Raw genomic sequence first — 62,189 nt, forward strand, 5'->3', positions numbered from 1 at the left:
AGTAAGCTTTCCTAATTCCAGTCAAATGAGCTGAAGCCTTCCAAGCAGGAAGTACATATGCTTAGATGCAAAATTCCTCTGGTCTTTTTTGTTACTGACAAAGTTATTTCCTGAACAGAGAATGTGACTTACAGAAAACAAGAACCACTCAGTACAAATTACATCCATCAACACTCTTCCTTGTATATGGACATTTCCTTCACCTAACACATTATCAAAACCATATACATTTATCCTAATGCCAGATAAAACATTAATGGCACACATTTTTATAATAGCTTCCCAGAGGATGGGAAAACACTTAAAACCAAATTGTTTGTTCAAATGTTTCATGTTAGACATGTATCATTCAAGCCAAAGCACTGTCAGATCTTTTCTCTCTTAATAGCTGTATTAACAATTAAAGTCAACAGTTCCAAAGGATATTTACCAGTAAAGTTCAAATCTGATAATCACATTTTAGTAGCTATTCTGGGAATCCAAATCCCCAGACATCTTTGAAAATCTTACCCACAGAGTACCTTTAACAGTCAGTACAGGCATTTATAAATACAACCCTGGAGTACTTTCAGTTGGAGACTGCCCACAAATGCTTCTGAAGTGTTACAATTCTTTTTATTGACATGCAACATTTCATCTACCACCATGCTGCAAAAGAGTCCTTTGAGTAGTTACAGTCCTTTCTTCAGAATGATTCATTCCCTTTAATTAAATGTCCTTGAAATATGGCAACGAATGTCATCAGATGCTGCCTTTGTTTGAAAATAGGATCAACAAGTACAGTAACAAAAGCAGAGCTAACTTTCTCAGCCCCAAGAAACACAAGAACAAAGTCTGGAGGATTTTTTTTTTTCTTTTAATAATGCTCAGTTCTACAAAACTACGATTCTTTTACATCATAGCTCAAAAAAATCAGTTCTTCAAAAATGCCTTTTAAAGAATTACCATCACTTTACTCAGAAGAGAACAACCGAAGAGCATCAAAACAAAAGCAAGAAGCAATAAATAAAAGAACAATTAACATAGGGATTGAGACATTATTTAAATATTTCTTTCCTTGCTATGTCACCCCAGAATTCAGTTTCTATCCTGGACTCTGCTTACGTAGCTGAAGTGACCGATTCCTCTCACTTTTCCAGTCAAGAAAAATCCAGACTTCAAAGATGTCTCTTATGACAGCAAGCATAAAAGTAAATCAACATGACAGTCTTTAGAATCTGTTGTACTCTGTGGTTGATGTACCATTAAAACTAAGAACTATATACCAGAAATGGATCCTTTGTTACTAGGAAGGGGAAAAGGTTTCTAATGTACAGAAATGGTAGTTCTCAAGATCAGAGTATTTCCTATACTTGGCAATTACCTTCAAGTTCTTCATTTGTATTTTAAAAGCCGTATTTCTTTTTCCACAGGCCAAGAACCACCACCAAAAATTTAGGGTAGGAAAAAACACATAAATACATGCATCAACTCATGAGATACAATCTAACCTCCCAGTAACTACGAAGAAAAGTCAGCTCACCCACCATGTCTGAAATTGTATTAGGACTATAACCTGTGAATTACAGGTCCATAAATTGTAAGATTTTGGCAGCATCCTCTTTAGAAGATTCCACAAAAATGTTACAAGCATTTTAGTCCAGATTTCACAGGTTGCATTCTAGCCTGTTTTGGATGTAATTCAGGGTCATAATTTTTCTTGTGGCATTCCAAAAATAATGGTGTTTCTTGCTATCTGGCACCCTTTCAAAGCACATACAGCAGTTCTTGCAGCCAATTTCATTTCCCCCTTGAGACACATGTATTTCCTTAGGTGATTCATGGTCATTCACAGAAAGATGATACCCATTTCAAAACGGTTTCCTAACATTCAGTCCTGCTTTCTGTCCTCTCAGGTTCCATGTGCCACACATAAGTGGAAAACTTCACACTTCCAGATTCTTGCTAAAGAAAGCCTAACTACTGCCCCTGAAAGTAATCATTAATATCCTCTGTTTATTCCAAGGACTTAGGGAGTTTGCTTTGATTCTGTCCTGACTTATAGGCAGGGGACTAAGGAACACTTCAAGCACCATACACAGCCTTGACCATCAAAGCTAGATAAAATCTGCACTGGTTAAAAAAAATACCACTGGATATTTCAGGACTGATCATAAGACATGCAAAGAACCTGCCTTAACCTTGTTACAATTGTGCTACTCCCATTACCATTTAACTGTGAACTTGCAAACTCTGAAAAAATTAAGCCTCAGTTTAGAGACTTCAAGACTGCTCTCAATTCCTCCAGTTGGCACTAAGGCATAAGGTGAAATGTATGCTTCCTGCAGATAATATGGCAGTGCAGAAGTGCTTTGGCTTTGTCAATAGGGTGATTTTCTGGATGTCGGCAAGATCAGAAAAATGCATGCCAGGAGCAATGCTGGCCTCAGGCAGGATGATGAGGCTTTTTCCAAACCTATCTTTTGATTGCATGAAAAACAGACACACATGTAACTTCACAAGAGCAAGAGCTCAATTAAAATAGGTTGCAATGTGCGCATAGAAATGTGGAAATAGGAAACAGTCAAGGATCTTTGTTACAAGGATCTGAAATTGGCAGGTCCACAGTTCAGTCATCTTTGTAGTGTGGCAAGTTAACTGCAGCATTATTGTTTTCCTGAATTATTATATGAAGATGAAATAGCTCTCAGTGTACATAGCCTTATCAGGATAAAGATGATGCTTCCTATCCAAATCAGACAAGCCCACTTGAGAAATAAGCCAGTAAGTATCTACACTTTTTCTTTTCCCCCTTCACTTAACAGTCTAGAAACAGCCTAATGCACATGATGGTTAAATAGCTCTGGTGGGAGGCAGCAGTGCTAATAGCAATTTCTCCAAGTATGTAAGAGCAGAAACACCACTTTCCTGCTTGGGCCCACTGTAACAGGTTTTTAGCATGTTGGTGTTTATTAGCTTTCACCTCTTCAAGCAGGCAACACATTCTTGAAGGCCATAAAGTTTCTGTGAATGACAACGTCTCCATCAGAAGTCTGCTTTTGAGATTTATCTTACCCTTGAAATACAAAATTTGGTGTTATGTTTCTTCAAGAATAAGTAATTTTAAAACAGTGTAAGTATCAAAACCAGCTTGAGCATACACTTGCCTATAAAGGAATTTATAGAAATGAGACAAAAAGCCATCAAAACAGCAAAATGCTACTTTGTCAAAAGTCCACAGAGCTCAGGTAGCTAATTAAACTGTGGAAGAGTTTTCTCAATTATGTATTATGCACAAAAAATACTAACTTTTCCTGTTCTCCCCTCCCTCCTATATAATAGCAGGAACTATTATATAACAAAAACTGTCATAAATGGAAACTGCCCAGGAAGCATGTTCTCAAAAACTATGGCTTCCACCTACAAGCACACCTCCTCAGATGAAACAGAGCACTGCAGTCCATAGGACTACCCACTAAAGTTAAGACGCGCATGTTTAAAGGAACAGGATTTTACAACCCTGGCTGCAGTCATTTAACTGGTTATGCCAAAAAGTTGGTTTCCATTTTCTTAATTAAAAAAAAAAAAAAAATCATGCCTGAGCATGGATAGAAACAAAAAACACACCACCTCAACATAAACTGCATCCAAAGCATTTCTTCTTCATTGCTTTGCATTGCTTGTTGTACTAGGTTTTACATTCTTATTAGCTAGTTGTTTGGGTATTTGGGAATTCAAAGATGCAAACCACTATAAAGCACCAAGTATTATTTTGCAAGATCTCCACAGCAGGGGGTTACCAGCAGGTGGAAAGCATCTAGAAAAAGGCTTTCTGAAAAGGTGCAAAACAGGTGCACAGCACCTACTGTTCAGCCAGAAGCCCAGGTGGGAGCTCCTGTTTATCATCACTGTCAGGATGCTGAGGCTCCTTAGCTCAAGTGAATAGCACAGGCTATTTAAAAGTGGGACATAAGCTATTACAAACCTTCCCCTGGGAGTTTAACTAGCAACAAACAAGAGCTCACCCACAAAATAGTCTAATACCTGACTCTCATAGCTTTCACAGCCCATGAGGTGTATGTCCTTTTCTACATGTCTTAAGTGTAAAGGAGCCAAACGAGATGCAGCTCCCGACGGTTTTTACAACCATTCCACGTGGTAGAAACCTCACAACTGAAACACAAAAGAGCCAAGGGTAAAAAAAAAAAAAAAAAAAAAAAAGAAAAAAAAAGAGGAAAAAAGTGAAAAGGTGCCGTCAGGTGCTATGACGGATAAGCACCACCTTGCTCGGGCCGGGGACAGCCCCACTACCCGGCTCTCCCCTCACACCCTGCGGGAACACCCCAAGGGCCTGCACCGCCAGTCCTTGACGGGGGTCCCTGCGCGGCCCCGAGACCCCCTGGGTGAGCGGGGAAAGCCCGACCCAGCTCCTCCTGCCGGGCCTTTACCGCTGGGACAGCTACGGCAGCTCCGCGGGCCCAAAGCCTTCCCGCGCCTGGCCGCGGAGCACAGAGCTCGGCGTGCCCCGTGAGCGCGGCACCCTGATTGGCGCCCAGCAGGCGGGCCGTGCTGTAAAGCCGCAAGCGATTGGTGGGCTGGCGGCCGCGTGCGGGCGCTGCCTGGCTTTGTACACACGCCGGCCCGCTCGGCCCTTTAACAATGGGTGAGGCGGGCGGCGCCGCGTGATGGCGGGGGAGCCTTCGGGACGCCGTGCTGCGTTCTGGTGCCCCGGCCCCGCCGCGGCCGTCAGCCCCGCCGCTGCGTAGGGTGAGTGGCGGCTTCAGCAGAGGAAGTGCTGCCGAACTTCGCTGGGGCGCCACCGTCCTTCCTTGGGGCCGCCGCCTGGTCCGCGCCCCCTTCGCTCAGCCCTGCGCCGCAGCGGGAGGGGGCGGCTTAACAAGCCTCACTTGTGCCTCGCATGGCGGACAGCTGGGCTGGGGGTACGGGGGCGCCCCGCGGCGCGAGCGGCAGCTGATCGCGGTTAACTGGGGGCGAGTGGGGAAGGGGCGAGGGTGGTGCTGCCCGTCCCGTTCTGTTCTGCCCTCTGCGCTCAGTGGGTGCCGCTTCCCCCCCTTTTCCCAGGCCCCGGCCGCCGCGCCGCGCCGCCGATGGAGCTGGAGGCGCAGTGGTGGACAGGACAGCTGGCTGCCGACATCCACCAGGCGCTTCGCTACAAGGTAGCCCGGTGCGGCGGGGATTCGGTCGGGAAGGAGGGTCTGAGCGGGGGACCTTGGTGGGCGGCGGGGGACGGCGGCGGTCTCGGTACCTTTGTGAAGGCTGAACAATCGGAGCCAGCCCCGTGGCTGGAAGCGGCGTGGAAAGAGTGAGGCGACCGGACTTCGGTGGAGTTTGCTTTATCCTCAGTTAAGGCTCAGGCTGTTTGTTCTCGGGCGTGACAGTTTCTGTGAGTGACCGGACTCCTTTCTGCATTTAAAAAAGGACAGGGGTCACGGGGCGCTTAATTCTTCTGTCTGGATGTGGAAATGGCTTCAAGTTTAAGCTCTGAGGAAAGCGTTGTGGAGCTGTTGGAACAAAAATCTCCAAAAGCCAAACAAACACTAGGTGCAGCAAGAGTAGAGGGTTTAAGTAATGCTGCTTTGAAGTTACTTCAGCTAACTCAAAGTTGCTCTTTGGGGCTGCTTTCTTAATAAAATACGTCTTATGCCTGGAGCTGAAAAACAGTTTACAGTGGCTGAGCCTACTAAAAATGCACTTTTGCTGCCTGATAGTACTTGGTGAGTGGATTATCTTTCTTTCAAGTGTGACTTTCTTGAAGTAGGGGTGGTGGGACAGGAGGACAGGATAATTTATTTGCTACCAAAGTTAGTGTTATTAAACTAAAGCGTTATGAAAGATGCATTCTAAAGCTTAATAGGTATGGGAGGTGTTGGGGGGGTTACTAAGTTTAGGGGTTTTCTTCACTTCAGTAGCATGTTTCAGAACTTTGACCTTAAGAATCTGAAAATTTGGCTGACTCCATTCCAACTGGATGTTGTCAGGAATGTAATTGTACTCAAAATGCTACTTACACACAGTAGGTAGGCTGCACAATCCAACTCATAAATTTATTAATGATAACAAAGGACAGCACTGCTGTTCTGCTGTATACAAGAGGAGGTACTAGGCAGAAGCTTGGGGAATGTTCTTTCTACTAGTCCAAATACCATGTCACAGGTTTTTCTCATCTGTGGTGTTGGTAGGGCTTTTGTTTTGTGGGGTCCCCGCCTCAAATCTGAGACAGTGCGAGGTTTATGTACGCTTAACTAAACACCTGAGAGCACACTGTAATCAGTGCCAGTGCAACATCAATCAGGTCAGATTAACTCGGGGTTTAAACATGCATGCAGCAAATGTTGACACATTGCATGCCCCATTCCTCTTCCTAAGATCACTACCTTCGGCTACCAGTTAGTGCCCTTCTCCTGGAGGCACCTGCAGAGATCTGGTAGCATTGGAACATGCAGATGCTTCAGTGCAAAGTCTGATTGCTCAAGTTGAGCTGTAGTGTGAGGGGGTTGAGTTAGCTATTGGACTTTGCATTGAAGCAGCTGAGGAGTACTCACATACCCTTGCTGTTTCCTTTTTGGGAGGTACAGCCTCTGCAGTAGAGATAATACAACAGAAATGGTAAAAGCTAAAGTCACTTGAACCATTTTCCCGATTGAAAGGTGTTAAATTTAAAATTGTTACACTAATATTATGCAGGACCAAATTATTTCTTGGTTCTTCTGTTATATAACAGATTTTGTTCTGTGAAAAGAAATGCTGAAATAATGGGAACAGAAGGAAGAGGGGAGAAATTTGAAAATTCCATTAAAAGTTTGAGAGTGTTAGCTATATTAATCTGATACCAATTAAACTAAATAATGGTTTTAACAAAATTGCATGTTGCTGTCCATCTAGGAGCTGAAGCTGCCCTCCTACAAAGGACAATCTCCGCAGTTACATCTGAGAAGATACTTTGCAGATCTGATTGCCATTGTGAGCAATCGGTTCAGGCTTTGTCCTGCTGCACGACATCTAGCTGTGTACCTGTTGGACCTCTTTATGGATCGTTATGACATATCTATACAGCAGCTGCATGTGGTTGCTCTTTCCTGTTTACTTTTAGCAAGTAAGTATGTAGCACCGAAGTTTAACTAGAGCAATATAAGTTCTGCTGCCAGATACAAGGTGTGTCTTGATAGGATATAGCAGATAGGGGAAACAAAGTGGTTATAAAAGAGGGGCATATTAGTGTGTATCAGTTTTGCCCAATTGGTAGAGCCTTTCTTTAGACTCTTGTTTTGAGTCCTTTTGGCACCTGTTGAAACTGATGGAACAAAAAACAAACTGACATGAAAAACTAATATTTATACTTGGAAACAAATTGTTCTAGGGGGAACTTTCAGAGCTGTATTGTAGGAATAGAAAGACTGTCTTTCTGAGGACCTCTTAAAATAGGTAGATCCAGTGCTGGAAATAAGAAATTTGCATAACTGTGATAAAGAAATTAAACCATCTGTAGACTGCACTGCACCCTGCTGATGGTGATGTGTGGTTCTGGAATACTTCAGATTTCATAAATTGCAATATTCATTAAGCAAGTTAAGGCTAACATAGACCCTGTATTGTCACATACAAAATGTAATACTGGTGAAATATGAAAGTGAATGTACAGTACTCTGAAAACAGAATTAATTACAAACATTCATTATGAGCAGTGCTGCATATATTGACCTCAGCTAGATTCTTGTGGTGTGTATCCATCTTTTGACATTTGTGGACCCCTTTTAGATGTCCCCAAAGAAATATGGGTACAGTTTGCTGGGATACCTGCTGCATTTATTCTTAAACCAGCAGATTCAGATAAATGGGTCCTGGCAGCAGAGCTAACTGTTGGTTCAGTTTCTGCTGATCTGTTTCCCTGAATATTTTAATTTTCTCAAATAAAATGTATGGCATCATAGCTCCATGTCCTCTCTGCTAGAAAACCAGAGCATGGAGGTGTTGACTATTTTTGCTATACTGCTTCCTTTCATTCCATCCCCATCTCACACCGATACAGCTATTTAACAGAACAGTTAAACAAGAAAAGGGTTATTTCAGACTCTTCTGGGGTAAACTTTGACTGGATGCAACCAGCCAGCAATCTTTTGGCAAAGGATAAGGTGCTGAGTATGAAAACCTTGCTTCAGAAACCAGTGTAATCCATTTAGGAAAATGGATTTGCTTTGAACTAATGCCAGACTTTCAAATGAAATTCATGTTGTGAAGAGAATTATAACTTGAAAAAAAAAAAAAATCGCCTCTGCCATCTTTCGTGACAAGCTGCAAGTAGAGCTCCAAAAGCTGAGACTGCTTGTTCTTCCAAGCAGCAGTGCATGAATTGTTTCAGAAAATACAAACCAGAACGCTATTTTAAACTTTTGCCCTTTTTAATCAGTGATGCAATATATTAGGCAGATCACACCATGATGTATCTGATAAGGTTACAGAAGTAGTAAGAGAAATTATGATGTGACTCCTGAAGCTTTTATTTCTGTAATTACTAGAGTATGGGAAACAAAAACTAAGAGACTGAGGCTGGTATTGGATTAAGTCCTCTATAAGTACCTTGAGTGCTGGGGGGGGGGGGGGGGGGGGGGAATGTTCAGTCCTGCAAAACTCCCTAAAAATGTGCATTTACAACATATCATGTAGTACTGAATAGAGATTGTAAGATGGAAAGAATTTGCAATGAAATTGAAATAGCACAACCATATGGCAAACTGTATGGAAATATGACACTTGTTTCTCTTATTAATGGGTTTTCTACATACACAATTTTGCTTCAGGCTAAAACCATACAGGCCTGACAAGTTAAAAGTCCAAGGAAAGCTGAAGCTGCTAGCAGCATTAAAGTTGAAACAGTGTATATAGCAGTGTAGGTTTTCAGCTGTACATTGCTGAAATTCACTTGTTTAAAGGGCAGGAGCGGCTTACCAGCTATCAAATCTAAACCGATGCCTACCATAACAGGCATTAAAAGCAGCCACGTTAGCTAGGGCTCTAGCTGTACTCTTAATGAGTTTTAGAAACAAAAAGGGTGTGTGGGGGGAGGAGGGTGATGAAAGCCAAATGTTGCGGTGTTGTGTATGCCAAGGCACATCACTGTGGTATTTCATTGATGACGGAGACATATAAAATAATTTGGTGACAAAAACTTGCATATGCAGTACTTCACAACCAACTTCTGTGTGCCAGGGTGTGAAAACCAACAGGAAGTATGCACTGCACAATATCCTACAGAGTGTTTGACAGCTCTTTATAGTACATACCACTTTTTGTCTCTTTGCATCTGAAGGAAAGTCTCAATCTTGTTTGACATTGAATTGAAATATGACCAATGCAGACATTAGATACAAGCTGTTTTGCAGTTCAGTTGTGCTGAAACTTACTTTTTTTTTCCCCCTCCTCTTTCTATTCATCGGAAGGTAAATTTGAAGAAAAGGAAGACAGTGTTCCCAAACTTGAACAGCTGAACAGCTTGGGTTGTATGACTAACATGAATTTGGTACTAACAAAACAGAATTTGCTTCATATGGAGTTGTTGTTGCTAGAAACATTTCAGTGGAATTTGTGCCTCCCAACTGCTGCTCATTTCATCGACTATTATCTTTCTATTGCTGTCCATGAGACTGATCTTCATGATGGCTGGCCAATGGTTTGCTTAGAGAAGACTAAGTTATATATGGCAAAATATGCTGATTACTTTCTGGAAGTATCATTGCAAGGTGAGTTATGTATTCCAGATAATGACTCCTCTGTTGCATTGATAGACAATGTCCAACTTAAATTAATCCTTTTCTTATTCCTTTCTTCTAGATCATGCATTTTTAAATTATGCTCCTTCTTTAGTTGCTACTGCATGTGTAGCTTCTTCAAGGATCATCTTGCGTCTCTCACCAACGTGGCCTACCCGACTGCATCATCTTACTGCATACTCCTGGGATTTTCTAGTGCCATGTATTGAGCGACTATTAATGTAAGCTAACAGCAGCTTTATTTTTATTTTTTAAGCCCATTTCTGGATCTGTTGGTACGTTCAATGGCTGTTAGCACTCAGAGTAAATTTCTTCTTTTAATTTCAGTTTTTCTATTCTAAAAATAATTAGGTATTAGGTAATATAGTTAAGTAATAACTGTTTTGTTCTTTCCAAAAAAAGAAAATCTTAACAGATCTAACCTCTTTCCTGTTCTTTCAACAAACCTCAGCCTTGCATTTCTACTGAACATCTTCTGGCATGCTTTGAGAATCTGTTAAATAGCTTGTTCCCAATCTCTGTAGTCTGCTCAGAGAGCAAAAAGAGAGTGAAGAGTACTGAAGGCATAGGAGCTTCTACTTATTCTGAAGTCTCTAACCCTTGGAAGTTCAAGGGACGCTCCAAACAGATTATGCAGACTGAGTGGCCAACTCTGGGGGGAGGAAGTGACCAGGAGGTTTTATTTAATGTTGCTGTATCCGTTTCTGCACTACAGTGGAGACATACAGCTGACATGAGACAAAAATGCCAAACCTTACTGAGAAGGGTTGTTATACAATAAGTTCTTTTATTCTAACCCTTAAGATCAAAACCTATGCCCACCATAACTGCTTTCCTCCTACAGAAGTTTTCTTTTGCCCAGATCTAAACACACTTGTATTCTGTAGAAGCACAGGAACAGCTATATCTGGAAGAAAGGCATATTCATTATAAGTGTGACATTGTTTTTGCTTTGCTAATGTGTGTAATTAGAGGAACAGTACCTAAAGTATGTGAGTGCTATTGCAGAATTTTCAGAACTGCTGTGGAACATTTGTGGGGTGTGAGAAAGGTGAAGTGTTTAGGTCATCCTTGCAGCGCACCATAAAAAGCAGTCTTTCAGGAAAATCTATTGAGGGGTTGAACCCCAGCTGTCTTCAAGAGATCTGCTCCGTTTTGTACAAAACCCCCCTAGATTTTAGGCCTGACTGAAGTATGTACGTGGCACCTGATTAACCTCAGTGTAAGAGCAAGAGAAAGAGTACAGCTAAATACATTTCAGACAGGTGTAAATCAAAGGGAATTCAGGTGAGCTAAACCATCTAACTGAAGTGTGCTCAGTGGGCTAGAAAAAAGGTGAGAAGAAGATAAAAAAAGGCATTTCCGCTCCCCAGAACAGAATCCAATATTAGTATACATACGATCTTTAAGTACTGTAATGTACATCTTTAAGAACCCTCTGATGTAATGTCTTAACCCTATATTCTCTTACTCAACTTAAATGTGGTAGAAGCAGCAAATAAGTTTTAATTTCAGGTTCTGGTAATCTGGCACTTTATTGCAGTACCAGTAGATTATATTGCACTGGTAATTTTAGATACTTCTGTATTATTTGTATTGTACTTGCTCTTTATTTGCATTTTGTATTGCTGTGCAATGAAGTGAAATGATGAAAAGAAAGTGTATTCTAGAGAAACAAATTTTAAAATCACAGATGATTTAAAGGGTAGGCTAAAATTATTTTTTCTCTTTTTTTTAAGCTTTGTAAGCTTTCAGGTGGAGCACTCTAAAAATTGTGCGGTTTAAATGTTAACCTAGAAGAGCTTAAATTATTTTAATATCTATTTTCATGTACTCTGTCTTCTTAATTTGTTTAGTGCGCATGATAATGATGTGAAGGAAGCAAACAAGCAAAAAGGACAACATGCTCAGTCTGCCCAACACACTGTATTTCAGACCCCAGCTCCAACTCCCCAGCAGGCTAATGCTCAACAGCACATACCACAGTATCTCCAAGCTCATCAGTCTTCATTACAGTATCACCATCAGGCATCACAGCAGCAAAAGTGTCAACAGATATTATCATCTAATCATACAGCATCTTACCCACTTCAGACTTGCCCTGCTGCGTTACAGTCTACTGTTCAGGCTCGAGGCCATGCACAGACTAGTGCTGCAATGTCACTTGCTGCTCCGCTAGAAGTGAAGCCATGTATAAGTGTCTCCTACAACCGGAGTTATCAAATGAATGGACGATATTCCTGTATTACTCCCTGCTTTGAGAGGTGATAAGTACAGAATAGTTTTGTGCTTGTTTGGGGTGGGAAGTTGTGTTGAGGGGAATTGTTTTGGGTTGGGTTGTTTGTTTTTTTTTTTGTTAACCCTCAAATAAGTTTGAGGGCAACAAATCAAATAAAAGAGTGTCTTTCTAGGAAAAAAGGCAACTGGATTGACAAGCAGTACCATAGGTCAAATACAGACTTGCTACAAGCACACAGAACACCCTCCAAAAAGAACGTGTATACCTGGGGGTAATAAGTTCTTACTCTGGCACTCGGAATACTCGGTGCTTCTGACGCACATCTTTGAAATACTAGTCAAAAATAGCTGTGGATTAACTATAGACTTACCTTTTAATGAAGGAGATACGCAGTATTATTTTGAAGACATTTATGTAATACCACCATACAGTATTAACAGTTTACTGAAACTTCAGAATCCATTGAATGCCAGGTTTCTCCAGATACATGGGAACCACAGGAGGAAACAGATCTCATCTGGCTAACTCTCTATTCTTGCCCCTTTTTCAGCATATGTGTTGGATATTTGCTTTAGGCTAAGGCATTTGAGTTAACTGGTATTTTGGCTAGTTCTTAAGTTTTGTACCTCACAGGATAGACACTATATTTTTGCTTCTTTTCTTTTCCCTGTCCTTTTTAAGTTTAAAGTAACTCTTTCATACTAACTCAGGGAATTTTCTGTTCATTACTCTGTGCTGCTGGTTTGTATACTTAATTGGGTATAACTTGAAGGGAGAAAGGTAAAGAGGGAAGACACTATAGCAGGTGGAGTGGCTTTTCTTCAGGGCATCTATATGCAGGAGTACCAAAGGGATATGTTAGTATTCACAGAATGTAGATGTAAGCTACTGCCCAGCAGTGTGCTACTGAATAACTGAAGAAAAGAGAGTTTCAGCTGAACTTGTACTGTACCAGAACTACTACAGTGGCTGCGATTACTCTGTGTATACACAAACACACATGTATTATTAATCAACAGAGAGCATCCTCCAGTTGTACTGATGGTATCACTCGTACAAAAAAAGTACAGTTAAATGTACTTCCAGGCTTACAGTGGAGGAAAATTCTCAGGTAATAGTGGGGCAACTTTTTCTTCTACTATGTTGCAGTTCTAGGAGAAAATGCAGAGATTTACTCTTCTAAATGGGTGGATCAAAAATATATTGCAGAGTGAACTGCTTTATCACAATTAAGGTGCTAATTATGTAACTTTATGGACTTACACTATCTCCTGTGGAGTGGGTAGTCAGAGGGTAGAAAGCTTCACTCATCCAACTATTGGATGAAAATGGTGATATTAATGGAGGGTTGGTTTTGGGTTGTTTGTTTTTGTGTTTTTTTTTCTTTAAATACAAGAAGATACCTGACTTTCTCCTGTGGTGGAATATGGGAGAGAGGGGTATGGGTGACAGGATTCTTACTACTTTAAAATATCTTTATAGTTTGTGGACTTGAGGCTTTTTTTGTTTATTTGTTCTTTTACCACCTTCTGGCCTGTCTTAGTGGCAGCACTTAAAATTGTATGCCATCTAATGACCCTGAAGTATTGTGAATCTTATAGAGACTGTTTTGAAAGCAGGGGCAATTAAGATAACATTATCAATATTTATCACAGAAGAAGGGCCTTCCATAATGTTCAGAGTGGAGGGAAGACAGCTGCATTCATTCTTTCTTGGGCTGAATGATAACATGCTACAAAAACCTATACATTGTGGAGGAGAAGAAATCCTGTTTCTCTTGATTTGGTTTGGTTGGGCTTTTTTGCATAAATCCCAATTTTTGTGGTGGGCTTTTGTAGCATGTATGCGCAAGTCAGGGGGGTGAATGAAAGAGATGATCCTCTGCCTTATGTTACAGAATCAACTTTGAAATAGGCATAGTGGGGTCAATTCTTAAATAAAGTGCAAGTTGGTTTGGTTGTGGTGTTCTTGGTTTTGTTTTTCTCTCCTCTCTCCATCTTTTAATGAATATTTGCCCATGTCTGAGAGTAGTGTTCAGTAGAGACCTACCACCTCATAAGATGCCATGTTTTTTATTCAGCATTGTTACCCATTTAAGAGGGAAAGGGACTTCTTTCTCTGGGTTTCATTTTGTTGCAATGCTATATCCAAGTCCTAAATGCTCTTAACTACCTCTGATGCTATGAATGTACAGTCTTGTAATAGACCACAACTTGAAATAACAGCAGATGCCTGTAGCAATCTTTTCTGTAAGATCTTTAAATCAGCTAACTTGTCATCTTTATTTGTGGCACAGCAGTATAGGCTTTTTTTTTTTTTTTTGAGTATTAGTAAATTTATCCCATAGGCATTTGATATTTAAAAATATAACTAATACTTAACACTGGAATTATAATGGGCGGGGGTGTATTCAGTTAGTTAATACTGCAAATTTACATTTAATGGGGTATTTTTTTATTTGACTATTTTAAGACATTGGGTCAACTGTAAAAAGATCCACTACATGCTGTTTGTTTTTAATTTATTACTTAGTCTAAGTTTTTTCTGACACTACAGCTGCATAATGTCTACAGAGAAAATGTACACTGAACAGTTTCAATATATTATTTAAAAGGGCTTTATCAGCGTATTTAAAAATACGCTGTTCTTACTGTTAGAACCAAAATGTGTTTTTTATGGCATGAATAAGAATGGTGCTCCTAAATGCAAAATGTCCAACCAATGGAATCTTTGTGAGTGCTATGCATTCGACTTATTTTTTAAAATAAAACTAGTTTTGAGTAAGAAGTCTTGACTGTTATGCTTTCAGGGGTGGGTGTGTTAAAACATGTAAACTGACCCTAGTCTGTCTTGCATCATCCCTGGGTATGGGCTGAAGAGGTAAGGATTTTCTTGTGTCTCCGCACCCTTTGTGACACTATAATAAGCTTCAGGAACACCATGACTTCACAATTAAAAACAAAACACAAAAAAACCCCAAAACCCAACAGGAAGGAAATCATGCAGGAAGGGGCTTTAAAACTAATTGCACCCACAGCACATGCTAGACATTTTATACTTCAACAATAAGTCTAGTGCACATCTGTAACAAAGAAATCAAGAACAAAAGAACTGTAGTAGTTCAAGATCAGGGGTGCAAATTCATCTTGTTCTCATTAAAAACAAAAAAAAACCCCAGTGATACTGGGAATATCATAGTAGAAATCATTAGGAGATGGGGGACAAGCCTTTTGTCAACAGCTGCAACCACTGAGGGTATTTACAATAGTTGTGAATACTCAGTCATGCTACATAAAATTGTGATGTATCCTAGAAGTAGTTTTAGTTGCTTACAGTTTCTGATAACTGCTCCTTACTAAAATAAATTCTAGTTCTTCCTCATAATGTGCACATTTCACATTTGTTATGAGGCTGTGCAATTATGGATAGAGCTCCAAAAATTACAGTAGGTTACATAGAATTTAATTCCTCTGAAAAAATTAGAAAATGAAGTTGAGATCTGTTATCTTGCAGCAATCCACTTTGGAATAACTCCTTGTGAAAACCCTTGCAGAGGGTCTAGAAGGAGAGCAAGCTCTGCTCTGTCCCCCTGAGGAACAAGGACAATGTTCTTGTACAATGCATTGTACTTTGGATCTGGAAAGTTTTGTCCTCACCCTTAGGCCAGCAAATACCACGTCTGTCTAGACTGTCTCTTTGAAATCTCAAGTTTTTATATCTATCTTTTTTTACTATAATTACAGAATAAGAACTACCCCTGACCTTGATGAGTCTCTAACAAGTACAAAGACTGCCAGCTACTTTTTCACTTAAATATTTCAGTACAAGTCTCTGCTTCAGATTTTAAATTGCAAGTCTGAGGCTTTTTGTGTTTGTACATAAAGCTTTTCTTGTCATCTCTGCTTCCCATGACCCAGGTTCATTATCTGCATTAAATATGAGGATATTTATATTCTTCCTGCATTGTAAATTTAGCTTAAAAATTTAAAGTTAACATTTTAGTTATTGATGCATCACCAAAAATAGACTTTCTTCAACTGTAATACTGCTGTTAACAATATACAAGCCAGAAAGTAATGTAGCCATCCTCCTTTAATAAATTATTACCTCTACATTCTGGATGTTCACAGGAAGCAAAGTCTCTTGAGTAGATAAGGCCTTATCTGACTGAACATGAGTGCCCAGTTAGTCTTATTTTATTACAGGGTTGTCAACAGCAATTTTTCTAAAACGCCAACTAAAGCAAAAACGGCAAAATACACATATTTTTAGTCCCATTACAATGACATTTTAGAAGTTGTGGCACAAGCGCATGCTTTCATGAAGTTTACATTACACATTTTGTTTTGTCCCTGTAATGTTACGTAAAAAAATGTCTATAACTTCAATAAACAAGACATGCATTCTGACAAAGGAAAGCATTTGCTACTAAACATTAAGTAAAACCAAAACCCCAACCAACTTATAACTGAATAATTAAACAGATTTCAATATTTTCAGTGCAGCAAAGGATGTGGGCTTCTGCTGCCAGTTCTACCAAGAGAAGAATGGAGACTTAAGGAAGACATACTGGTGTTAAAACTGCAAACCTAAGATTAAGTACATAATTTCATATTCATCACTGCAAGTCAGTTAAATCATCATACCTATTAGCTGCTGTATACACTCCAAAGCTATTTAAACATTTGAATTTACTCTCCTGAAACAGCAGAAGGAAAAAAACTAATGCCACAGAATAACCCACTAAAGTGCTCAAAGTATGTATATTCTATACATCATTTATAAGACCACTCTAAGGCTATATCTAGTCAGGGTTTTTTTTCATGCTAGTCAGCCATTAACTACTAGATTTTCAGCTACTATAATGACAATTTATAATTTATTCTGCAGATAACAGAATCTTCTTGAAACAACATATTTATTTCTTTCGGTACTGAAAAGATGTGCTATAACCTCACTGCGTTTTGCAACCAAAAAGCTTCATTTCCTAGTTTTCATTCCTTATCTAGCTGATGTAGGTCCCTTCCAAATGAAATACTCTAGTGTTACATAGCTTTATCAGTAACTACTCCCTAGATAAAACATATAGTTAAAACATATATAAAAGATGCTCTAGTACATGTGCAATGCCTTTTATGGACTCAATCAGTTTATCTGGTAACCAAGCTCTTGCCAAGAATTATTTTCTGCTTAAACACCTTTTTCTATGCACCTTCAGGTATCTAGGTATCCTTATCAATATTAAGAAAACAAAGATATGTAAAGCATTACTCAGAAATTTACAGAAAATCAGACAATAGAAGTAACTGAAAATTATTGTATGTGTATTGACACACTGGCACAGACTATGGATGTTCCAACACTGAAGCCCAAAGACCTACTCTCCTTTCAGTTTGACCTGCAGATTTATTAATGGGACTCCACAGCACAAGAAGTGGGCGAACTGTGAATCCACCTACCGTCAGCATAAAGTTGTGACAGACTTTGCCAAACGGTGTTCTGGTTTACCCTTTTGAACAGAGGTCATCTCTATGCATGCTTGCATTCCAATCACCTATCAACTGTTACTTACAGATTTTCGTAGTTGGTTTGTTTGTTTTTAGAACACTGGCAGCCGTCGTGTTTTGCTAAGTGTTGCAATATGTTCAGATGTGTAGATTTTGCAGGAGGGTAAATGGCACTCCAGATGGCATCACTGCAGATCTTCAGATGATGAAATTGTTCAGTAATGCCACAAAGACTGACTTTCCAGAGAAAGTGCCTGTATTTTGAAGAGCAGTTCTATGCTTCTGGACTTGCATCATAAGTCCATGCTCATATCTTATCTTAGTGCTTGTTCACTGTGGCACAATAAGGACAATCTCCAAGGACTTGGATATTCCATAACCTTCTAGCAGAGATTATGAATACCTAGAAGACTATCCTCATTGACAGATGAAGGAATGGGTGTGTAGGTATGCACCCAAAAGCCTGCTAAATGACAGATGTGAAAACAGGGTAAGATCCTACTGGGAAACATGTTCCTCTACCAGTCGTTACCAGGCTTCTATACCTACGTTCAGATTGTGTGCTCTAAAGGGATCCTCCCTCAATACCAAGATCATTGTAAGTCCTGTAAAGTCTCCTAAGACTTAGGAGAACCAGCTGGTAAAAAGGTAGCAAACATTCAGCACTACACCTAGGAAAAACCACAACGGCTACATCAAGAATTTTTTCCACTTCCTTCATCAGCTAGATTGTGAGAATACAAAAGTAGCTTGGAAGCGCTTTTCATCACCACCTTCACTTTGAGAATGCAGCCTCTTTTGTTTGTTTCCATAAGCCATTCCCTGTTTATATATTTGTGTTGATGCTTACTTTAGTACATGCACTGGTTTATATTTAACAAGAAAACATTCTTATCTCCCCATTGATTTAACTCCACGGTCATACACTGTCCCCATTGACAAAACAGTCAACATGCTTACGGGGGTAATGTGTGGAACTGTTTGTAATATATTTCCTTGCAATACAGTCCCAATTAAGAGATTCCAAAAGAATTTTTCCAGCATTAGGCAAGTCCCACTTTTCCCCCCATAATCTACACAATTCAGCAATGATGTATGCTTCCAGAGGAAAAGAAAGCAAAAAGGCTATTTTCTTACATACTTGCAGTAAGACTGTATAACATAGATTTTAAAGCAGCGCTTTCTTTTGTGGCCTTTTACAAATTGTTCTCTTTCCTTTGAGACAGGGTGAGGGACAACTCTGAATAGATCAAAGTGTTTCATATTAGAAAGAATACAGCACAAATTATAGCTGTGTCATAAATAGTACTGTATGTTGGGAAAACGTGATTAAAGGCACCAACTTCCACAACTATCTGATTTTACCTCACATGCAATTGCTGTGACTACACTGACAAACTGAAAAAGAAAGTGGTGTTGCTTAAAGAAGAATCGAGAAAGAGTAAACAGCAGAGGAGAGCAAAATAATAGGACAGACAGGGTAAAATTTGTGTTCTTTTCATTTCCCTGTTATTAAGAAAAAGAAGGTGGAACTGAAAGGCCATGTATTTAAATACAGAATTAACTAGAACAAATTATCACAGCTTTCAATGAGGGCAAGAGCTTAGCAGGATTTTGAAGAGATTAAGCATTTATGTAGCTAATGAAATCATTCAAGGTTTAAGCCAAATACTAATGGTGGTAAGGAAGCAATATCTCTTAATGCAAATTAGTCAATGAGTGTCTGTGACAGGATTTCTTGCACCTTCCACTTAGCAGATCCAACTAAATGCAGAAAGCAGAGGACTTTCCTAGACTTGATACAATAAAGAAGTTACTTTTTAATACATTTTTGCTGTAACAGATGTATATTTGATCCTGCTAAGCACTTTATATGCTGTATGCTTTTCTTAGGCACAGAAGTAAAAATATGAACATTTACTGAATTAAAGAATTGCTTTTAAAACAGACATTCCCAAACACACCCATGTTTTTTTTCCCCAAAATACGTAAAGTATTTACACAAGAGTCCTGCATGTTGTTCCTATTTCACACAATCAAACTGATGTAATACTATATGCATAAGGAATAAACTGTTTGCCAGAAATTCTGTCCCCTCTCTGTAACACTATTCCTCTCCTAGATACAAAATACTGTTTTTTTTAACAGAATCTCCTTCTTCCTCTGCCCCATGCACTTTCTGCAGAGCTCTTTGAGGAAAGAGTTGCTAGGATTTGTGTAATTCAGCTTGAAAACTCTCCTGGAACTGCATTATATGTTTATTTGATACACAGGTTTGACTATCAGAGCAAATCATGCACTGTGTATTTAGCTAGCAATTAAGGATTTTACTTTTTTCCTCTCTGTAAAGCAAATAATTACTTTGCAAGAATTTAAATGAACTTAAACCAGATTGTTTCAGTAATCTCCCACCTCATTTACCTTTATTACACAATTTTCACTTCTTATGTGCTCTAAATATCAACCTAATTTTCATCCAGTGTTTTTGATCCATAAGGTATTAAAGATACAAGTCAAGAAAACAAGAACTACAAAAAATAAAATATATGTAAATAAAGCATGCACGTAATAAATAGTAGTGAATGAAGCGCAATCCACCTTATTTAAAAACCATCTACAGGAATTATGATAAAAATTACACTCTACTGATTACCTTCTATAGCCAGCACCAGCAAGTTATCAATTACAGTGTTAAATCGTGAGTCAAGACTAATTTCACAAGTTCTGGGGTTTTTCTTAATTGGATGCTAAAAAATAAACTCGTACTTACTTAAGTTAGAATAAACATCTACTACCTCTTGTGGTGGATTCAGCACCTTTAATGTATTTCATTACTAAAACTCCTCTTTCTTCATTGTTGAAACCACAAATTATTATTTCTTCTGCTTGGAAATTGTGCTTTACATTTCTTTTTAAAATACATGCTCTTTGAAGAACTCTTTCTTTTTAGCATCCTATAAACTAGAACATGCCAATTACTTTGATATGTAACTTCAAAGCCCAATTACAGAAGAAAATCATGTAGGTAAATAGCATTGGGTGCTCCAAGGCACTAATCCATCCTATTTTGCAATTCTTAAAACCTGATATTCAATTTCTATTATTTAAATTTTATTTTAAACTATTTTCAGTGGGTGATAGTTGACGTTTGGTTTTTGCAACAAGTTAAAAATGTATTATCTTTAAAATTATGTCCATCACACACTTCTATAGGAAATAAGTGCCTTATTGAAGCTGTGTCCAAGTAAATTTTGTAGTATAGTCACATGAAATGCTCTACAACTATGTATTTTTGTGCATAGGTCAGTATTACATAAAATCACTTTATCGTAGTATAAGAGATGGTATTTAAGGTACTAAATCCATTTGATTCAAAGTATATCATATGAAATAAAAAGAAATAATAATTGTTTACATCTTCCTCAAAGGGTTCTACTCACAAAATTCTGAAAAAGGACACCAAGAAAAGAACAGTAGCAGACTCTGCCCAGGATGACACATCCTGTAACAAATCATCTTGGGAAACAGTCTTTTGCTAGTCTTCTAGTTTCAGAGAAATGGAACAGAAATCTTCGAATGTGCATTTAAACATTAAAATCTAAGGAACTTGTAAAATTAAATTAACTTGGTAGTGCTAGCTTTACAGTTGGACTTAATGTCCCTAAGAGTCTCGATTCTGTTCTATGATGTCAAGACCTCCAGTATTCTGCAATTCACTTTCCATGATCCTATTCAAATTAACAAAGGTAATTTAAATAAAAGGAATCTGTAAACAAGCCAATGAAATACTTTACTGCAAACAGAGCTACATTCCAAATACCCCTTAATTCACTCTTTTCTCCCAAACTTCCTATAGTGTACATTCTCATGATAGACATCAGCTATGTCTGAATGAAGAAGCTTGGAGCTTGAATAGTTCAAGTACTGTGACTGAACCTTCTATTTGCTGAACTCTTTGTGTTGCTCAGACAAGCTTCATTTCAATTCCTCCTTTGGGCCTTCATGCTCTCCTCAGCATGAGAGAAACATGACCCCACCTTTCATTGTAGTCACAAAATGGACAAAAGAAGTGTTTCCTTAAAAAGTTTTGGGAAAAGGCTATTTTGGAATCACAGTAACAAAGTGGAGGCCTGTTTTCACATCAGCTCTAAGGCATAAAAAGACACAAAGAGTACTCACAAACAATAAATACCCACTGCAGTTGTTACAATGTACTACTGGACACTGTAGAATATCATTACTCTGAAAATTTAAAATCTCATCACCCTGCTTTTATAACAACCAAACCTCCTACAGATTTTTGTGAACACTATAGGATCACTTTCTATTTATTTTGTATTACTTTCAATTTCTCCAGAGGAGCTGAGAACAGAATTGTAACTTAGCCAACACAATTCTTTCTCATATGAGTAGCCACTGCAACACTTAAAACATGTCCTATCAAAATGCAAAGAAAGATGATAGAATTGAAAACACAAAATTAAAACTATTTGTTGGCAGATAGAAAAAGTAACAACTAACAGTGCTGCAGGTATAGATACCAAAACTGCTTCCTCACATGCTAGTATGGATCTAGCCAGTTTTCTCAGCTCAAAATGCAGCACAATGCTGATGCAGTTGAATCATTTCCAAAGCCCTTGGAAGTCAGATGCATCATCTTCATACAGCTTTGCACTTTGAACTAATAAACACTGTTGGATGAAAGAAGGTGCTTTGCAGATCAAAGACTTGAGAGTCCTAAACTCAGAGTTCATCTTTTTAAACTGATACAAAAATGACGTCTAGTAAATAAATAAAAAAACACCATCAAAACAAACAAACAAAACCAACATACAAACCAGCAAAATAACTCCTCCAAATTATAGTCACAGTATCCGAGAGGAACATCTGTATCACATGAAGGGTTCTCACATGTGGTGTCAACACTTTCTCATTTCACCAGCTCTAAATCTTCTCTGAGCACCAGGAAAGAGAAGCTGTCTACTTTGCATCAAAGCACTTGAAAAGTTTCCTCTGATGGCAGATTTTGAACTAACTGGAGAACAGTAATACAGCAGTATAAGAAAAGGTTGTTGTCAAGACAGAAAAACATCAAGATGTAAGTCTGGACAAGGGATCTACAGCTCAAAGAAGAGAAAGAAGATCAAAACTAAAATATAAAGGCAGAGATGTCAGGTTCTGGTTACATAGGTAAAGCAACATTTTTCTTCATTGCAACACTAGTGTTTTTCTGCCACCTACTGAAACATTTCAGCTACCTCTTTTACCTGGCAGTTTACTCATAAGATATTCAACAAATGAGTAGGTGACTCAGCTAGCTGCTGCTTCTGGCATCTGCATGTGCAATCATACATTTCTTTGGAATTATTAGAGTATTTTAAATCTACATCTACTCAAGTAAGCACCCAATGAAAAGCCCTGTGCACAACTGTCACTGATAGTGCAGCACCTATGTGGGTACATATGCTTACAAGAATAGTCTAAAATAATTTCATAATGCCTATAATGATAATAACTGGAAACAGTTATTCAGGAAATGAGTTTTCAAAAGGTCACCATGCTACAAAGGCATGCTACAAAGGCAAGAATTGAGAAACAGGTACCTCGTATTATCAATATATTTTATGTCAGTTGTTTACACCTCATTATCAATATTTGTGTCAGTTGTTTATACCACTTGTTATCACAGGCCTTATTTCTGTCTGAGTTCATTGTATGATTTGGGAACCTACACAATTTTTTTCCGACCCTACAGCAGTAATAAAGAAAAACACAAAAACTGGCAGGGAACTACAGAAAAATCTCTACAAAATAGACCTCAAAAGCTAATAAATCACAGAATAAACTCATCCTCTACATGAAAGCATTTAAGAATCAATAATTTCATTGCTAATCTTGGCATAAAGACAGAGTGCTATAAAAAAATTATTTTAAAAAACCTTATTAATTTAGATAGAAAGCTTTAGAAGAGTTGCAATAAAAACTGACAAGAAAATTTTCATTCTAGACAGGCTGAAGTCAATTTAACATTATAAATACAGTGTTACTGATAGCCTATCACTATCTGCATAACAGGAACATATTTAGTATGTAGTCCTAAAGAAGGAGATACAGGTATACCAAGAAACAATTCCAGGAAGTTGAATGTTGATAAATTTAAACTGGATGCACATGACAGAAATAAAACATTCTGAATAACTAATTTTTAGGGCAACTCTTCTAGGGGTGGAACATTTCATCATGATATCAAATTCTTTAAAGGACTAACTGAAAGAGGAGCTATAAGGCTTCTTAATGAAGGAAAAGATAGAAGTTCCTATCAGTTGGTTTGTTGAAGAAAGTCAAGCCAGAATTTCAACAACAAAATTATTTCAAAGAAATGTCAGGTTTCTTCATAAATTTCTAATTGCAACTGAAAAGTTCAACATTTAAAGAAAACACAGTTTTTTCCCCAAACCAGAAACAGTTTAAATGGAACGATGTCCATACTTCTTTAGTGCCACTGCCTTTGCTAACCCTTGCGTCATCTGTCATGATAAACTGTGGCAGCTCAGCACAAGGGCTCACAGTGTCTCATGGGATATACAGTTCTGTCCATAAGGAACGCGTGAGAAGTCTTCTAGTCTACGAAAATCAGCATGGTAGATGCAGTATCTAATAAAAATGTTACTTTTCAATTACATTGTAAAGTTTTTCCCCAGGGCTTCGCTTTAAGGACACCTAAGGGGGAAATGGTTTATTTTGTTTAAAGTATTATAGTATCTAGCCTTAATAACTGTGAGTAAAATTTTGCAAGTTATAATAAATTTCTCATTGGATTTGGATCACATAATTTGTACTGTTAACTAATATACGTAAAATGCTTCTAATTTCAGTTAATCCAAATCTCTTCAAAGTAGGAAATAAAGAAGGTAGCACCTAAATTGATAGTGAACTAAATTCCTCGCTATATAAACATATAAAAGAACAGGAAAACTGAATTCAGAAGAGATAAAAAAAGTCAGAGATTAAAGTCAGTATAATTTGTCACATATAAGTTAAAACAAAGACTAAATACTAAATTCCTGAAATATTTAATGTGGTATCCCTCTATAAACAGAGCTACTTCAAAATAAGAGAAGTTAAACTACTTAAAGTTGTAAACTGCAACAGCTGGAAGCATTTATACTGCTAATACCTTCTTCAGTAACAGTTAAATTCTTCTTGCAGCTGTTCAAGATAAAAGTATTTTGGAATGGTTGGTTCCTTGGATCCTGCATGCTGAGAGAGAATGCAAGAGCAAGGCTGGTTTCAAAAACTTTTTTTTTTTTCCTTAACCTTTATGGTCTTTGCATAAATTTCCTCAAAGCTCTGACAATAAATCTTTCTGACTAGCACCAACAGATTAACCTAGTTTGTGGCTTATTTGAGAAGAAACTACTTATCAGGCCAAAACTGCAGTATCTTTTGGCTGTAAACAAATCCGTATTTTTTTACTGGAGTGAATTTTTGGAAGTAAAATAATTATGTTATTGCTCATCCTCCTTCCTCTGTTGTACTTTAAAACATCCATAAATATTTTTTCTCTGCATAAATAAAATAACCTTAGAAATTACCATCTGCCATTTTCTAGTACAGTAAATTAAAGGGTTTTTTTGCAAAATCATTTCACTTAATTTTTCTCTTTTCACTGGATTATCAGATACCTACTATCCCTGTTAGTAGATGGGCCAGACGTATGGAGCACAAGTAGATGAGCCATACAGGATATGCAGCATAAATTCAACACACAACCCACACATCAGAATTACAGCCTAAATTCTCTAGCCTTAATCTATGCACATGCAATAACCCTAATGTGTCCAGAACATCCGAAAGTTACTGAGTATGGACAAGATTTCTATGCATCTTGGAAAAGACAAGGCCTTTATTCCAGTTACAGAAGTGATCTTCACATAACTGCAGCAAAAGATACAAGTTTCTCTATTTGGTTTTATTATTCTGCTACAAATCCTAATCCAGTTCTGCACTGGGCTTTTAAATAACTATAACTACTTAATTTTCTTCCCATTATTTCATCTATTAAACTTTTAAAAAACATAATTACCCTTAACTCAGTCTTCATTATTTGTAATCATGTAGCCAAAAGAACTTGCATGAAAAAATATTAATAGTATCTACAAGTACCCAGTTTCCTAACACAGTGCAGACAATACATATTTTTTAGAAAACATGTCAAAATGTGCTATCAGAATCTGCTAAACATCAACGTAATCAATTCCATCATACATGAATACCATCATAGACAGATACTCACAATATTTGGCATCAAGCTCAACTGCTTTAACCCATTCAGTAAGTTTGTGTGTTAGTGAGCCATCAAATTCCAGTAGCTATTTCTGTATTTATATTTCCTGGCACATTAAAATAAAACCATCTAGCATGAATTGCAGAACATTTAAAGGAGTAAATGTTTATTGCATCAGAAATTTTTAATAACCTATACCCTTTTTAGAACACATTTCCAATTCTGACAGATTAACCAAGTTATCTGATTTAACATTATAGCTATTAAAAGAACCATCAACTAAGATGCACTAAGAAACCCTAAACCATCATAGAACCATTTCCCACAGTTCTGAACTTAAAATCCTAACAGATGAGGATCCTGACAAACCTTAAAAATATACAACTTGTTACCACCTGCATCAAGAAGAATTTATCAGCTGAGAAAACAGGTGCTACAGGAAAGCACTTCCTTCATCAGCCCCCCCCCCCCCCCCCCCCCCCCCGTAAAGCATGCATGAGTTTACCTGACATCAAAGGATGTAGTTTCTCTTTTTAATCTAGAAAGAAAAGTACATCTAGGTCAAAATTAGCTGACAGAAGACAAAAAGCCATTCAATAAAATTGTGTGTGTATATGTATGTATTTTATAAAAATGTATGTGAAAGGTTGCTCTCTTTCCCCTCCAAATGAAGCAAAACTTCATTTTAATTGAACATAGCAACTACATGGCTTTCAAGCAAGATCTACAGTTGACTATCTCACAGGCATAGCGATTCACCTGCATTTTAATATCTGAATGGTGAATGAGCATGTGCTTAAGTATTTTCTTGAAGGAGGATGCTTTCTTGAATTTCCAGTTAATGGAGGGGGAAAACTTGATTTTCTAAAACCTCCAAAACCCACATAATTAACAAATACTTAAGAACAGGTAGAGCTCAGCACTGGCAGCCTGTCAGAGTTTAGAGGACTTTGGGGGGGGGGGGGAGGGGGGAAAGGCATCTTCCCCCATGTGTTCTTTCAGGATAAGGAGAGTGGCATTCAGAACCCAACCCAGACTTTATCTGCTTCTTTTAAGCTATTGCCTATTATAGCTGTAACAAAAGTTACTACAAAAATGGTACAGTCATGGATTTGGACACTTCTACTACAGAGCATGTTCCTTTCACTTCCAATAGTTTTCTTAAAAACTTCAAGAAAAATAAATTAGCAATTTCCACAATCCTTACAGGTCTCCGTAAGAATCCATAGAGGAAAAAGCAGAGCCTTAACAAACAGACTCCAGAATTCTAAGAGGCAAGGGAATAAACTTTGATTGTAATCAGTTATAAAAAATTTGAAACAACTTCTCATAGATGCAAGCTTTCATCAAAACCTTGCGCTTCAGGAGATCCCCAGAACATTAAGTCCAATACCTTATTATCATAAGCAAGTATATCATACAAACCCTTCCATCAAATTGCTCTAAAACCTTGCTCTGACAAGGTTTAAAGCTGACAAGTCATGTGTATGAACTTGGAACATGTTCACGGACATTTGTTCTTGCACAAATGCTGCCTTTTAATCTAAATCAGTCTTTCCTTGTCTGGGTTTTTCTTCCTGCTTCACTTAAATAAAGCAACTATGGAAGAGCTGCATAGCTGTTCCCCCATCACGTGTCTAAGAGCATGTCCTTCAACAAGCAATGCTAAAGGTGGGAAGGGGAAGTTGCAGCCACCTTCAACCTCCTCAGTAAATCCCTCTTGACCACAACTGCTCCCTGCTCTTAGTTTCTGCTCAGAAGAGATGTCTGTTCTCACAACCAGCAATTCCATGCATTCTGGTGCACCAGTTCTCTTCTGTGCTAACCTTTCTTGAACATAGGCAACTAGAATTGTACACATTATTCTGACAGGTTCTCAAATGGCGTGTCTCTCTCATAATGGGAGAGAAAAGGGGAAATGGGCAGCAGGGGAAGTGGGGTGCTGTTTTTCTGTATGGCTCATAAGTTTGTAAGAGGTAATTCAAAGGTTCCACACACCTTAGAAATGAATCCATCAAGTTTTTTCAGGCTACGAAACAATCCAAAACTGGAGTGATTTGGATCGCTTACTGTGATTCCATTGGACACTTACAAAAGTGTAGCCACTGAACTGTTTCAGTGCAAAAGAGCAGAAAGGTGTACCCATACGGCATTAGCCATTTTTACTCTGTCATTACAGTTATTTGACCTCTAAACTCTTTTCAAAGTCACTGGCTAGAACACAGTTATATTTTGCAGATATATACCCCTCCTTTTTTAAGCATGAGTTTTTAATGTCTGCAAATGTACATTTTCATAACAAAGTTATGAAAAGATCTGCACCATTATGTATGAATGCCATTACCCAGCAGATTTTTCTCACTAATGATTTTAGCTTACTTTCAGATAACTGAGGGAAAAAAAAAAATTACTGAAATTTCAAATTACTTTAAAATATTCAGGCCTATTAATTTCACTAAGAGTGTTTCTGTGTGATAACAATCTATCCATTTAGTGACAGTTATTTTAAGGACTAATTTTTATCAAAATCTTAGTAAATTTAATGTATGATTTATGACTACTGATACATGACAATTTTTACCAAACTATGATCTCTTAATAACACATTTGTAGTCTTAAAAACATTTAATGAACTTTATCAACCAGGTTTGTAATTTAGGGTTGTTTGTTTTTTTTTTAAGTAAAGTTTGCACCAGTGGAACTAATCACACTCCTGTCATCCAGTTATTGATAAAATCTCTCTTGTTTTCAATGCTTCAGGATTGATGTCAGCCTCCCTACAAACAAAAGCACTTTTCTGAACCTTGAAGAGAGTTAGAACCGTGCATGGCCAAGATACCAATAATGAAAGTAGATTAGATAATTGTATCTTCAGATTCAGATCAATCTGGTACCCAAATACTGAGTATCTGATGAGTATCAAGTATCACTTCACAAACTAACTGTAAAGAAGACACTGATGAAGACTTGCTTTCCATTTTTGGTTTTTGGTTTTGTTTTGTTTGTTTGTTTGGGCTTTTTATAAAACAGTTTCTGAACTTTGTTTCTTCTCCTCTGTTCATGTCTGTTGTGGTAGAAAAAGGGCAGAACAAACTAACAATTACAAGAAAGTACAGGAATGTTTTGCCATCGTATTTTGTTTTGCCCACAAATTTGTCTAATCACAGAATCAGAATCACATAAGCCACACACTTTACGATGTTTCTAGAATGGATCCAAACACTCCTTTTGCTATTAATTCATAATTTGGACAAATTAACCCCTTCTGATATAGAAGTTACAGCTAAAGCTAACTTACACAGGGATTTACTTCCTTCTTATTAAACTACAACATGATACTGTACATTGACTTTAAAGAGTACCTAAACCAGCAGTTTCTTAAATTATTTGTTAATCCATATGATTTATAAAGATTCTCCATCCTGTAGTATGTTATAACAATGAAGTACACACCAACTCAAGAATAAGTGCTGCTCTGAAGGAGCTTGGACTACCCAAGAGCCCTTACATTAGATAATTAGTTTGTATACTACCACAATTTAATTCCAGAGAAAGTAAAGATACAGAAAAAAGGACAAGAAAGTAAATTGTAATAGTCCTGTTTACCAATACAGAAAAAATAAGGCATAAATCCTAAACTGGGGAGTTCATTTCCAGTTATTCTGTACTCAACCATGTGGTTTAGAATCCACAGGAGCTAGAGAGGAAGTGAGAGGAAGAGGTTTAGTCAGGAAACAAAAACAAATAGCTGCAGGATGGATGAAGAGTCTCTGAGCAGTGGGGAAGAAAGTCAACTGGAAATTGCTGAAGACTGAATTTACAAGCAGAAGCCTAGAAGTAAAGAAGTAATGAAATTTTTTGAAAGCTTTTCTGTTTATTACTGGTCTCAGCTTTCAGGGAGGATACTTGGCAAGTATCTGTATATAACTTGACCTGGTTAAAAGCACACAGTTGCTATAGGCAGCACTGTAATCCTTGACTTGCTCTAAAAGTAGAGGAATTGTGAAAACAGAGATTGTGTGTGAACACGCTCTTGGAGAAACTAAAATGGGGTCACAATGAAGCTACATGAAGCTACAGCAGGTCTACGACATCTAGCTTAGTAAGTTCCACAAACTTACTTCAACTACTGACACAATTCAAGTGAGTAACCATTCATAGACATTTTTTCCATTGTGTATTTAACAGTCCACCTATATACATATACAAGTTTCCTTACTTACCTCAGTAAAATAAATATTTATAGATAGTAAGGGAAACTTGTTCTTCCAGATGTTACAGTCAGAGTGGTATCATTAAGTATACAGCGATGTACAGAAATCTACTCTAAATGCACATCATGTATGCAAGATCAGATTTTTCCAGTTAATAGCAGTGCCATTTGTGTCTTATGACACAGCATTAGCGGGTAGAGTAGCTGCAAATCATAAAAACCATAATGGGTAAGACTACAGGTCTATCTAAGCACTATTCAATCTCCAAATACATCTCCATAGCAAGTATGTACTTGAAGTATTCTTTCAGCATTAGGTAGTCCGTGTCTTGCATACCTGTTATAAGTTAGTATCTTTATCTGCAGTAGTTCAAAACAAATATCTATTAGTTTATCCAGTCCCTTTTTGAACCTGTACAAATTTTTTAACCCTAACAGTGTTCTGCAATATGGTCTTCTAACTCTGGGAAGGACTTTCTCCTTCTGTTTGGTACTAACTTGGCCTGGACAGTTCATCTGACAATGCCTGTCTAACCTTTCTGTTTTAAGAGAAAGGGAACAGTTTAGCACTGTTCATCTTCTGCATTCAATGAATGATTTTCTAGACATTCATCAAGTTCTTTCCTCTTTAAGCCATCTCCATACCAGGTCAGCATTACATTCAACTGTAATTCCTTATACAAGAGCATAGCTTTAAATTAATTTTGCTATCCTCCTCTTTCATTTTTGAAGAGTTTTCCGTCTTTGAGATAGTTTTAACTTATTACTCAATGCTCACAGTTTGCTCAGCAATAAGGACTCATACACCATCTGGAGCTAGGAAGACTTCTGATGAGTGAATATAAAGAACTAAATTCAGAAACCTCTACCTTAAACCATGGGAATAGCCACCACGTTCAATGGGACTATTCAATGTAAGCATGTAAAAATAAAAGTTAACAGACTTCTAGCTGACTGGTAAAGTTTTGCTGCACAATAGCAGGAAATATGTAAATAAGTATTTTTATTGTACTACCTTCCTGTAGGTTCTGATTTACAAGTTCTTCTATTTGTTGCCTACCAATATACTCAATGTCTTCAGTAACCTATGAAAGACAAACCAGGAAAAGCTTTCAATGTTTTAAATAAAATGTAAACCCCATTTAATTTTTTCCTACATGTTTAATGTTTGACCAACTGCTAATACATTTTTATAAATGAATGTGAATGTAATAACATAAAACTTAATAATTACATATATATAAACTAAAATGTCCGATGTTCCTGATACTTGAAATTTAACATTGTTACCTTCCAAATGGATTACTTTCTGACGCAAAAATGAGGAGCGTGAACAGGTCATGGGCTAGCTCCTAGCCTACGAGTCTTGACAACCAAAGACATTCGTAGTGAAAAGTCCTTATCGTGCAATTTGCTCCCTCTGGTGGTTACAACTTAAATTTGTGTTTCAGAGGGGTGGGGAAAGGCGTTTCCAAATCGAGACCAGCGCTTTTCTTGGTTCATAATACTGGAAGAGAGATTGATAATCAGCAAAATGGTGTAAAGAACCTATCACATTCAAACCAGTATTTAACATCACATTTATCAGCAGTATTAGGTAGCATCACACTGTACCATTAAAAATGGAACATAGTTATTGCTCAGAGGGCTGTTTTAATTGTTTCCTGGATGTCAGTTACCTTTTGAAGATACTTGATTTACAGCACAGCTGTACTTGATTTTTCTTCAATCTAACAACATGAAACTACATTCAAACATCCCCCCAAAATGCACAAATATTTCTTTGAAAAAATCCAAGCCAAATCACTGGATGCAAGTTTTCCCTTTTCCAAAGGGAATCTGCTCTCGTCAGCTAGACTAATACAAATCCACACTACTTACATTCAAAAGTGAAACAAGAGCTATTACAGACTTCTACCTGCAATGCTATAAACAGAATTTTGTACTTTTCAATTTTCATTTACATCTCAAAGACTCTTCTTTGATTAAAAAAGAATGAAGTGTCCACAACTTCAAAGAGTTATTCACTTAAAAACGTAAATGCAAATCTGATGTTTAGTAATCATACAGGAGATCAAAAAAGTGAAGTTATACTAAAAAAAAAAAAAAAAAAAAAAGGAACAAGTATGAATTATCAGTTTGTACTGAAAGCCAAGAGGAATAATCCAATATGAAAAGCATCAAAAGCAGTACATGGAAAGCATATTTGTAAGTTTCACAAATTAGGCATCTCAAAACTGCTGTACAAAAACACTTAGAACACTTAGTGTAGGACAGGAGTGAAGAAACAGAGCAAAGAACAAACTCAAAGTATTTGCTTAAAATATTTAATGTACTTTTTTCAAGATCCACATTAAATAATAAAGTATCAAGTAGATGTCGAAAAATATTAATAAATAATGAGAACCAACAGCTGTTTCACTGTAAATCATGATCTAAATTTTCAGAACATGCTTCTAGTACTGACAACCATTCTGGCTGTCATCCACTTATGACAACTCAGAGTACTGTGCAGAAGCACATGGGAATAATTAAGCAAACAAATCAGCACCACCCAGTGAAGTTTCAAGGACAACAAAACCAAAAATAAATTGGCTTAAGTGAGGAGGATGATGAGCTGTTTTTTAAATCAGCATTACTTGCACTTCTTTGACTAAGGAGATGGTCTATTTTGAAACATCTAGTTGGAAAAGAATCTGGCATTAGCTGTGAAGGACACGTTCTTTTTAACCCATGCTGCTATTGGACAGTACACTCAAGTAACAGCAAAGAAAAGCTCTTTGGGAATGCACTATAATTTCAAAGTACATTTAGTGCTACTACCAGAAAACTGTCTAAATAGGGTTGACTGATAATTAGAACTTGACTTGAACCTAAGAATCCCTTCTGACTTACAAACAAAAAGACTTACTGCATAGACAAGCACCTTTTACTTCTTTTTTGAAACAAAGTATAAAATCTCAAAACTATCTGTATCTACAGGTACCGGAACAAAACTGATGAAAGAACAGTTTTAACTGCTAAAAGTAACAAACCAAAAGGAATGCATATTCTTCAAGCCATGTACACTCGCACAAGATATTTTTTAATAACAAAGCTGCACTATGCAGGGAGTGTACACCATACCTACAAAAAGCATAAGCTTGTTCCTGTTATAACTTTTAATATTAATGTAAATCAATTCAGTTGAGCAACCTGAGATATAAAAAGACTGATACTGAAAAAAATAATGTTTTCCTCACCCCCCACTGCAGGCATTTATGAAACAAACCTAAAATAATTCAACACAACAGAATTCAGCAACCATTTCTCCAAAATCAGACCGTAATCAGCTCTTCAAAGTTTAGACTAAAACCATTCTTGTCTAAAATAATGCAATTTTACAAATTTACAAACACAGATTACTCTAACCAAAATTACTCTAATTCAAAAGAAACAGAAAATTTCATATTAATGTTTAAATGAAGCTTGTTCAAACAAGACTCCAATGACCTTAATTTTGAAGAAAAAAGTAACTTTAAAATGGTCCAAAGCATATTTTCTTACAAAATATATTTTTTAACTTCAGTTCCTTAGAGGATGCTTGTGTTAACATTAATAAATGCACTCTGTTGAGAGTTGAGCAACATTATTTAGTAAATAATATTTAAAGCCAACTTTAAATTATAAGACTACTACCAGATTTTTTTTTTCCCTCCAGATGTTTTACAACTGCATAACTATTAGAGTGTATCACTGGTTATTTGTACTGTTTATGTAACTCCTGCCATTCATACTGACACAAAATAAGGCATTCCAAAACTACATACAAGAATCACAGCATCTTCATTACCTGAGAAATGAGAATGAAGTATTTTTGCCTTTCAATACAGCAACAGTCAGTTATACTATATTAAAAGGTAACATTAACAAAGCACTTTTTTATAACTGTCTTTCTGGCCCTCCTGCACCCCACCCCCCCACACCCCCCACCCGTCTTTATCCTTTATGGCTAATTAGTGTTATAGAGATGCGTTATATGTTTGCTATGTATATAATACACATCACTAGGAGAAGAAAATGAAGTCCCTGACATCAATCAGTGCATTGACATTCCACTTAAACTGTGGAGCTGAGGAGTTCTGATTACTGTCCGCTTTTCCTTGTTTGCAGTGGCTGAATAACTGCTAATTACCTGTTTGCCTGTTATGCCTTCTCTAACTTGATGTGACAACCTCTGGCGGTATCCTACGCAAAATATTTGAAAGAGACAGAAACAAGAAAACAAAGAGTCTTCTTTGTTAGAAATAACAAACCAGACCAAATGAATCAACCTTCTTACTCCAGGGCTGTAAAAATTAGTTTACTTAAATCTTACTGTAGGTCTAAAACTTTCTCCTCTGATGTTGGCTTTGTAACTTATTAGGCAATGAAGTGATTTGCATTCGCTACATTGCACCTTGCTTAGAAGGATCTAATTGGCAAGCCTTAAGAGGACACTAAACAACTGATATGTTACCATTTCAAGTGTTAGGTTTCAGAATGAATACTTTATCATTAAGTGCAAGAATTCAGCTATTCTTCAAAGATGAAGTGTTACATTAATTTCAAGAGTTTATGGCTGTCTCATAACGAGCACCTTACGATTCCACAGTATGATTTTGAACAACTGTAAGTTACACTGGTCTTTGGCTTTCCCTCAGATTAAAACATGTTAGGACTACAGGATATATGTTTTCTTTATTGATAACACAGAATGTTTTTCCTTTTATCCACTTCTGGAAGTGAAAAAGGAGCACTGTACCATCCTTGCATAAACTTTTGAAAATACTGCTGTGAAGCACTGATGGCTATGTCAATGGCTAAAATATGAGTAGCTTTCATAACACTCACTCACAAACCTGCATTTTACTACTCTCAGACTGTAAATAAGTTCTACATTCAAAAATAGAAACAAAAAAAAATAAGTACTCCTATTCATTGGTTTTCACAATAAACTTTTCCACAATTGTGTTGTGGTAAGCATGCAAATCATCATAGTTATCTCTAAGAAACAAATGCTTTAGAGAACTCAATAGCTATCCAAATAATTAAAAGATGCAATGCCAATTTAATTTTCTAAATTACTCTTAGCAAATTCAATAACTGTTTGGGGGTTTTTTTTGCCATGCAGTTACACAGAAGCTTTTTCACAGAAGCAGTTAAGTTCATTTTCTTACATCATACTTTTCTCTAAAAGCAGAAAAGGGACCCTGTGGCCCACTCCACTATACTGAACACTTCAGAGTGCTTGTGAGCCAACTGCTACATCACAGAACAGTACTGCAAAAAGCCATGTGATAAAATACCGAAGTATAGCTGTCAAAATATTTCTCTCAAAACAAACTGCACAGGAATGTTCACACAGCACTTCAGCATAGAGAACAGACATGACTGCTCTCGCAGAACACTTACTGTATGCACAGTTGTTTGGTTATGCTAATAACCCTCACTGAAAGCACGATCAAGTACTGAAGAATTGTTTTCCTGTGCATATCAAACTGATTTAGTTAAGACTAGCGACTTTATACAGAACTATACCACAATCTTTCATCTTCAAATTGAGTTTTGGAGAGGCTGTTACTTTTTTTTTAAAGGACATCGGACTATTTCATTCTTATGCATATAAAAAAAGATTACCTTCTTTCTAACCAGAACTCTCAGCATTGAGACCTAGTTAATCATTCCACCGATTTAGTGAAATCAGTCATGAAACATTTCTTACACGATGAGGAAAAAACCAGAAAGTGAGGATTCCCAGCAAAACAGAACACGTATGGAACTCATATTTGCCATGTATTTTTCTAGTTTGTAATTTAGAGCAGTGTGAACAAAAAGATGGACAAAATCTGGCATTAAGAAAGTTATTTTAATAATTTTGCCTGATGACTTTTCATTTTATTTCTCATAAGGGTCCATTTGTTTGAAGTGCCTGCATTAAAAAACAAGTTGCAACACATATAGCAGAAAAAAAAAAGAGTACATTCAATGCAGCAGAGCAAACAAAGTTATACAAACATTGCTTTAAAGTGTGCAATAAAGGAGCAAAAGAAGCAATAAGACACTAAAGTATACTCAGAAATTATAGTCGAGTTTTCCCCTCCAGCATATTAACTCAAAAACAAACAAACCAACTCAAACCCCAAACCAAAAAGAACCCCTCACAAACCCCAAAATCTGTATTACTCCAGATTTAGAAATGTTAAAAGTTTACTATCTTGACAAACAGAAGTCCTGTTTCTCTACTACCAGCACAATAACTTCAGACTAAACTGCAGCTCTGTCATAGATAATCAGGCTTATAAATTATGCGGCAAGGAACATCTACTCTAAAATTTAACACTGGCAGCTTCTCGCTCATATAAATAAGCAAATATGAAATCCAAAAAGGCTGTTATTTCACAGCATTTGTACCTTAATACACTGTAAACTATCAACTACTTACGTTCCTTCAAAAGACAAACACTTGAAGGAGTTTCATAAACGACTTAAAGGCCAGCCTGAAAATGAAAACTAGTAACAGAAACTGCACATTAATATCAGTGATCCAGTGCTAGTTCACCAATCACCTCTCCTTTAACCGCAACCTGCCTTCCACTCTAAAGAAGTGAACATGTCCTTTCATCTACACACGTTCTGAACACAAGACGTGAGCAGGACAGTGCTACAAGACAGATGCAGCAGGCATGGCACAGGGGAGCAATCTAGAAGCAGATCCAATCAAAAAAACCGCCGACCACAGTAAAAAAGAGTCGGCAGTAACCCCGAGCACAGAAGTCAAAACCTTTTCCGACAGAAAAGGTGTGAATGAGGCCGCTTTTGCAAGACGAGGCCAACATACCCTCCCTACCCGCCCGCCCCGTGCGGTTCACCCTCACAGACTCCTTCAAGCCTCCGCAGCCCCGCTGAGCTTCCGGCAACTGCTTATTCAGCGGCTCCACCGGGCCATCAAGCTCCACTTCCAGAACTGCACCTGGCACAAAACCTCCCACCAAGAAAAACCACAGCTGCCTCTGCCTCTACCTCCCACCCAACAACGACTCCACACGGAACAAAACCACTCCTCACCAACCCCCACAACACCCACACCCGACCTTCCACCTTACACACCGCCCACCAGCCCCGCCCAGCCGCTGCGCGTGCGTCCCAGCCCCGCCCACCCCGCGCCCCCCGCCCCGGCCCCCGTGGGCACGCATGCGTCTCGAGGTTGGCCCCCTTCACACGGCCGCGCACGCGTAGAGCCCCCCGCCGTCCTATTGGCCAGCCCCGCTGCGTGCTCAGGGGCGGTTCTTCTGACCCCTCAGCCGTCTGCGTCGCGCAGGCGTACTCGACACTGGCGGGCCCGGCTTCAGAGGAGCAGGCGCGTTGCCTACCCCGGCAAGCCGGCCGGCTGCTGCACAGGCGCAGTGCGGACCCTTTCGGGAACGTTCTGTCTCGCCACAACCTTCCTCTGCAAGGGAAATCCTGTCAGGGTACGGGCCACCCGCAGCCCCGGTCCTCCCCGCGCCGCCGGCGTCCGGGCCTTCCCCTGTTTCCGACTCCTGCTGTAGCCCGCGCCCCTCTCCGCACAGCCCATCCCTCTTCTACAGCCGGCCGCCCAGCCCCCGTAGTCGGGCCGCGACCTCCCTCCCCCCCCCAACCCCTTGCCCCCTTCTCTTTTTTCCTCCCCCGAGCTGAGCCGCTTCCCTCTAAAAAAGAAATGCCTGGAGCCGGTCTCGGAGGCCTGTCCTGCCCTGGGCTCCCCGCAATCTCGGGGGCATGTGGCGTTGAGGAGGGAGCCTTGCTCCATCCTCAAGCGTCTTCGCTGGAGCGGCGGACATGGGCCCTCCGCGCTGGGGGGCAGCTCTCCTCGCCCTTCTCTTCCCTGCCCTGGTCCCACTGAGATCGGCGGGCGGTGATGCTGGCCAGGATCTTGCGGGAGCGGACCCGTCTAGGTTATAGTGGGGCAGGTGATGGTCTTTCCCTTTCTGAGGTGCCGGCCTCGCCTCTTGCAGCTGCCTGGAGCTTCTCATTGAGACAAGAGTTCTAGCAGTGGGAGTGCAAGGGCAGAACAGACTGCTCCGAACCACAGGAGAGGGACGGAAGGGGCTGACAGGAAGATCTTCATCCCTGCAGCGCTGCTGCTAGAGTTAGAAATCTGCTGCCTCTCCTCTCGGTTTCGTTTGATCTCCTGGAGGGGAGAGGTGAGTTGTATTTCCCTCTTGTCGTGCTGTAGCAGTGGAGAAAATAGGCTAGCATGCAAGCTGCAGAACTTTTTCAGGATGGCTTCAAGCCCCAGCTGACTGCTTGGTTTATTTTACTTGAGACTCAGCCCTGTGAAAAGGCCCACTGATGGAGAAAGAGATTAGCACCGTGTTAACTGCGCGGTTCTCTCTCCTTTGCTGCAGTGCCCACTTTCACCGCTGTCTCCTGCTCTGCCTGCTCCTGCTTTCAGCATGGTAAAGAAGAATACTATCCCCGATGGGTAAGTATTCCTCATACTAAGCAAGAGGCAGGAGCGGGCACAGCCCTGCCCACAAAGAAGGGGCACTGACTGCCCCAGGCGCTTTCTTGTCACAAACATCTTCACCACCTAAAGCGAGGTAAGGTAGGTATTTTCTCCAAGACAGGAACAGCCCAGCCCTTCATCCCCCAGGTGAGTATAATGCTCTGACCTGCCTGTGAACACTTCGCCATCAGCCAAATACAGTCCAATCTTCCTAACCTTATCCTCAGGTACATACACTGGGGAAATGGGGAATAGTCTTATCTTTCTGACTATTCAGGTGTTTGCTACCAGGAGTGGAGGAAGAGCTGATAAGATGGGAGCAGGTGGTTGCATGCATGTGAACAAGGAGTATTTTTATGGATTCAGGTCCAGAAATATCCTTCGGTTTTGTTTTTAACAGTAGGACAACAAAAATGTTTAATTAAAATAATAACAAAAAGTAATTTAAAAGCCCCAAATGGCATTATACAAGCTTTCTGATGTCTTGATTGGGAGTGCATATGTGGATCACAAAACAGATCTATCAGTTCTCCAGCTCTACTGGGAAGAAGAAGACGGAAATCCAAGTTTAGAAGTTTAACCCATGTGTTAGTGCTGACATCAGTACAAACTTCTTCAATAGGAGAGTGTGCCGAGGTAAAAAAGCACACTGTAATGGGACAAGAACTTGCAGTTTTTATGTTACTTGAGGCAAGGTTGATGTTGTCCTGGTTTCAGGGGAACCTTCTGAGGAGGAGCAATAAAATACAAAAAGCATGGTTTCCTGCAAAATCTGTTAGCCTAAAAGCAATAAACAGAAACAAAAGTTGAAGAAATTTTCAAAATAACTTCATGAAATTTAGAAGTTTGTTTTCATAGCTGACAAACTCAGAGATTAAAATTAGAACAAAATTTAAGAAAAGCTATGTAAGTTTGTCTTTTCTCTGAAAGTTTCTATGAAATTTCAGTTGAAAGTTGGACAAACTTGAGCTAACCTGGGTTAGGTTTGCAAGCAGTAATGCAGAAAGCCTGAAAAGAACTAACTGTCCTCCTTGGTTTTGCCATACTGGGAGATTATTACTAAAACATAGAGAATCAAGTGTTCATTTCTCCCTTCTTTTTTCCCCTTGCATTTGAACTGGAGCTTTCAGGCTACATGCATTTCTCAAGTATGGAAGAAGCAGTGGACTGTACTTTGGCTTCTGTGATTGGAAACAGCTGTTTTTCTTTCAAGGGGAGAAGCATCTACCGTGGAATAATTGGTTGTCAAGTTTGTGCTACCATGTGACAGAATTCATGGTACTGAAGTGCTTTCAGCTTCTCCAGCAACTCACTGTTTGATAATATTAACAAATAAGGCTAGATATCTACAGTATCAGGGTTTTGGCAGTAAAGGGTTTTAAGGAATTGTCAGTCTCTGGATCTCATGCAGCAATATATCGATGTCATCCTTGTGCTAGCACAATATGTTACAGACTTTCACTGTGATTAGTTTAGTACACCAGGAAAAAGTAGCAGTGAATGCTGGAAGAGGGCTTAAGGAAAAATAATTTTAACCTAGGTGTCCTGCACATGCAGTTTACTGGCCCCAGAAATAGCTGTTGGCAGAACAGCTATTGAGATTGTGGTATGCTACTATAGCATAGGAACCAGTCTAGGTGGTAGCATACTATGGAAGTACAGCCTCGATCATATCACAGTACTGTAACAGCAAGAAATCTAACAGTAATAGTGTTTTTAATGATACTGCAAGAGAAACTTTGCAGTTGACAAACAAAAGGAAGCCACACTATGTACAGACTTTTTTGATTATCTGTTACTGCCTCAATTCTTTATACAGTTCTTAAAGAGTCTCAATCCAAATTCTGTTCCGCTAATTAAAGCAATAGAATAACTTTGAGGTTCATTTAAGTTATAAGCAGCTAGGACTAGTGCAACTGAACAAGAAATGTTGATTCTGTTTTCAACTGGTCAGCTAAATACTATCACCTTTTACAGTATTGTCCACAACGTACATAAGTTGCTTTTATGTAAGGGTTGTGCTATAGCATTGCACAACCTTGCTTGATATCAGCACTATTGGGTGTATTTAAAGTAGTATCAAAGTGATATTAATTGCCAATGATGTTACTGGGTGTGTTGGTCTTGTACCTTGTTCTTACTCCACTGTCACCTAACCCATGTTTGGGTTAGGTGAATGTTTGATCTGATGGTATTTGTACCATTTTTGCTCCAGCAGTGCGAGGAGGGGGTGCACTAGAAGCAAGATATATTCTTCCTGTATTCCTTCATAGCTAGAAGTGTTTCTTTTTTCTCAGTAATTCCAGCAGTGGGATCTTTTTATTATAAAGACAAAGCTGAATTATTTCTGCCTATGTACTATAAACATATTTGTTCAACTGTTTTTTTTCCTGTGCAGTCTTAAAAGCATCAGCATTTTCATTTAGACAGGATCATTAAATACTGCGGCAGAACTGATTGGGCATGTTCAAGGGTGGATGAGAGAGAAGGGGTACCATAAGGTGAGAGTTTATTTGTAAAGTAAAAGTGCCTCTTACCATCAGGCATAGAACATTTGCACTGGAAAGTATGGGATGGAGAGAAATTACTTCTTATAATACCCAGCTAATGGTAACATTACTGTAAGTGTGTAAGTGTTGAAGGCCCATATCTTTAGTACAAAACACCACCACAAACATAAAGCTATGCAATTACTTCCTGACACAGTAAGGAACCATTTCTCCCATGCTTTATATCCACACTGTTTTTTACAAGCTAGGACTTACTTGTATCCCACTTAAAGGGGATGAAGAAAAGCAAAGTGAGACATCTATGTAGTGACAGATGATTAAGAGCTATATTCCCTTCCTTCTGGTTTTGACCCGTTCAGTATGTGTTCTGTCTTGACAGCATGTCATGGTCTTTGCACATCTGTCTTCAACAGAGTAGTACCGACTGTCTGTCTAGAGAGTTACGGAAGCCGCTTGGAAAATAATATGGAAAAATACCATAATTACTCTGTATAGGTATTACATTACAAAGGTTTTTATTCCTTTTTTTAGCATATATTAATGTAAACATCAGTTTCATAAGCAGTCTGAAGTGGGTTTAGGCTTTAGAAAGACCAGTATTTGCCATAGAGAGTTTGTAGGATATCTCTTGACAGTTTGCCATGCTCTGTGTTTTTGTGTAACTCTGTGATTGAGATCTGACAAACTTAAGACATGAATCTTTCAAATTATTCCAATTCAGTGGTTCTGTTGTATGGTACTTATGAGTTATTTAGCAGCTCTATGTACATTAAAAATGTACATAATATCTTTATGTGAAGCATGCTATTTTTCTTCTAAAAAAATTGTGGAGTAAATAGTAAGGTATTTTGCAGTTCATTGATATGTAGGTTTGTATGTTTCAAAACTTACATAAATTTGCTATCACTTTTTCACTTGGGTTTTTTTTTGACAGCAACATGTATGCAAAATATAGCTATTATAGTGTTCTCTGCTTGGATTATTATCTTGGTGTTCAACATACCTTTGAACTTAACTAAAGAGGCTTCAGAATGAACACTGAATTTTGCCTTACTCAAATTTACTGTAAACTTGTCTTTATCATGGGCATTTCTATAATGTCTTCTGTTATCCTGCTTGAAGCTAGAGGCTGCTATGTGGGCCCTGTTGATGATGCTTAGTTGTTTGGTTTTGGAGCTGATTGTTTTCTAAAAGTGTTTTGGTTTTTTTTTAAGTTTTTGTTGCCTTTTTTTCTTTTTTTTTCTTTTATCGTGCAACAGATGCCATTTCACTGGTTGCTGCCATTACAAAGCATATGACTGCTGGATTCATGGGTTAATCTAGGTCACATATCTTGAAAACTTTTATTGGATACATGAAGCTAGTTTCTTTTCTACTGAATATATCTGAAATGTTTAGATTAAAGAAAAAGACAATGAAACATGCTTGATTTTCATTTATATTAAAAAGGACAAGCAGAGTAATACATTTCCATGTAAACTAGACTTAAAAATCTTTAACAGATTAGCTGTCTGGAGTCTCTAGTATCAGTAAGAATTGTATGTAACAGGAAGTCTCTCAAGCATCACAGAAATTCCAGAGGGAAAGGAGAATTTTTTTTTTAATTTTGATTTCAACACTTTTCTCAACTAAAACCCAATTCTTTTATTTAGAATGGCAGGCAAAATTCTGCCTGTGTTTTAAGGTGAGTGGTGGTAGCTGGGGAGTGATGAAGACAAACATGATAGGGAAATGGGACCTGCAAAAGCTAAATAGTAAAATAATTGTTAATTTGTATGTTTTGTTGACTTCCAGGTCTTGATCTGCATGTAGTCCATGGATTGATTACCTGTTTGAAAACTTAGAAAAATAAAGCTGTAATTGAAAATGGATTGTGTGCACAACATGTCACTTTTTATTTAGGTGCTGTAGTCTCTTAATTACATTCCTGTTTGAACATGCAAAATTTGGGGGGTTTTGTGGCTTCGATAGTTTAAAGTTCAGAAAAAAATTAATTGCCACATTAGGCCCATAAAAGGTTATCATAGCTATTCTTGTGCAAACTTAAGTTTGATTTGCAGTTCTTTTTACACACTTCTTGAGATTCTGAAGGGAGATTATTTTGTGAAGGGACAGAAATATCACAGATTTTAAGATGATAGTTTGCTTTTTGTATGCTGACCTAGATTATCTGCAATTTGACAATGGTAGTGTTTTGTAGATAAGTTCTCAGACTTTAGTTTCTTCCTGGATATGCCTTCTGACTATTATTTGTGTTGGGAAGCTGCAGTGTTTCTTTGAATCTCCATGATTCCATTTTAGATTCTTATCATAGCATCTTTCTAATGTGAATTCCATTGGTTCTATGGGCAGAGCTATTTGATGCAACTGCCTGGATTTATTTCTAGGCATAGAAATAAATTTCATGTCTGTGTCTCGGTAAGATACCACTGCCTCTTTTAGGAAACTCTTCCTGCCATCTTTCCGCTACTTTATGTCCAGCATGTTTTTTGCTCAAGCTTTGATTACCTTTTAGTCATCAGTATAGGAATGATAACAGTGCCAAGTCTTGTGTTAACACCTTTGACTCCTGGCTGTCTTCTGTTACTTATGTTCAAGCAGAACACAAATCATGTGTCACAATTCTCATTCATACTTGTTAAAATGTTTATTTCAGCCTCTGCTCATGAAAATCCTGCGTATGTGACCACCTGCCACTCCCTTGTCTTTGGTAATTTTTGCCTTTATCTAGACTTCTGTCAGAGTTTTACTTTCTTTAGTCCCTGTCACCTATAATTCCCAACCAGATTCCTTTGTTGGCAACAGAACAAATTTGAATTCATTTCCTTAGCTGACCTTTACTTAATCTCAGTCTACTGTTTTCTACTGGTTTTAGTTTGAGATAATTTTTTAGTTCTGCAGCAGTATGCTGACATTTCCTTTTTAAATATAATTTTAACGCTAACATGGAATACCTAACCTTTATATATTTTGATGAAGAGTGCCTTCTGTTTGTTTTCTACCATAGAAGTGTCAGCAGCTTTCAAGTTTCTTGCTGATTATGCAGATTTATTTCTGGAAGGATTTAAACAGCTTTAAATACACAAGAATAAAAGTCCGAAGTTTATTAACATCTGACAATAAACTGAAATTCTGGTGCATTGTTCTGTCAATCCCTTAATCTGAAAAAAAGGTCAGAATTTTTACAAAACCTTTTTTACATGCTAATGACAGAAAATTAGATTTTTAGGCCTTTTTAAAAAATTTCTTACTGGCTCCTAATTGCTCATATTTATGATAATCATGGTTTTCCATGAGAAACCAGGTTAAAAAAAATCTGAATTTCTAATTCATGGCATCTTTTAAGTTGTCTTACTACATAAGGTAATTGATCTTTTGTGGTTGGGACTTTTTTACTTCTGCCTTCCTTCAAAATGTTTCTAAACATATAGATGTGAATATGGCTGGCTGTCAAATTAAGTCGTACTTTTGTAAAGCGTTTCATACATTTTATTGGTAGAAGTAACACCAAAGAATAATTGAACTAGGTGGAAGAAAAAATACTGCATTCATGTTTGGTTTATCTCTATGACAGCATTTGCTGCACTAGTTTCTATATCTCAGGGTACAGTCCATTTTCTAATCATATTTGGAAGTGTAAGAGCAAAAGCAGGAGGAGTATTTCCTTTTTTTTTTTTTTTTTTTTTTTAAATAAAGGCATGTAATTTCCAGAGGTATATAAATTAGCAAGGAGCAGAAGCTGGTATTAAACCTGACTTTGTCATTAATTTTAACAGTAGTTCAGATTAAATATACATCTAAATAAGGTTCACAGCATTTAGGAACTTTCCAAGATTGAGTAAGATAAAGTGTGCGCAGAGTAGATATCACAGTTTAGCCTGCAGATTTTGTTTAGCTTTTTTTTTTAACTGAGCACTTCTTGCAACTAAGATGTTGTGGGGTTTGTTAGCATCAGTAATATTTTCAGCCCTTTTTCATTGTTTGTGATCTTTTCATATGCATATATGTTTGTGAACGATTCATATACAATTTATCTAAAACTAAATAAATGGAACATAGTCTGAAATTTTTGTTTCCATAATTTACAGCTAGTATACAATGACCAGACTCCAAAGTTTACAGGTTTAAAAATTCACTTTAGGGAGACTTCTCAAGTTAGATTGCTTCTGTAATACCAAATCTGTAATTTTCTGAGCAGACTGCGGTGATTGAGAATGTGCTCTTTTTTTATCCCTGTAATTAACTGTCCTAAGCTAAGGAAATTCCTGAAGTAGGAGACTGGTTTTGTTCACTTATTGCAATTTATGAAGTATGAAGTTCCTTCAGTAATTTAGGATTTAGTGAAAAGGTTTTACTTCAATTGTCTCTTTGTGATTTAATCTCTAGCTTGTCCTTATACCTTCTCACCTTGTATCAGTCTTCTACATGACAGCTGTTTGTGACAGCCTTCCTAATGATGAGTTACTGCTACTCCTTTATTACTTAATTTGTTGTCCATTAAACCAAGCATTTGTAAGTCTACACTATAAGTCTTGAGTACACTTCTGGTTACCATGCTGTAAGTGTTCCCCTTGTTACTTCCAAGCATCTACGAATGGTAATGTTAGTATTTATATACTGTGACAAGAACAATTATGCATATTTCTTTGAGCAATTTGCTAGCCAACATTTAGTTTTTGTTATGGTCCCGTATAGGAATTGTGAACAAAGCGAAATACTTGGTAGTTAGACTACTTTAAAGTGGAGTATTCAGTTTATTTTATAATTTATGTGGTTTTATGGAAATCAGAAAGGAATCTAAAGGCTGATGGATGCTCCCTTTGAAGGAAGAGATTAAGTTAAGCATTAATTCACAAATTGTAAGTGAATGGGCACCACTGTTAAAGACTCTTACAAAAAAAATATTTTGTATTTTAGCAGTTGAGGTATAAATGGAAGAAGACTATGTAGATTTTAAGTCATCCATCTGCATCTTCATAAAGGTCATAGAAATAATTTGTCCTCACATGAGAAGAAATAAAAGTCCTAAATTTAGTAAGTTACCTCTTTGAAGGTAAAACTAATATGCTGATTAAATTGTTTTCCTCTTCAGGTCAAGCTTTTCATACTTTTTAAAAAAACTGAAATATGATATATCAAGAGCTTTTTTCAGTGCAGTGTAGAATTTGTGAATACCAGTTCTTTGTGGTTTTGGAGTTAACTAGTGTTTTGATTGTTGTAACAAATTTTCACCTTAGTAGGTGCTTTTTGCGAAGGTTTGGTGTGATGAAATATTCTCGGTATTTTTCAAAATACGAAGAGAAAGTTCAGTCAAGAATGTTTCCTTGAAAAAGCAGTATATTACAGAGTAAACGTATTTGCAAAATCTTGCAGCTGTGTTATTTTTAATGGAAGTAAATTTTGCGTTTTGTTTTCAACTGAGTGATGGATACGCGCCTGCGGTAACTTTTTAAAGGTGTCTGATTTAGCCAAGTTGAAAACTTTCCACCAACTGTAATAGAACAATATTTTTTAACCTGTTGAACCTAACTCACCTGCTTTGTTTTACATTGGTGCCACTTGGTTGTAAATGCAATGTCCTGCTATTCTGAGGAGAGGAATTTTTTGGAATTTGAAGAATAATTCTGGAATTTGAAGAAGGAAAAAAGACTGTTTTCAAATGTCCTGATGATACCTTGAAACCACTTCATGGAATAATTGCAGATTTGGGCATTTAATTATACTGTATGATAACAGCAATTATTTCTAAGAAGTATTTTCTTTGTGGTGGTGCTCTAAGGAGAATAAAAAGTCATTTTATTATGGCTGCTGACTTTAGACTTCCAAACAATAAAAATATATTTTTTTAAAACTCTGTATTGTGCTAAATAAGCTTCTGCCCTGATCAGTGCTGTAGCAATATTCTGTTCATTTTCTTGCAGCATCTTCTAGGCAACTCCATTTCTGTTACCCCAAAATAATGCTGATTTGTTGTTTTTATTCAAATATATAATAACAAGTTTTTATAATTCTCCTAAAAAGATCTTAGTTTCTTGGTAAAGCAGGCAGGCTACTAATGGTAGATGGATTTAAAAAAATATTTTACTTGCATATCAGGATTGAATTGGTGATATTTTCAAACTTGTGCACATCATTTACAATTGCTTCTTATGTGGTCATGGAATTTTAGGAACTATTTGATCCTTGTGTTTGGAAATCTAACCGTTAATATATTATGCTAGTAGTTACATGGCACACCCTAGGAAAAAAATAAAACTATCATATCTTTCTTGCAGAAGTTTGAAATAACTATTATATTCAAAGTACATGAAATACAGCACCAGATTTGGCTCATATTTGTAAGATAATTAACATAGTTTGAAATAACTTATAATTTTAAAGGAACATAATTTGTATGTGTTTTGGTTTACCACTATTTTAAAACGAAATTTAAAAAAAAAGGGTTTTTATGAAGTTATGGGTGTTGTCTGTTGAATCATGTCATCTGGAGATATTTAACAATAAATATTTGTTTCATTACAGGTGGCGAAGTTTGACACCAGTTGGACAGCCTATACCAGGAACTAGATTTATTGCATTCAAAGTACCTTTAAAAGGGGTATGTATAAAAAGTAACTACAGATTGGTTCTGTAAAATATGGTACAATGAAGAATACTATGAATATTTATGCAAACTTAAGGAAAGTTTTATGGTAAAATAATTTAATCAGATTTAGCCCTTCCAGTCATTTAATAGTGGCTTTTTTACATAATATTCTATTTTTTTTCCCTTTCTTTAAAATTTGTATTTGGTGTTACTCTTTTTTTATTTATCTTTTTAAAATCATAAAATCTCTATAATCAATCAGCACAATTCATTTGATCACTAATAAGTGGCCTAAATTCATTATGCTATTTAACATCCTTTCATGACTGTTGTAAGAAAATTGTATGGAAGGGGTTATGATAGTAATAACAATCTAGGCACTGTAATCCAAAATACAGTTTTATGGAACTGAAGCACTCAGTAAAGGATACTCATTAAAGGATACCAGCCACTGCATTTCTTTTAAAATTACAAAATTTCATAAGCAAAAAGCTTAAGTGATCTGGAGGAGTGGAGTATATTTAAGAAAGAAGTCTTAATAGATTTATTAATGTCTTAGTGCTTCCTTTAGATTGTTACTAACATGGAGTGCCATCTTAATCTATAAAATAATCAGATCTTTTAATTCTTTGTGGCAATACAAAATGTGAAGGCTGTCTTTTTTAGACTCTTCAGTTCTTTAGTGAGTTGAGGCATAGGTCAAATAGTGCAAATTTGTCCTTCTACGTAAATTAACACAAGTGCTGTCTAAATTTTCACATGACCTTGCTTCAGATACACAGGAAGTAAAAATAAGGTTATTTAAAGTTTTGTGGCTAGACATAACTTTAGCAGTTAAGAGTAAATAGTCTGTCTAAGCTGTTGACTACAGATTGCGCTGTAGTATTCATAGACACAAAATTTGTTTTTTTGGGTGTATTAGTGCCCATTATGTTTTCAGTCACCATTCAGTTCTGCTTCCTGCAGATCCTTTTACAGCTTTATTATGATGGTTTGGTTACTTTGACACAAAGGATCTCATATGTGACGTTAGTCATGTTCTCCATGGATGGATTGTACAGTCGTGTGTTTTTAACAAGACCATCAGTGAACAGATCTAGAAGTGATATGAAATTCAGTAGATTTATAACTAGCTTCTTTGCTATTGGGGTATTTGAGAGAGGATATTTTTGTGTCATCAGCTCTTATAATTCCACTTGATCCAGCTCAAATGTTTTGCATAGATGCAGTATTCCAGGCAGGATTTGATCAGTGTAGGTACTTTCCGTTCACTGTCCATATCACTCCAGATTTCAGAGAAAGACACTTCGTTGCTAACTTTACTCTTTTCCTTGCAGCTCCTGTGGTAGTCTGGAAGGAGCTCCACCAGAGATCATAGAAAGGGCAGGCATTCTCAGAGAATATTTATAACAGTATCATGAGCAGGCACTCTGTCAGTGTGTTGCTTACTTCCAGTCCTGCTGGGGCATAGATCCCTTTTCTGTGGAAGTGTCTTTCAGCTTGGCCAGATACAAAGTCTGGTACCCAAGAAAGCAAAACATGTAACATTTCTGTCCTTTAGGTTTGTTCAATGTCAACTGCGCAAGATACAGAAATTACAAGTCTGCCAGAGACTGTGCTTGAAATTCATGGAATTTCTGGCAGAATACATGTAAAATGCGTAACTGGCTAAACTATGATGTCTTTGCAAAGATCGGAAGTAGTATTATTAAGTTGGTGGAACAGACCTCCTTTGCTATCTGTTAGGAAATTGATGGTTGGTCATTTCACCTGAAGGGACAAAACATAGTTTCAGTATTTCAGGACTCAAGGTTTATTGTTTTAGCAGTAGATATGCTGCTAATGAAGGCTTTAAGGTCACACATTTACTTGCAAGGATTTTGACTTTCCTTTCAAATTGTCATTGTAATGCTAACAGTAACACTGTAGTATAAGGTCTGGGCAAGTTCTTTCCCATGCCATTAGAAGGAGTTTAGAATTGATACAGATTTCTCACATTCTTAAAGCCCAATTAAACACCTAAACTACTGAATACTCAGCAGGAATTTCTCAGAGGATTCCAAATAGTCTTTCAAAACGCAGTTTTTCATAACACATGTGACTGTTTACTCAGTCAAGCAATATGTTTAGAGATGTCTTAGTTTTGTAACTTGTATTCCACCTCAGTGTGTGTGACTTCATGTGGTAAAATGAAAAATTCTTTAGGATTCTACCATAGACATTTTGCAGATTCTCTATTGTCACTGCAAAGTTAGGAAGTTCAGTTTCAGATTTTACTAAAACTCACTGCTGAAAAATGATGAGATAATGAACTTGGGTTCATTTTGTTTGAACCTTAACAACCTCCACTGTTTTCCCAGCAGTGTACCAGTATCTGAAATACATAGGACTGAATACTTCTATATGCTTTCTACCCAATTGTTTTTAACTCGAGCTTCCTAATCACGTACGAGCTTTGACAGGACTGTCCTGCTGTTTATTCCTTAATTTGGTTTCCTGGTTCTGTTCCTAGATGTGAGATAAATGCATGCTAGCATCTTAGATTATAATCCATACAGTCAGAAGAAGAAATGGTTAGTTACTCTATACCATTTGTGGTTCTAAGAGGTATATTGTCTGTGGCCGCCTTCCTTTCTATTAGCCTGAGTCCAGTCTCCTTGAATTTCTTGTTGACAAAGGAACTGAGAGGCGGTTGAGACTGCTGCATCTTTGCCACTGTCTTTATTGGTTGTGGCTGAGCCTGTGTCAAAAGGCTGTCACAATGGACAAGTGCACCATTTAGAGAAAATCCACTCTTGCGTATATGAGGCATTTTCATACCTAAAGAACACATTTCAAAAAACACAGCTAGAGTAGAGTGAGTAAACATTTTTTTCCTATTTTTTTCTGTCAAATGAAATTAATTGTTCATTAATGCAGCTTTCTTCGTAACCACATCTTAGTCTTACTTAGTATTTCTCAGTGCTAAATGACATGCAAGTACACTCTGCCAAGAGATGAAGCAGGGATAAAAATGTCTCCACATTTGTAGGGAGAAAGTTAAAACCTTTAGAAGAAATAAACTCTTTTATCACAGCTTCTCATGGTTTGTGTGAAATGCACTTAATTTTGTGTTACTCTGCCAGGTAAAGTATGTTTGGGGGAAGCTGTGCTGTTTTGCTTCTTGCTGATGTTTAGTTACTTAAAAATCAGTATATACATGCTGCTTTTTGCAAGATCTTTGTGCCTATCAAATTTGTGCTTATAATAATATATGTTAAGATTGTACAAGAGGAAATTCTCACATGTTTTCTTGCATTTTCATCTGAATAAGAATAAACAACAAATTCTTGCTTTCTGTTTATTTGGTTCCTTTTATCTGTATAATACATGAGTGTGGTTCTGATACTGTAAACATTCCCTCTTGAATACTGATGTTTCCTAGTCCTAATTAAGACAGCTGAATATTACAAATATCTTGTTACTAGAACTTAAAAAGGAAATAAATATTTTCTATTTTCCTTGCAGGCAATTAACCAGAGGCTTACCCCAACCCAGAAATTTACACCAAAAGACTTAATAGCTGCAATGAAAGCCCTAAATGTGGAGCTTGGATTAATTATTGATTTAACATACACCACACGATACTATGAAGTTAAGGTAATATAAACAATAACAGAATTAAATAGTTACGTCAACCTTTATTTTGAAGTATTTACACATTTGCTTACCTTGAATTGGAATAGACAGGTAAGCCATCTAGTCTTATTTTGTGTTCCCAATAGAAAATAAATGTTTTACTGCAGAGGAAATAACTTCTCCAGGGAGTTGCATTTATGGCTTATTTGTGTTATGGTAACTTAGGGTAATGGATAAAGACTTCAATAATCGGGCATCACAGAAAAGGTGCAAAAGACTTGCAGTCTATATCCTAAAGACGTGCTTACTTTTTCCTTCTTTCTAACTGATCTTCTGTAGAATCCACTAAGAAAGTGTATATTTTTAAACTACTTAATCAATTTTAATTTTTTTTCCCAGTATAATCCAAACAATTGTGATTAATCAGGCTTCTATTGAAAAGCAGAATAAATAGCAGTGCTATAACTGCGTGCTAATATTTGAATGTACATGGGCTGTAAGCATTAAGGGGGTGAATATGAGAGTATATATCTGATTGTGGGTGGGGAAGACAAATATTGCTTATAATTGTAAAATGGGTTAAAATGGAATTACAGGAATCTGCTCTGGTTTAGTTAATGTTCTGCCTTATTAGCAGGGGTAAGTCTTCTGTAAAAACAGGGATTTTTTTTTTAAGATCAGGTCTTTAAAGTGGAAATGTAAATGGTAGTCTATGAGAATATATCTCTATAGAATTGTGTCAAGATTGTTGTCAATTTCTACTCAGGATTTGAACTGCTATTTTATGTTGGCATTAAGGCTTATTGGCACTTAAGGCTTTTCATTGATGCAAGACTTCAATAATTTTTTTTTTTTTTTCCTTGTTGCTAGGATTTGCCTAAAAGTGTGCAGTATAAGAAACTTTACACTGTTGGACTTGAAGTCCCCGATAATGCTACTATCCTACAGTTCAAAAAATGGGTCAGAAAATTCCTATGGGAAAATGCAGGAAATGGTAAATATCAGGACCTTCCGCTGTAAAACCCCATAAATTATATTTCAGTGCTAACTGTATCATTTATTAATTTCAATAGATAATTTGTGACACCAGGGATATCAGACTTTCCATAGCACTTTCCACTTTATTATCATAATAAGATAAATTATGTGAACCACTGCATGTCTTTTTTGCATTCAAAACGTGTCTTAAAAAAATTACTAGTAACTTAAATACCTTTCCTAATAGTATTTGAATATACATCCAAGTAACTGCAGCAAGGCTTTCATCTGTCTGACCCAAACTGTCTACCATCAGCTTAGTGTTGTAGCTGCCAGCCCTTTATGGATGTTCTAAATAGCAGAGGGTTTCTGTGGTGACACTAGACACTGATATGTGTAAGGAATTTAAGTCAGTTTAGTCTGCTGTAGGAGTATTTTGATTCATGAGTCATTAATGCCTTCATAGCCTAGAAGTTCTTAAGATCATTTTACTGTCAGTATCGATGTTTCCACAGTGTGGCTCTGCTCTTAGTATTCATTCAGTAGTACAGTTCTTGCTGTATAAGGCACTTTCTTTCAAAATAAATTTGCATTCATTTTGCTACAGCCTGTTTGTAGCTTTTACCTTCTCACTTTTTTTGCTGGTGATTCTTTATAGGCTGATTTTAACTGTCCATTGAATACTGGAGGACCATTCTTTCAAGCTTTTTCATTTTCTCTGGTTACTTTGGCATTTTCTGTGAGAAGGTAGAGATACTAACTGCCTAAGCATATAGAGTTTTTGCTGCAGAGCATACCTGTGTTTTTTGCTGTGGGTGATCAGCTGTTTTGTGAAGGAGACCTGACCTACATCTTGGGTATGAGAGCCTGAATTTGAAGTTCTGGGAAAAGGAAAAGGTATGAGAAGAAGCCTTTGTCCTTGCTCAGGAAGTTAGCATTTAAGTTCTTCCTTTGCTTTTTTTTTTTGTTTAGGGAAATTACTTAGAGGTTATGAGTTTTCTTCTGGTTTTGATCTAGTAATTTTCCTCTAACAAACAAGTCTGTGTTTGAATCTCAGTATTTCTGATTCTCAGAAATAATTTCTTCCTGGATGAAGACCTGCAGTTCCAGCTAGCAAAACCATTTTGGCAAGGGTTTATGTAACTTCAGAGTTGGAAGAACTTTTATTTTTATGTTAATTTACTCATTGAAACTTGTCCTCTTGTTTTAGATTACTACTAAAATTCCTCAAGATTCTTCTTACAAATAATTTTTGAGAAGTTGGGGTATTTTAGTGTCTGAATTGCCAGGACATATATGGCAATAAAACTGTCCTGTGGCAAGCAGTTGTATTTTATATCATTTAAGAATTTGTTAAATTCACATTTTGAAGACTGTCAGTACGTCGTACCTGCTACAACCTTGTTCTTATGACAGTTAAAGATTTTCTTCAAAAATCTAGCTCAAAACTCTCAGTTAATATCCATTTATTAACTACAATTAATACAGTTTTGACCTTAAGTATTGTTGCTCCCCATCCCAGTTACTGTATTCAGTATCTCAGATCTGGTTTTACAGGCTGACAAGCTTCTTACATCCCTTCTCATAAACATTTTTTGTGACCATCATAGTAGCCCGTCCTATATATGTATAAATATTATTTTGATTTTTCATTAAATATGGGTAAGTAGAATTGTATGAGATAGTGTGGATGAGATTTTATCAATGTCTTGCATGACCATATTAGCATTTCCCTATGTCTGTTGGAAATACCTTCTTTGAAACACCCTTGCAATAGTAGGAGATTCTGCTTTTTAGCTTTCAGTTGATTAGCATAACCTTTCCAAAAAAGACAAGATTTCTTTAGAGGTTACTCGTGCTTCTTTTCTCCATGTATTTCATGCTCCTAGACGCTAGAGGCATTATGTGTATTTTCTCCTTTGTGTAGGTTTTAAAAGAATCTGTAAGTAAAGTTCCTCAATTCTACATTTATTTGTTTAGATTTGCTTTCAAAAACCATATGTTACTATTTTTCTCTTGTTACTGTGGCCAGCCACTTTACCTGTCATCATTCCTCTTCCTTTTTCCCTACGTTCTGCAGAGTTAATCTCAGTCTTCACAGGTTTGGAAGTACTGAGCTAACTGCTGCTAGAAATCCAGCATGAAGAGGACACAGTCTGGATGTGTCTGTTGTTTTACAGGCATGACAGTATAATTTTGTATTTATTGTTACTTTCCTAGAAAAGTACCAAGTTTTTTTTGCCTTGCACTGACTTTTTAGTAATTTCACTTACTAAAGACTGTTCTCCTTTTTGATAGAGAAACTCATTGGCGTTCACTGTACTAATGGAATTAATAGAACTGGCTACCTTATATGTAGGTAAGTGTTGTATAAAGACAGAAATTGTTGTTCACAAAAGTTAGTGTCCTTATATTAATCTTAATCCCTTTGGGATGATAATATAATCATATTTTTCTTCAGGTATCTTATAGATGTTGAAGGCTGGGATCCAGAGGCAGCGATCCAAGGTATTTATACAGTTTGAACTAAGGTACATGTGTAACTCACAGTTTCTGCAATTGTATTCATAAATACTACAAGTCTGTGTTAGTAACTTTAGAGTTATTTCATATGCTGTCTTCCACAGATTTTATATGACTGTTGATTCTCTTTGATGCAAGACTTGAGCATTAGCAAATTGACAATATAGTGGGAATATGTTTCAGCTATGTAATATATTTTTTCTTTTGCTTTGAAGGGTTTTGACTCATAGGTTGCTACCACTGCTAGTTTCAGTTGTTAAAAAATACTGCTATTGTGATGTCAGCTTGCTGAAGTATTAGTATCAAGTTTGAATTGTTTGAAATTCATTATCTCATGATGAACAGAAACCTGCCTTTCATATTTTTATGGCTCAGTTTGAGCATGTTTCATTAGACTTGTATCTCTTTTTCCTTAGCCTTTGGTGATGCTAGAGGTCATCGTATGGATGGTCTTGTATATCTCACAGATCTCAGAACACAACCAATGAGAAGGTAAACACAACAAAGGCTGTTAATTGTATCCTTAACATTTCCTGTACGTCTGCTTGTATTTTTAAAAGTTCACTTCCACTCATAAGCCAAAATTAACCTTAAACCTTTAATATGCAACTACACATATAAGACTTCAGATAGGAATTACATGAAGCGCAGTGTACTTCATTCGCCTTTTGAAGTTACATGGTTCAAAAGATTTTTCTAATCTGACAACAACAAACTACTGAGCGTTGGTTTACTTCTGTCATACTCTTAACAAGTGTATGAAGTCTATTCTCATTATAAGCTGCTGCTGCAAAGATACCTTTAAGAGTTATATGATCTGTCTGCTGTTGTTGGTATGATAGAGCCAGATATTAAAAAAAAAATAAGATAAAAAAGTACAACAATTTTAGGAATAAAAAAGTATGGGAAAGTGGAAAATTGTTCTGAAACTCCTCTGTTCATAGTAGTGTATCCCTGGTGTCTAAGAATTTTACACTTATCATATTCACCTAAGAATATCTAACCTTTACATTTTCCAAAGTTATTTGTACCAATGATACCTTGTAGCAGTAAATCGATTTTAAACTTAAAAACTGATTTGCATCTTTTTCGTTTTAAGTGAATGCCATTTATTTTACTGCTACCATTGTTTCATAGTCTGTGCATGATGAAGTTAGTCCCATGTCAGATTTTTTTAATAGGTATGGTGCTTGTCTCAAATCCCTTAGGATGTTTTTCTAAGCTTAAGAAGTTTAGGTATTCTCTTTGCTTTCCTTGCAGCCCTTCCCCAAATACATTTACAAGATTAAAATTTGCTAAGTTATGAATGTGTAAATTTAATTCAATATGCAAATATTTCTGTCATTTTGAACTGTAAAATTTTATGTGGGGTTTTGTTTTTTTTCTCACTCATTAGTATGGTTTAAAAAGGAAGCTTATGTGAGATGTATTCATTCTTCTTAGTAACCTTGGAATGGATGTCTGGGATTCAGATGAAGATATTATTCCCCCACCACATGCAATGGAAGGACCTGTAGAGCGGTTCCCAAATGAAGATTTTCAGGGGTAATAGGCTGAAACATGGAATGAAAAGCCAAACCAATCACATAGGGGAAAATATAATAGTTTCTTATTAAAAATACTGGAGATATTTTAAAAGATTTTATAAATATAACCTACTGATCCAAAATAAATTTATAGAATTTGGTTAAACAGTGAAAAGATGAGGTGGGGAAAAAAGGGAATGTGCAGTATTAGAAGCCTGCAAGTAATTAGTTCACTTGGAAAAAAATAGAGTTTTACTTTGCCTGTCCTTTTTTATTTTACAGTAATCTGCAATTATATTTTATTTATTTGGAATCACTGGTTTTGCCTGTTAAATAAGCACTATAGAATTATAATTGAATGTTTGTCACAGCTTCTACTGTGACATTTAAAGTTTTATAATCTTACTTACTTGGATTCTTAGTAGCTTTGATACATTTGCAATATCTTTATATCAGTTCTTTGTTAAAAAAAAAAGTTTTCATTAATGACTTGTAGCTACAATGTTCTATTTAAGACAAAATCTTCTTTACAGGTCTGGGAAAAGATTAAGAATTTATGATGACCACTCTCATGATGATTTGCAAGGACAGATACAGTTGAGAGATTTTGATTTCATTAACAAGGGACCTGGACAAAGACGAAGACCTTTTCATGACCATCATACTCAGGATGACTTAAGAGCACCAATGCAGATGAGAAATTGGGACTACAATAGGGGACCAGGACAGAGGCAAAGATCCTTTCCTGATCACCAGTTTTATGATGATTATGAAGAAGATATTCAGTTGAAGGACCCAGATTTCAGTAACAAGGGACCTGCACAAAGGTTGAGACCCTTTCATGGACACCAGTTTCATGATGATTTACAGGCAGAGAGACAGTCAAGGGACACTGAATTTAACAGAGGTCGTGGACAAAGGCAGAGATCTTTTCCTGACCATCCATCTAATAAGGAGTTGCAGGAAGACAGGCATTCAAAGGATTTTGATTTTGGTAGCAGGGGCCATGGCCAGAGACGAAGACCATTCCAAGACCATGAATCTCATGATGAATTTCAGACTCAGATGCAGATGAAAGAGTTAGACTGTGTCAACAAAGGTCCTGGCCAAAGACCAAGATCTTTCCATGACTGTCAGTCACAGGATGACTTACAGTCACAGATGCAATTGGGAGATTTTGAATTTGTTAACAGGGGTCGTGGGCAGAGGTTGAGGCATTTCAATGATCACCAGCCTCGCAATGACTTAAAAACAGAGATGCAACTAAAAGATTATCATAATAAAGGTCCTGGACAAAGGCGAAGACCTTTTCATGACCATCAGCCTTATGATGACATGCAGGAACAGACTCGGTTAAAAGATCTTGATTATGGTAATAAAGGGCATGGACAAAGGCCAAGACCTTTTCATGATCATCCAGGTCATGATGACTTGCCACGTGAATGGTGTTCTGACAGGTAAAGCATCATTGAGCTGTAAAACCACAATTAGAGACTAAAAGTGTTAAACCTCAGCACTTCTAAATTAAATGTCAGATGAATTCGTTTAAAAAAAAAATAATTTGAAAACAATTACTCATCCTTTTAAAATCATATATAAATGATCAGTTAACTCTTTATTTTGACATATGGAAGGAGTGGAGTGTTGCATCTTTGAAAGCCAGTGTTTCCTGAATTAGAAGGTTGTGCTTCTTTAAGGCTTATATGTTTCCTTTATCTTTTAAGAGTCAGCTTGAAACAAAACTCTGTCCTACTTTGCTTTTTTTATAGAAACTTATATTTAGAAAGCAATCCTCAAGACAGAAGAGGATATGAAATTTTATTTATGCCCTTGGCCAAACAGCAATAAACAGTAATGCAACAAGGAAGTTTGATTTGCATTTGTTTATTCCATGAGTTAATAATTTGTTAGAAATCCCTTTGCTTCTGAACTTGCATTATATTTTCCCAAATACATATATCACTTATTAGTAAACCTATTGGACTCTGACATAATATTTCACAATATTTTTAATATTTTGGAAAGTATTTCTGATTTTTAAGTAGATTTTAATTAAAAGTAAAAATATTTCATTTGATAAACACATATTTTCAAAGCTTACAACTGTTGGTACTCTTCTTAACATGCAACTCTTTTGGTTAATTGCAGAAGTCAGTCTTTTTCTTCCCATGAAAATGTACCAGAACCTCATTTCTCCTCATCTCCTTCACTTCACAGAGATTATGGGTCTGATAATGATGAGTTTAACAGAAGTTATAGGTAAATACCAGATTTCGTACGTTGTTTTCTGACTTATCTTTATACTCTCCCCCCCATTTTCATAAATATAAAATACAAATTAACTGCACGGTGTAAAAATGGATCTTAATACTTTTGCTTAAATGCAGCTTAAACCATTGAATCTGAACACAGAGCAAATAACGTGGCTGATTTGTGGTCTGTCTATAATTGAGTGTGATTATTAAATGGGTTGAGAACCCCTGATGTAAGTCATTGGCATGACAAGCACAGTTCAGGCACAAAACATGAAAAGCTGTTGTCAGTAAGCAAAAAAGCAAAATAGAGATGCTGTATTTAAATCTTCACTGCTGTCTACAACAAGCTAATGAGTTTTGCTATGAGGAAGGTCAGACACTGGAACAGGTTTTCCAGAGCAGCTGTGAAATCACCACATTGTATCCTTTAAGATACTCAACTCAGCCGGATATGGCTCCTGCATAAACTCTTTTAATGAGCAGGTGGCCCTAGGTACTTCCAGAGATCCTTTCCAGGCTTAAATTAATCTATGGTTCAGTGAGGGAGAAGATTCTAAAATTACAAAGATTGTTCTGAATTGGCTTTATACACCACTTATTTTACAAAGCAAGATACTTGAGAATAAAGAGAATCCAAACCAAAATATGTGTGTATTGTATATGCATTTGTAGAGTCTTCCATATGTATTTTGTAGGAGAGTGATTCTCCAATTGCAGAAGAATTAATATTTAAAATATTTGGCGCTATAAATCCGAAGTATATTATTGCCTGATGAGACTATGTACTAGAGAGCTACTGTTGCGTATTATTCACAAAAATGAAAACATGGCCTTAGGAACAAAAATAGCCCCTAGGTGAATAATCCTCAGTAAACAGGGAATAGAAACAGCACTTGGAAAAAAAACATCTTCTAGTAGAGTTACTTACTATAAAAAGCTGTACTTTTAATCACTAGAATTGAAAAATTAATATAAACAAATCTGCAACATCCAGTAGAGAGGATTTTAATTTATGGGTAAAAACAAGAATAAGAGTCTGAATTGTTCTTTCAAGGTTACGCTAGTTTAGTTTCTAATTGTGCCCACCAACAGTAAATCAACTGGTCTAGTTCTAAGGTTTTCATTGTTCATATGCGTTTTTCTTACAGTAATCGACCAAATTGTCCTGAAGACAATAGAAGAATGCATCCCTCAGATGAATTTAATAGAGGAAAAAACAGATTTGCACCATATTCTTCACGAACAGTGCATCCATCTTCATCTGTACACCAAGAAGATAGTTCAACAGATTATGCAAGAAAACCTTTTCAGGATGAAACTATCAGAGAGATGGAACAAAGCAAAAGATTACCAGTTGTAACAGTTGATTACAATTATGGTCTGCCATTAGATTATGGACCTGAAGAGCAAGAGGGAGAACATTATGATTTACCTTCAAGAGACCGCTACAACTGGTACTGAATAAAAAAGATGATGTTTACTCAGCTTAGACTTACTTTTACACATTTGACTTTGTATGTGGACCAAATTATTTTTTTTTTCTTTTTTTCCTCCACATCAGGAAAACGCAAATTTCAGCAGTAGGGAACTGGTCTCTATTATAAGATTATATTCTACTGATGTTTGGTTCTTTAAATTTATTAGGGCATATTTGTTAAAGTGTAGTTGGAGACAAGGTCTCAGTACACAGGGAATTAAAGTAGTCCTTCCTTTTAGTGAAATTGGAATCCTGTACCTTAAAACAAACAACTTTGAGTGACTGTAGTTGTGTCTTTTCTTTTACCTTTCTTTAAAATGTGTGTAATTTCCAGATGCAGAAGTCATAATAAAATACTTCACTACCAGGTAAATGAGCACTGAGATTACAGAAAAATACTATGAAATGAATGAAACAGTTATGTCTGCTTCATCCTTTAATTTGAAAACAGAAGTTTGAATTACTGCTTACAAACTCAGCAGCTTTGTAGTCTAATTCCAGATTTTCTGTACCATCAGCTGAACTCACCTACTCTTTTTTTCATAGCAGACTTTTTCACAGATTGCTGAGAACACAGAAGCAAATGGAGTTTGAATCCTCTAAATGTCATACTTGCTTTTCATCAATCTGAATATCCCATCCTGATTGTATATTTTTTTCCATGATCCTATAGGTTATGTATGTTTTAGGATAGCCCAGTGCAAGTAAATTTCATAGTTTTCTCAGCAGCACATCAGCTTACCTGTCTCAACTGGCCAAGATCACCAGTGCCTATACACTTACACCTCTTTGTTTGTCAGTCATACTCTCCAGTTCTACTTTTTGCTAGTTTCTTTTACAGCACAGCACAGTTAATCAGAGTAGAAGAATAAGCTCTTCAGGTAAGTCACTGTTAAGAGTCATGTACTGAAAAGTTTCCTCTGAACTGTTGCTTCAGTGGGTATCAAGGAGGTGGTGCAACAAACAGCAACCAAATTCATGACAGCAGCTGCACAGTAGCACCAACAGCTCCTACTGTGGATAAATCTTAGTTCATATGATGGAAAACAGTATTCATGTAATACTTAGGTGAACTTTGAAAATTACATTTTTCCTTATTATTACATTTTAATAATATTTGTAAAGGCATCACAGTAAATAAGGATAGAGCTAGACCATGATATTAAAATAATTAAAATGAATTTGCTAGATTACTTCAGTCATACAGTTGAGAAACTGCCTCAAAAGCCACATACCTGTAAAGCATAAAGCAAGAAGGTGTAGGTATACCTTAGAAAACAGAAAAAAGTGTTCGTAGCCAGAACCCACAGGCTGGTTTTGCCTTTTAGCAGCAGCATAAAACGCACATTTCTGAATTCATGGTTCTATGACTACTAAATAAGGACTAGATTTGAAAAGTGTGGAACATCTGGCAGCTCCTGTTGGTTTGTAACACATGCAAAAAGTTCCTAAAATCGTAGGACTCTGTGGATATAAATTCAAACTGCAGATGCTCCATTGCCTTTGCAAGTGGTAGAACAACTTCAGCTTTGTTCATTGTACAAAGTAAATAGTTTTCTTGTTTTCACAGCAGCCAGTCAATTGTATTCCCCATTAAATCTCTGTGAGCCTCATTCATGTGGTTTCAGGAGTGAATCTCTCTATATATAAACTGGTTCTGGAACTGAGCACTGAAATGTTAAGAAAAGGCATTTGTTCCCTTACTTGCCTCTTTTAAATTATTTTTTATTTTATTTCTTTCTTTTAATGAATGGTGAGCTGAGTATCTAGGCTTCTTTATTTGGGGGTGAGGAAGATCTGCACCATGGGCTACTATTATTGCCAGATCCTTTTTAAAAAAATAAAACCCCTTCCTGATACTATCCAGAAGGGAGATAAGAATTAGAGCCTGGCATTACAAGCATTTGATTTTGGTTTGGGTTTTTTTCTTTTATACTGTGTATGCAGTTGTTCATGAAGTGAAGAAAGAGAAAACTTTTGCTCTTCCTTTTTTTTGTTTTGGGGTTTGGATTACATTTTTTTAGGCTTGAAGTGACCCTACAGTCAGTCCTTTGTTAGATCAGAAAGGGGATGCTAGGACTCCCTGGAGAACTGAAAAAAGCTTGTGTACTGCAAAACTTTAGGGCAACGAAAAATGTCGCATAGTAAGTTAGCACTTAGTAGTCAGCATTAGCTGTTACCAGCCTTCTGTCAGTTCATG

The 62,189-nt window shown here is 37.1% G+C and overlaps 2 protein-coding genes and 1 long non-coding RNA gene across 5 annotated transcripts; 2 read left to right on the plus strand and 1 right to left on the minus strand.

Moving 5' to 3' along the window:
• The first annotated feature begins 4,597 nt into the window (after window positions 1-4,597).
• CCNJ (cyclin J) lies at window positions 4,598-12,317 on the plus strand. 3 transcript variants are annotated; one of them, XM_061459072.1, is made up of 6 exons: window positions 4,598-4,746; window positions 5,062-5,156; window positions 6,883-7,093; window positions 9,435-9,734; window positions 9,826-9,985; window positions 11,621-12,317. In XM_061459072.1, the coding sequence occupies exons 2-6, from the start codon at window positions 5,088-5,090 to the stop codon at window positions 12,030-12,032; spliced, it is 1,152 nt and encodes a 383-aa protein (XP_061315056.1). In that variant the 5' UTR covers window positions 4,598-4,746; window positions 5,062-5,087; the 3' UTR covers window positions 12,033-12,317. The 3 variants fall into 3 exon arrangements, with proteins under 3 accessions (XP_061315056.1, XP_061315057.1, XP_061315058.1); XM_061459073.1 differs by having other exon boundaries at window positions 4,698-4,746; window positions 5,062-5,714; XM_061459074.1 differs by having other exon boundaries at window positions 4,698-4,746; window positions 5,062-5,383.
• A 12,250-nt stretch (window positions 12,318-24,567) lies between these two features.
• LOC133272217 (uncharacterized) lies at window positions 24,568-37,088 on the minus strand. The gene is made up of 2 exons (XR_009744368.1): window positions 36,616-37,088; window positions 24,568-24,770 (listed from the first exon to the last, which is right to left on the minus strand). It is a non-coding gene; the product is annotated as an uncharacterized LOC133272217 (long non-coding RNA).
• Window positions 37,089-37,330: 242 nt separating this feature from the next.
• Window positions 37,331-60,714, plus strand: LOC133272211 (uncharacterized). The gene is made up of 12 exons (XM_061459075.1): window positions 37,331-37,500; window positions 38,416-38,492; window positions 47,549-47,624; window positions 51,120-51,251; window positions 52,101-52,224; window positions 54,507-54,567; window positions 54,670-54,716; window positions 55,148-55,223; window positions 56,175-56,276; window positions 56,791-57,714; window positions 58,406-58,516; window positions 59,661-60,714. The coding sequence occupies exons 2-12, from the start codon at window positions 38,464-38,466 to the stop codon at window positions 59,971-59,973; spliced, it is 1,995 nt and encodes a 664-aa protein (XP_061315059.1). The 5' UTR covers window positions 37,331-37,500; window positions 38,416-38,463; the 3' UTR covers window positions 59,974-60,714.
• Window positions 60,715-62,189: the final 1,475 nt, after the last annotated feature.

This window comes from Pezoporus flaviventris, unplaced genomic scaffold, assembly GCF_033815535.1.
Source record: "Pezoporus flaviventris isolate CSIRO_AGI_PZ_B2104156 unplaced genomic scaffold, CSIRO_AGI_Pfla_v1 ptg000029l, whole genome shotgun sequence".
NCBI lineage: Eukaryota > Metazoa > Chordata > Aves > Psittaciformes > Psittacidae > Pezoporus > Pezoporus flaviventris.

What these genes read in the sequence shown, in the direction of transcription:
- CCNJ (XM_061459072.1), top strand. Translation starts at nt 5,088, where the DNA reads ATGGAGCTGGAGGCGCAGTGGTGGACAGGACAGCTGGCTGCCGACATC. An exon ending in ACCAGGCGCTTCGCTACAAG is followed by an intron (nt 5,157 to 6,882) that starts GTAGCCCGGTGC and finishes CTGTCCATCTAG; the next exon opens with GAGCTGAAGCTGCCCTCCTA. An exon ending in TTCCTGTTTACTTTTAGCAA is followed by an intron (nt 7,094 to 9,434) that starts GTAAGTATGTAG and finishes ATTCATCGGAAG; the next exon opens with GTAAATTTGAAGAAAAGGAA.
- LOC133272211 (XM_061459075.1), top strand. Translation starts at nt 38,464, where the DNA reads ATGGTAAAGAAGAATACTATCCCCGATGG. An exon ending in ACTGGCTACCTTATATGTAG is followed by an intron (nt 54,568 to 54,669) that starts GTAAGTGTTGTA and finishes ATTTTTCTTCAG; the next exon opens with GTATCTTATAGATGTTGAAG. An exon ending in CCAAATGAAGATTTTCAGGG is followed by an intron (nt 56,277 to 56,790) that starts GTAATAGGCTGA and finishes TCTTCTTTACAG; the next exon opens with GTCTGGGAAAAGATTAAGAA.